Raw genomic sequence first — 67,985 nt, forward strand, 5'->3', positions numbered from 1 at the left:
ATAGTACTTGGTGAAATATCCACTATCTTAGTTTTAGTAACTACTTACTATAAACCCAGTTCAGTTGAATCCCAACATACATCCGCCGACCATTGTTCCCTAGTAAGTAGGGTTTCTCATATCCATTTACTTGATCTGAAGGTACTAGGCCCTTGAAACACTCATTTCAGCACCACTACCCCATTCACATATATTGTGTTCACTCTTTCGAGTGAATACTGTATATGCAGGGTCGGGTAAAGAAGGTAGTTTAAATGGATTGGGTATGGATCAGTTCCTTTCTTATCCAAGTTGGGTTCGATTTATTTAACTTAAATGACCTAGCTTAATGGACCAGGTATAGGAATGGCAACGGGGCAGGGGTGGGGCAGGGACAGGCAGCCTCTCCTCATCCCATTTTCACTAACGGGGATAAGGTTATCCCCATCCCCACGGGGATCCCCACTCTCCATGATTTTTTATAATGTCAACCATTTTTGTTATTATTTTTTATTTTATTTAAAAATAAAATCAAATCAAATTAAAATTTACAATCCTATTAGAAAAGATTCAAACATATTCAACCATATTTTTTAAAATATTAATATATAGGTGTATGTGTATATATACATATATAACCGCATTCATATATATACATATATATTAATGAGAATCCCACGGGGCGGGGAGTGCTCTCCCCACCCCCACCCCGTGATTCCCTACAGGGGGAATCATCCCAATCCCCACCCCATTCGGGACGGGTCACCACAGGGATTGGGGAAATGGGGAAATTTTCCATCCCTAATCAAGTATGATCAGTTTTCTCATATCTAATTCAAGCCCGACCCATGTGACTTAAGTGACGTTGCTTTATATATGCTTAAATTAAACCAATTAATTATTAATCATTGACTAATAAACTGACTAATTATTAATTATTGACTAATTACTGCAAATAAATACAATAAAATTTATTAATTATTGACTAATTAATAATAATTAGTCAATAATTGAGCCAGGCTAGGGTCGGGTTAGGCCCACCCAACTTGCACCTCTAGCTCCTTTTGCTTCAATTTCTTTGAACAAAGCCCACGCATCAACGGGTTTGAAAATTAATTTTAATAATACTGAAAAATACTGTTTAATATTACTGAATTTTACTATTATAAAATTTAAAAAACTAAGAAAATCATTTGAAACTTAATTATTATTAATTTTAAATCCCCTAATCCATTTAAAAATAGCAAAAATCAACATTAAATAAAAATTTAGTAAAAGTTAAAATAGTCTGATAACAATTAAAAACTAATACAATTAGGAATTTCACAATGCTCCTTCTTGGAGTACAACTTGGATAGATTGGCTTGGGTTGATCCTAAGTCTCAAACCTTGAGCTCAGGCTTGGCCCAACTCAAGGTCAAGCCCAAATTTACCAACCTAAGCTTGATCCAACACATCTCAGATCAAGTTTGAACTTGGGTGTGTTGAGCTTTGTAGCCTAATTTTTAAATATAATAAATTGATAATATATAGATATGCATATCATAAAATGTTGGACATACTTAGATTGATTGGGTTAGGTTGGGCACAGGCTACCTGAGGGCTCAACCCAAGCCCAACCTGTTAGGCCTGAGTTTTTTGGCCCAGAACCCAGCTTGAAGATTACGAAGTCAAGCCCAACATGGGCAAAATCTCTGATTGAGCCAGGTCAGGCTCAGGTTGGGCCCATCTAAATTGCACCTCTAATTCTTCTTGCCTCAATTTCTTTTAACAAAATTTATACATCACACGAGTCCCAACTAATTTTCATTCTATTATTAATTGTAAAACCAACAAGCCATGGCTTCAAATCTAGCAAAATCTCCATTTTTTTTTTCATTCTACGGTCCTTAATAATGTTATGATTTAATATTATACTTTATGAAGCATATATACAATATTCACAGAGTTTTCACCCTCTCTCTCTCTATATATATATATATAATCCTGAATTAATTTCTGAGCCCAGAAGAAGCAGAAGGAGAACCCAAAATCATGATCAATATTATTCGAGTGAAAGAAGAAAAGCCAAAGTTGGTCAATTTCCCAATGACATGAAGTCGATGCTTAGTTTCTCATGCTCAATGTCTGAAGAGTTTGTCCCGGAAACCAAAACTGGTAAACTGTCATCTTTTGACATAGTCTCAGTGGCATCCCTGCTCTTTGTCTTCCGAGTCCCCTTCATTCATTTTTAATAGAGTATTCTTTGTATAACCTTTTCCTTATGGAGTTATGGCTTTATAGCACTAATAGAAAGCGATGTCCATCTGAATTAAATTAAATCTTTATTTTAATTACCTAAAGTCGACTTTTAGCCTAACATGGAGATATTAGACTAACCTAGGGCCGATATTTTTGCAAGTAGCCATTCATTCAGATGAATGTGTTTATCTCTAGTTGGCTCTAAAACTCTACAAAATCTAACAAAGCATTTTAATTAGTGCCCTAATATTTAACCCTGTAAATCTGTAATCTACGATATCCTTAGATTTACAAGATGTCAAGACAAGACGTTCACACTTGATCGTTACCCAATTTCAGTCAGGACCCTTAAGCATTTATTCTTTAATGCTATTTGATCTGTTCTTGAGGCTCCGTTTGATTCATCATTAAGGGTATGGGAAAAATCAGTGTTTTTGATCTATGTTGATTTAGGTGGTTGGACCGTTCAGCTTGAAAATTATTCAGGCAATTGGCTCTATTTCACCCTTAATCCATTTTTTGGCCAAAAACCATTGACTTAGTTAGCAATTCATCGATCTGGGCTGTCGAATTGTCAATTAGTTCGACTTAAATAATAGTTTTTGGCCATTTATTATTATTATTTTTTTAAAACAGGCCATCCATTCGAACCGGATGGTCAAACCACTGGCCCAGAAACAAGTGGCCAAAGTGATTCCAGTTCCAGATTGTTTTTTAAAACACTGTGGGTGCAAAATCTTACATGTAGGGTTCATTTGGTTCACAGTCGGAATTGGAATTGGAATAAGCTATTCTTATAGTCTGTTTGGTTCAAACAGAAATGAGAATGGAAATTGGAATCAGCAAGAATGAGATTTCATTCCCAAATGAGAGGCAAGTGATGGCCATTCCCTCAAATGAGTGAATGCCATTCTAGTAGGAATGGGAATGAGATTCTAATTCCGCCCAACCAAACAGTTGGAATTAAAATAACTCATTCCGATTCCGATTCCAAACTCCTATTCTTGAAACTAAACGAGGCCTTAGTATTATTTTATGTGTACTTGTACTGTACATATTTGTATTTATACTCCTTTCAAACCGAGCTTTAAATGATATACAGAAAACAATTTTCCGCTATATGAGGGAACAAATTTTTTGGTAAAAAGAACAAGTTCCCGATATTCCACAGATATTTTAGCATGAATTCTTTCATTCTTATTTTATATCAAAACCAAACACAGCCTAAACTATTTCTTTTTTGTTTTTGGAATAATCTTTCCCATGTACTTTCCCAATAAAGTAAGAGGAACAAAAGATAGTATCTTTATAAATTCCCAATCTAAAGAGTTTTGTCTTATATTTATCCCACAAAGACATTTGTATTCATTAATTTTATCTTAATTCGTGGGCGCATATTCAGCCATGTCTATACAGCTTCTGAAAAAGTAACACCAAGATAAGATAAAGTAATTTTATAAATATATATAGGTGATGTTGCTGAAAAAGCTACACCATAATGTTTGATTGGTTCTTGTAAATGGACCATACAGACTTCTCTTTATTTTTTTTTTTTTTGTTAGATGACTGAGTGAGTAGTAACGCCAAGGTGGTTGAGGGCAGAAGGAGATGATTGAGTTAGGACAACCAGATAAAAAGGTAGATAATCTACTCTTTCCTTAGAATAAGAGACAATTAAGCTTTCCACACTTACCTGCATGCAAAGAAGATTCTTACTAGTTACATCCTTTTTTTATTTATTATTTGAATCTTGCACAATATAAAGATATTAGATAGATAGGCAGTGTTCAAAGCTTCAAGGTGTCATAGGCAACGTCCACTGATCCAAAAGGAGGGACAGAAAGTAATTAAGTTGCGGGTTCCATAAGCAAGCAACAATTACACACCCTTAAAAGTGTTAAGTCATAATTCATATTGTCAAACACCCCCTTAGGCCCCTTAGGCCCCATGGGTTTGATCATATGGATTATATGCATGAGATTCTCATTACATGAATTCTATTTCAACATTTTGTTCTGTTTAATGTCATATTTATTATTTATAATTAGTGTTTGGTACCGTGGCTGTTTTTAGTGAGATATTTTCCACTGTAAATAACAGTGCAATACCTCATTAGAAACGGTTTGGCAATGTTGCTTCCATGTAGGATAGCATGCAATGGTTTCACCTACATAAGAAATATGTTAAAAAGGTTGCATCAGCAATGTTGCTGCCACGTCACATCATCATTGTGAGAAACACTAACCTCTTGTTTGAAACACCTTTTTAGTGTTTCGAGTGGTTGTGAGTTACGTGGATTCTTAGTAAGTTTTTTTTTTTTTATTTTTTTCAATTTACTTAAAAAAACTATTGTTAATATTAAATAGGATTATTTTCCAACTTTTTCCGTTAAATGTATTTATTAATCATTTTTTGACACCCTACTGTCTACATTAAAACTTTTTTACAAAAATTTTAGTATGTTGTTAGTGAAAGATCGTCCTCATTATGTAAAGACATCCCGAAGGCAAAAAGGTACACTACATTAAATAAAGTTGTCACCTAAAAAGGTAATGCAAAGTGATGGAAATTAGGTCAATGGTTAGGTTTCTAAATATTGTAGCACAACTTGCTTTGATGGAAATATACGTCGCCATTCACTTGGCAAATAAATTATAGGTATGGTTATTTAGTCTTTACATTTAAATTTTAAAGTTTAATATTAGGATTTAGGGGTTGAGAGTTTAGGCTTTAGAATTTAGGGTTTAGGATTTAAGATTTAGAACTTAGATATAAAAATCAAGATTCAAGAGGAAGACACTATGATAGGAGTCAGGCCCAGTCACCCACATAAATAAATAAGTAGCTAGAAAAAAGAAGTTAGGATATGCTCCTCACACCAACCCACAACACATCACAACTGCACATTCGGAACATCTCCCATACTTGTGTGTTATTATTCATGAAGAGATGTTCCCAATACAGGGGCAATGCACTTTGTGATGAGCAAATTTCAATTGAGAAAAGAGACCCCAATCAGGTAAGCACAATGTTAAATACTAGAAAATTCACCTATAGAGGCAGCCATAATTGCCTCTTAAGGCATAAGAAGCACCTCTAAAACAAATAAGAGGTGGGCAAGTGAGCACTTAAAAAATATTTTGACACTTGTTCTTTAAAATACCCCACCCTACCCTTGAAAAATATTAAAAACCACTTTTGATAATTGTCAGAATGTTTATTAAGTGCTCATTAAACATGCTCACTATATTGTGAATACTAGATCCGGTCCCCACTATCAAGGTCATGGGAGGAAACCCTATAGCAATCTACTTAATTATAAACTTAAAAAAGAAATGAACCAATAATGTCAATTCTATGAACTAATTGTATGCTGTTTCCATGGGGATAGCATATTAGTGTTTTTGAAAAATAATGGCACTGAAAGAATCAGTAAATTTATAAGGAGAAAATTCTCGATTATTACCCTATACTTTGGGCCAAATGTCTTTTTGATCCCCACTTTAAAACACGATTCAATACCCAAACTTTCAAAACATGTCAATCCAACACCTACCATTAACTAGTCATTAACTTGTGAAACTTCAAAAAAATTTTGCATACATGGTGGCCGGCCTCTGCAAATCATCAATTTTCACACAGAAGAACTTCTGTGTGCGAAACTGCAAATGCAATATGTCACCTAATTGAACTACCTTCTTCCCATCCTTACATATGGCAATATGAGGGGTGCGGCCGTGCGGGTGATATAATCAAAGACCAACCACAACTGTACTAGGAGAAGCGACAAATTAATAAACTTTTTTATTTGTGTGGTTAATTTAACAATTGTACTTTATGCGGTTAGGGTTCTTGATTGCAAGTTGCAACTGCAATGATACAGAACTGACGTCAATTAAATCATTCAAATATAGAATGTATTTCATCATAAATTCCATAGGACTTTGGGGCAGGTCGAAGTATTGAAAGAGCTAAGCAGAAGTAGTTCATTTTGACTTAGTTCTTGATTGAAAGTTGACACACACAGTTTTCAGTTTTCTTACAACAAGCACCTTGATAAAGAAAACACCTTAAAGGATAAACGAAGTGATGGAAGGTTGCCGGTTAACCTTACACACCCATTTATCCACCAGTTTTTATATGGTCTGCGTCATAAAACTGGATTCCCATCGGCTGGAAATGAAGTGGCAGAAGTAGATACTAGAAGATTTGTTAGCAATATAACTTGAGCTTGATAAAAATAATAGATAAAATCATGAAGCAGACTCATTCTAGTAGCCTAGCTCTTTTTGTTCTGTTCTTTCCTCTTATTCTTTCCATTTCACTTCTTGAACTGTCATAAATTTCAACCAAGAACTATAGTAAGGAACCCATGATGAAAAGTCAAGCTTTACGGACGACAGATAGTTGAAAGTAAGAAATAATGCCCAAGCGATCAAATAAGAATAATATTACAGACCAAATGATTATATTGATGGGATGCATGGGAAGAGAGGGGAGGTTACCGTGCAAGCTTAGAGATGACATCAATGAATAATGTCCACGAGCATGGAAGTGAAAGGGCAAAAGACCTTAAATGTGAAAGGTAAAAGGTGTTAGTATAGGATGAGTGGATGGAGATTCCGGATAAGAGAAAATAAGAGTCAGAACAAGACATTTTGTACTTCTTTGGGCCCCAAAATTGTTTTACTTTTTCTTTGTTCAGGTTTCACATGCACATCTCAATGAATACACATGGTGTCTTTGAATCTATATTTATCCTTTTTGTCTAATATCACCTGCTAGAGATCCAACAGTAGAAATTTTTATTTATAAATGGGTCATTGTTCATTCATTCATTTGATCTTATTCTCAAGTCTCAACTACGGCAGACTGGAGAAGAATGGTGCCAAGATAAGTAAAACATTCATGTAATGTCTCCTATGGAAGCAGTTCGATTGAGCTTGTTCTTCGAAGCACTAAAAGAAAAACAGCATATTGGAAAACCATGATGAAACTCAATTTAATTACATGTTCTGGTGACGTATTAGAACAATTTAAAGAAACGAATAAAAAAGAAAAAATTAATCAGAAGCTTTCTTTGTTTTTTGATTGACATGATAAGAAGCCATGTTTTGTTTCATGAGAAACGTTTTCCAAAGTTGGTCAAAAAGGTTATTTCCGAACGGGATTCTCTTTGGGCCAAGGAATTTATTAATGCGAAGAGCACTTAACAAAAAGCAGCAAATCCCAATAATGCGCCCACAGATCTTCCACATTCACGTCAAGATAAATCCTTGTCTGATCCAGCCCCGATCAGTTGACAGCTCTAACTCTAATACAGGTGGGAATGATACAGTAAACCCTTTATGGAGCAGGTTATGAATCCAAATACCCAATCGAGTCAGAATTATGGATAAATCGACCTGCCAGTCTGGTTCCCATCATCCCATACTCATTGTGCTCACCTTAAAATCAGTTCTGGAATGATTCTTGAATCTTGATCCAATTACGATTCAAAAATGCTGCATGGACTAGATTCATGAATATTGAAATTTGGCATTGGGACTTCAAGGGATCAACTGCATTAACTTAGAAAAAGCTAAGCCAACCTGGCTTTGGCCTATCCAGCCGGCTCAAGCCAGGTTTCCACCAATGCAAGGTCTAGGGAAGGATAGGTGTATGAACCCTCACCACCCAAGTCGCAATGGAGCAACCCAACTATTGCACCGAGCAACCAAGACCCACCCTTTATACAGTAGCTTAAATATAGTTATTGTTATTTTTGTTTTGGTTTAGGCTCAGTTTGAAAGGAGTACAAATACAAATATGTACAATACAAATGCATATAAAAACAACACAAAATACAAGGTTTTGCACTTTACATGTTTGTATTTGTATTCCTTCCAAACTGAGCCTAAGGTATAGGTTACATGGTTGCATTTTTTTTTATTTTCCTTACTTTTTATACGGTATGCAACTTTCCCTACTTCACTATCTTATATATACATTAATGTTTGTATGTAGATTTGGATGTAAAAGGAGAAGCAAGCAAAAATTTAAGCCATATATAAAAAGAGACGAATATACAGCTACATATCTGACTATCTGAGAGTGAAGTTGTTTTGACCTCCGTTACATCAAATACATAAGCAGCCTTCTGAAACCTGGAACTACGTGTAATTTCAAGCAAGTTCCGAACTCAGTACAGTTGGGTTCCGCTCATTAGTACTAGATTAAAGACGTAAAGTGTAAGAATGATTTGTTATCAGTTAGCATTTTTCATGAATTAAGTCTACTTAGGAGTATAGGGATTAAAAGGTAGCATCATCCACTTACATTTGCATCACAATAAATAAAGCCCTTGAAATCCATTAATCTCTTCCCATTATACACTTAACCAGATCCAGAATGCGAAAATAATCATAAAATAGAGCAGAATGTTTACCCTCGAGCCCATCTCTACTTACCCGATTCCCACCCGCAAGGTTATTACAAGGGCTCCCACCGACAATAAGATCAAAACCACCGAATGAGCTTATCAATTTTTCCAGTCTATCCCCATTCAGTTGTTGCACATCTGCAATATCGATCAGATTTCCCGTTTGGTTGGTTTGTTCCCACCAACTACGGAAAATGTTTCTGTTTGTTTCTGAAATTTCAACTGAGACTACATTCTTCAAATGGACCCCCAGCCGATGCAGAGCAACTTCAGCACCACCGATCCCTGAAAAGAGAGATAAGACGGAGATGCCATTTGGGAACATGTTCTTCAACACAGACAGATGATAGGCCACTGTGTCAACCTGAAATAAGTCAACCTTAACAGCAGACATTTATATTTATATAAATAGAGAGAATGCAAAGAGAGCCGAGAATGCCAACCTGAAATGAGTTACCCAGTGCTTTGATTCTCTCTGTCCGACTGATTCCACCACCCCTTGTGTGGTTCTTTGGAAATCCTAACAACATCTCCATCTCATCAGGCTCAAGGGGTGCAACCTTGTTCCTCCCAACCCAAACCAGATTCCACCTTCGACATTCATCAAGCACATACTTTTGAACTTTCAAAGGTGGCTCACCATCCCAGCCATCAAGGGCTTTGCGTATCCTCTCTGTCAGTCTCGCACTAGCAGTTACCGTCTGTAAGCAATTTAGCTTAGTTCTCCAATCCCACGAGGGCCACCATTTCTTGGTCAGTGGCAGTGCTTCATGAATGGTAAGTGGTGGAATTGGTAGAAGAGGATACCTGTTGTGGATTGGGAGATTGTGAACATAACCTCTTTTTCTAGCAGCTGCACAGAAATGCTTTGAATCAACAAACTCTGGCTCTATGTCATACAGGAATCGTGAAATTGTCTGCCAGACTCCTTTGGGAGCAAGTGCCACATTCTCATAATAAAAATAGGGAGGTCCAATAGCTGCCTCTGGAAGTGTTCTGTGGCTCATGGCCAATGGTTCACCTGGGACCCCAAATCCAATCATTGGGTTTGGGAGACGAATTGTATCCTCATCATCTTCATCCATGATCTTCTTCTCACAGGCCTTATGCCTTTTCCTTTCCCACCTCTCATCTTCAAAGTACTCCCTCCTCTTCCCTTTAGGAGATTTGTGGAAATGGCTTGGTCCTACCTGAGAAAATTTAAAAGATGATACCCTGAAAAGATCTTCTGATTGTACCTATCAGAAATAAAGGCAAGGATCAGAAATGTTTTTGATAATTCAAACTAGATCTACAGTTAAAAGTTTATCTACAAATTACTGTACACCAGAATCTAAAATGAGAAAAAGGAAGCACCAGATCTTCAGCAGGTACCTCATCTACATAAGCATCATCAACTGCTTTTGCCATCTCAGCAGCTGTTATAAAATCAGTCAGCTCCATAATCGAGGAGCCTGGACCTGTAAACATTTCAACAAGTAATAAGAATAATAGTTGGAAGAAGTTCCAAGGATATTTACATGAACATCACTTGAAATATGGAGTTTCTTTTTTTTTTATCAGCAAAGATTAATTATATTAATAGATCAGTACTAAAAATTAATAAGTAGAAAAGCCCACCTTGCAAATCAAAAACTTGGCATGACTATTAACACCTAATCAAGGGCAATGAACTAGGGAAAGGGAGAGAACAGAAAATAATACCATAATTTAAAATTTAGAATTGCAGAAACCTAATAAAGAGATGCTGATGAACAGAATAAGGAACCTAGAAGGACATATGTCTCAATGTTACCAAGCTTAGCAACCTAAGAGGGCGTTTGACAATGACTGAAGTTACTGATATTAATTAACTATTAAAATTTCAAGGGTATAGTAATCTACCCAACCTTAACTTCAGCCATCAAGGAACCCACAACCTCCTCAAAAACCTATTTGCTAGAGACAAAGAAGTTTTTCAGTTCAACAACTTCAGCTGTTATCAAACTGCCCCTAAGGAACCATTACAAGGCCATAAATGTCAAAATTTTGAATAAAATGTCAGACAATTTAGCTCAGATTCATCTGGGAAGAAACCGAATTGTAGTAAAATTTACTTTACGCCCATCTCTTTTTATAAGATATACCATTTCCAAGTCAGATGTATGCATGTTTTAACTGTCATCTTCCAACATTTATTGCAAGTTATAGCTATTAGATTATCAAATTTAGCCCAGATACACACCACATCTATCGATAGCTGTTGATGCCACATCTATAGGGTAGCCCATATCAACCAAAAGCAATAATTTCTTCTCCTTGTCAGATAATGGGTCCATGCTTTCCTGTAAAATAAATCCGTTAGAACAAATCTCCTTGGCTATAAGGTTGTCAATGGATCAGATCACGACCTGGATCCGTTTGAATGAAATTTATTCAAGATATTCAAATCTTAAATGATGTATTCATTTATAACAAATCAAATTAGGATATATTTCCAATTGAAATTCAACCCAATAGATAATTGTATACATCTCCAAAATGTAGTCATTTAGATTTCTTCGCACATTGTAGTCTTATTTGTTTACTCAAAAAGAGAAAAAAATTTGTAGGTCTAAACCCTATAAAAAAAAACATTCTAACTTCCTTCTTATAAGGATTAGCAATATACAAACCAATCCAAGCCCAATTCATGTACAATTGAAACCATATTTGGATATATGAATATATCATTGGATTCTCAAATAATAATAAGATCCATTCCAAGTCCTACATGCTGAAAGCCCTACTGGCTACATTAAAATGACAAAAACCACAAAAGAGCTCCATGGAAGTGTCATACAGCACAGAAAATTGACATTATCAATTTTATTATTCTAATGAAATTACTTTTTATATCATTGCATTAATGAAGGCAGAGGGCTCACTACAAAAAAAAAAAAAAAAAAAAAAAAGATGGGCTATTTGCTCAGCCAAGGCATTGTTCTAATTAAATTATCATCTTTCTAGACACATAGCATCCCTGAACCTTAGGGCGGCAACTTTTTGCTAAAAATGGCGAAGGTTAGGTCCATATCCAGTCAATCCCTCCCAGCTTATTAGTTAATTTGGGCTTGGCTCGTAATTCTTGGATAGTTAGATCATTCTGGCATATATAATTTTTTTGCAGATCCTCAAGAAATCCTACACCTTCTAGTTGCTGAGAGACTAACAATTAGGTTTTATGGGTTTAATAGTATTCTTCTAACTGTTACATTAAACATGCCACTTTCCATGCATAAACAAATAGAAATACACAAGATATAATTGTTACTCTACTTGTATCTTTTTAACACGTCTAAAACCTACCAAAGTTTGCTTGAAGCTCCACGCTGAGTTCACAGTGCCACAAGATCAGACTATTGGATCCTAGAGTGTTCGAAAATAAGGCAAGCTCAGATGAGGTGGTGGTGAAAAGGACAGTAATGCTTCTTTCATGGTTGGCCAACCATGCCCTCTTTATAAGCAGAAATTATACTTCCTTTTTTGAACATGGAAACCTATTTGTAATCACATAATTTTCTTGGGTGGGTGATTTTATACACAATTTAGATGTCATAAAACATTATAAGTTGTACATTCCCAAAGTACAGTCCCATGTTCATGGGCTCCTTTTGTATCTCTTTTTTTTATCAATACAATACTGCACTGTTTCAAAAAAGAGGCATACATCAAAACAAATAAGGAGTTTCTGATAATCAACTTGACAAGCCAAACCTTTTCACCCAATAAGTACAATACTGTAGACTCAATTAGGGATGGCATTTTTCCCCATCCCCGACGGGGACCCGACTTCCCCAACCCGATGGGGTCAGGGATGGGGATTGTTTTGGCGGGGCGGGGACGGGGTCGGGGATAGGGATTGAGGTCCCTGCCCCGCCCCAACCCCGATTATGCATATATATATATATATATATATATATATATATATATATATGTATCAAAATATATTTAAAAACTTATTTATAATTTAAAATTTTTATTTATTTACGTATATTTATTTTTCCAATAAATATTGTTATCTAAAAAATTTCGGGGATTCGGGTCCCTACGAGGAACCCATCCCTATCGAGGATCGGGGATGGAGGACAAATTTCATCCCCGGCGGGGATCGGGGACGGTTACGGGGGGTTAATTTCATAATCGGGGTCGAGGGCGGGGAATATGATCCCCGCCCCATTGCCATTCCTAGACCCAATAGACCAACAAATGGTTAAAAAATGGGTCCTAATTATATAGGTCATTTGTGGAACTGAGATATGCACATCGAAATTCACCACCCATGTTAGGAAGACCATATATAGTTGTCGGAAGGATTACATGGACATAAAGCCAGCATTGTAATATGGTGTTTAGAAAACAAATTTTAGTTATCATGTTATTTAAGAGTTCATTCTTTTAAGTAAATAAATCTTTACCAGCAACTTTATCATTTATAGTAATTCCCAAATTTAATACCAATAGTCAATCATTCAACTGTTTCAATTTTTTTATCCTTTCTTTTTTTTTTTGATGAATAACCACGCTTTTTGTCTTATTTTTTATCCTTTCTCTAATCTCTGAGATATGTATGCTTTTTGTGAATCTTATAAGCCAGGCTTGTAAAGATCATATATGCAACATTTTGTACAGCTATTTGGAGGGGTCTTCCCTCTTTTTAATGCAATACAAATATCTCACTTATCAAAAAATGTATATATTACTAATTAATCAAGCCTTAATATTTAGGTACTGTATTTGAATAGAGAATTAATGCATTCATTTTAAGTACTGGACTGGAATAGTCATTTTTTTTTTATTTTTCTCTATTTTCTCACTAATCGCATGACAATATTCATCATTTAGATGAATTTGCAAATTCTTCACTAGATTTGTAACCAATTTGATGAATTATCCTACAGTTCTCATGCAGTTTTAAGCATTTTCTCTGAATACTCCTGAAAGTCCTGCATACAATAATGTGTATTTGCTGGTGAAGTGACACAGTGACAGCATCTTGCCTTTGCCCTTTCAATGCCTTTGAGCAAAACTGTTTCAATTTTTTTCTTTGATATGTTTCAGTATATATTCGGGCATTCAGCTCTCTTTACTTTCTTTACACAAGTAACAGATTAAATAAGTCCAGCATATGCAGCCAATACAGTGGAAGGAAAATAATGCAATAATTTTACATGACAAATTATAATCATCATAAGATAACTCCTTGCAACTATATCATTAAATCATTAAATACAATTTGAACGAGTCAATGCTGTAGAGAGACTGGGCCGAATGGGCCCTAGCCCATTATTATCTTATTGATTAGTTCTGTCTTGTTATTTGTTCTTAATGGGCCTTTAATTCTTTTTATGTTTTCTAAGTATGCTGATGAGGTGGACGTCCACTTAAGGGCAGACTTGTAATTTATGTAATCTTAGTAAGATTAATAAAAGATTAGAGTGAAGAAAGAGAAGATTAGCGAACTCTTTCTTCTTCCTCTTGCTGTCTTCTTCTTCTCTTCCTCTTTTGCTATAATCTGAAATATTTTTACTATTTCTTATTGGTTCGAATCACATCTTGGTATCAAAGCAGGTCTTCCTTCTCTTTTATTTTTTCTTTTCTTTTCCCATACACTCTTCTAATCAAAAGGTGTATGGAGAGATAAGTTGTTGATTATTCAGAGAACTTATATGCCTAGTTGGTATAGGGTTTGGAGAGTAGAGTCTGGCTATAGATTGCCAAGAAAGTGGGGCTACTGATTTTTTGCCCAAAACCCTAGCCACCTAGAGAGTTTCCAGTTACAAGTTAAAGAGATTGTTTGGGTGTGGCGCTCAAGGCTTGGAGGGTTCCTTTTGATCTCCGAAAGTGGGCAGTTGCAGTTGGAAGAGGTTTGGGAAGCTCTAGTTGGAGCAGCTACTTCTCTCTTTCTCCCCAGAGGCCAGGTACAGTGAAACCCTAGTTTTGGGATTTTGAAGTGCTAGACTAACCTCAATTAGGTCTATAAAGCTTGAAAACCTTGTTTTTTTATTTTCGTCTGACCAATGGAGGAATCTAGAAGTGAGATGAAGCAGATCCCAGTGTCAAGGATTGGTCTCGTAGATTCCATTTTGACAGGAGTGACTACAATCAAACTTGAAGGAACAAATTATTTAGCTTGGGCACAATCTGTAAAGATTCATGTTTGTAGAGGAAAACTAGGGTTTCTCACGGGCAGTAAGGAGAAACTGGAAGAGGCTGATCCTATATATGAGAAATGGATGCAGGATAACTACACAATTATTGGATGGTTGGTAAATTCTATGCAGCCCCACATAAGTCAACACTATCTTTGAATAACTTCAGCCAAGGAAATTTGGGATAATGCTACAAAAACATATCCTCGAAAATTTAATGTTGCAAGGGCCTACAAAGTGAAGAATGATGTGAAAAATCCGAAACAAGGGAAGAGGAGTGTAGTTGTCTACTACTCAATGTTGAAGTCACTATGACAGGAGATTGATGTTATGGAAGCATTTGTATGGGAAAGCACCAAGGATGCAGAGACATTCAGGGAATTTGTGGGAAGAAACAAGGTGTTTGAGGTTCTTATAGGACTTAACCCTAAATTTGATATTACGAGACGGAATATTCTAGCCAAGGATGAAGTAACACTTGCTCAGGCATATTCTATGGTGAGCAGTGAAGAGAGCAGGTGACAAGTACAGTTACAAGGTCCACCACCTTCAAAACATTTTGCACATGCTGGAATAAAATTAGAGGGGTCAACTGAGAAGAAAGAGGTGATATGTGATTGCTGCAAGAAACCGAAACATACTAAGGATACTTGTTGGAAACTTCATCCAGATCTTCTTCTAGATAGGTTACGAAACAACTTTAAGAAAGGTGGTCAGCCTGAAAAGCCCAAGAATGCAAATGTTACTACAGCATCTGAAGGTGTAAATAGAGAAAGTGAAGAAAAATCTGTTGTGGAGCAACTGGCAGCAATGAAGGCAGAATTTGAGAGATATGGGAGGTTAATTAATCACTTGGGGCCTACTATTGCAGCTTCCTCCTCAAGCAACACCTCTTCATCTGCATTTGCCCATTCAGGTATTCGTGCTTCTGCAAATCATGCTATGACCTCAAGCAATCGTGAGAATTCCTTGGATACTGGTGCATCAGACCATATGACCAGCATATCTAACATTTTCTGTCCATACTAGCTCCTCTCTGGTAGAGAGAAGATTTCACTTGTCGATGGGTCTCTTGCTCCCGTCTCTGGCAAAGGGAATATTAGAGCCTCTGTGAATTGCAACGTAACCTTCTTTCCTACTCATTGTGTTTTTCAAGACCTGAAAACTCATAGGATGATTTGGAGTGGCCATGAGGCGAATGGAATATATTTGCCGAAAATCTCTGATTGAAGTCCTGGACTACCTAGTGCAGTAGCTTTGGAGTCTATCTCATCAGAATTAGTCGATACAGTCATGTTATGTCATTTGAGATTTAGTTATTTGTCTTTTTCAATTTTGAGTCATTTGTTTCCAAAAATGTTTAAGGGAATATCCCTATCGAGTCTTCATTGCGAATCATGTGAACTTGCAAAACATTGTAGACAATCTTTTTCAATGAGTAATAAAATACCAGTTTCTCCTTTCCATATTGTGTGCACTCTGATGTGTGGGGGGCATATCATTTATCTACTATGGAGGGTTACAAGTATTTCATCCTTTTCATTAATGATTTCTCTCGTTACACCTGGATTTACCTTATGAGATCCCGGGATGAAGTGCCAAATATTGTACAAAAATTTCATGAACTTATTCTTACCCAATTTAATACTTGGATCAAAATATTCCGATCTGATAACGCAAAAGAATATTTTGAGAAAAATGTCTCCTCCTACTTTGATACCTTTGGAGTTATTCATCAGAATTCTTGTTCCTACACTCCACAACAAAAAGGAATGGCAGAAAGGAAGAACCGACATGTGGCTGAGGTTGCAAGGAGCCTCCTTTTTGCTTCTCATATTCCTGTTAAGTTTTGGGGGAATGTTGTCCTTACAACTACATACTTGATAAATCGGATGCCTTCCCGAGTTCTGGGTTTTAAAACCCCCTTTAGCCTCTTATTTCCAAATGAGGATCTCTTCTCTCTTTATCTCCAAGTGTTTGGGTGCACTTGTTATGTTCATGTTCACAGTCACCAAAGACATAAGTTTGAACCTAAAGCATACAAGTGTGTCTTCTTGGGATATGCCTCCACACAAAAGGGGTATTGCTGTTTTGATCCGATTCATGCCACTCGCTTTGTTTCCAGAGATGTCACATTTGTTGAGTCTATTTCTTTCTTTGGTACTTCTCCTGAGGGGGAGCATTTAGAGGAGTTATTTGCAATGTCACCATCTATCCCTTTTCCAATCCCCATTGAGTCTTCTATTGAGTCTCCTCTCATCAAGCCTTCTATTGGATCTTCTTCTCATATTCCTGCTCCAACTCCTCCTGCTCATCCTCCCACATTTTCTTCGCATCCTATTGTCTAAAGGTGGTACCAAAGAAAAAGACTCAAGAATATGCAAGTTATTTCCACACCTTCATATGAGCCTCTTGCACTACTAATACATTCCCTGACCTTGATCTCCCTATTGCTCTTCGCAAAGGCAAACGTGGTGCAATACGGAAACGAAACACGTGAGAAAAGCCTTAAAGAAAAGAGTAGAAGTCGAATTTTAGGAAGAATAATTCTTCACTAAACAATTAAGAGAAAATTGATAACAAGAGAACTGCCTTAGCCTTCCCCTAGCTACTCCTTATATAGGCATACACCCTTATGTCTCCTAATCCTAATCTGAAAACACTCCATAATAGAATCCTACTAAAACTCCTTAAAAAATAAAATCCTAATCTAAGAAAACACTCCAAAATAGAATCCTACTAAAATCTTTCAAAAGAAAAGTCCTAATTGAATATAAATTCGAAATAATGCTATCTTGGTAAAAACAAAGTAAGATGGAAACTCTGAGATGGCGCCAACTTGGTAAAAACGTACCAAGATAGAATTCCTGTGATGATGCTATATCGGTTAATATTTACTAAGATGGGCCGGTGGTGTCATTTCTGCTTCTTATGTGTCTTGGAATGGTCCCAACTTGCATAGAACTTATTGGCCTTCTCCTGTACTGCATCATCCTCCCAGGGTTGGGGAGAATCCGTCCTCGGATTCAAATCATCATCTAACTTATCGCCAACATAAGGTACCAAGTGTTTGACATTGAAAGCATCATGGGTACGTATATGGTTGGGTAGCTTTAGTCTATGAGCATTTTCATTGATGACTTCAATGATCTCACATGGTCCAACCTTCCTTGGCGCTAGCTTTCCACGTTGCCCAACCAGTAGGTGGTCCTTTGTTAAAATGGCCCAAACATAGTCTCCCGTATCAAATACTACTTTCCTCCTTTTTCCATCAACATATTGTTTGTACTTAGCATTGGCTACCTACAACTTGTTGTGGACTTCTTCTTGGAGGTTCTTAAACTTTTGTACCATAGCATAGAATTTCACATCATAAGTTGAGTAGTTGAGGCGTGATCCATTCAATTTCTCACTATAGTAGACTATGGACCGACCGCCTTAGCTGAGAACAACACTGGTTCCAACCTTAGAGGCATCACAATCAACCTCAAAGGGTTGCTAGAAGTTGGGAAGGGCTAGCACGGGTGCAGTTGTCAACTGTGCCTTAGTCTCAGTGAAGGCTCTCTCTGCTTCAGTGATAAACACAAAATTGGTTGTAGCCTTCATACAATTTGTATATGGTGCCATAACAGTGTTGATATGATTCGCCGGTAAAAGCTTGCAAAACCATGAAAACTTTGTGCTTCAATAAGTGTTTTGGGGATGGGCCACTCAACAATGGCACGAACCTTCTCTAGGTCTACAGAAACACCTTCCCTTGAGATGATATACCCAAGGAATAAAACCCAATCTGTGGCAATAATACACTTCTTCAATGTTGCATAAAGTTGCTCCCTGCGCAAAGTCATAAATATATCTCGAAGAAGCAACAAAAGGGAGTTCATATCAGTGCTATATATGAGAATATCATCAAAGTATACCACAGCACACTGACCAATAAAAGGCTTGAACAAACCGAATGGCATTCATACAAGCCATCCTGCATCTTGAATGTTGTCTTCCACTCATCACCAGGACAAATCCTGTAATGGGCCTTGTTGAGGAGACTAGCAAGGTTCAAAGTATTGATACGATACGAGTTTCGGTCGTATCGTATCGATACTTAGAAACGGCCGAAACTTTATTTTTTTTTTTAGTTTTTTTTCACATTTTGGTTTTTTGGAAAGATTTTAACATGCTTTTTATTATTAAAAAAAAATTGGGGGTCCGAAACACTTGGAAACAGGCGTTTCGGACCGTATCTTTTTCATCACTGTTGGGTATCCCTTAATTGTGGTAATCCTACCGGTAAGTCCTCAGGAAACACATCACTAAATTCACCAAGCAAAGGCCTCACCTCCTTTGGAGCCTCCACACCTTTCAGGTCAAGCCCCTTGTTAATTGAAGCATACACAACACCGGTCTCTTTTAGAGCACTAGTGAAATCAGTCATGGCAAAAAGGCTAGAACCCTTCCCCGGTTTCAGTTTAGTCTCTTGTGATGGACATAAGGTCAGACTTTTCCCTTTAAACTCAAGAAAATAGGTGTTCTTTCGTCCGTCATGAACATCAAATTGCCAAGGGCGCCCAAGTAGCAAATGGCAGGCATTCATGCATACAACATCACACCATACATGATCACTATAATTGTTGCCAATAAAAAAGCTCACTAGACACTGTTATGTGACTGAAACCTCATTCTTTCTTTTTAGCCATACAAGCTTGTAGGGTTGAGGGTGTTGTTGAGTTTTTAAGTTCAGCTTGCAGATGGCTACTTCCACTATAACATTCCCACAACTCCTGCTATCAATTACAAGGCTTGCAACTTTCCCACCCATAGTACACGTGGTGTGGAAAATATTATTTATTAGCCAATCTGATGATTCATCCCTAAGAGTTAGGAATGATCATTGCATCACCAAGGCCTCTCCCACATCCCCATACACCATTTCTCCCTCTAAGATTTCTCATTATAAGAGTCAAACACAGGAGGGGCTAAACAGTCAAATGCTTCTAATTGAGTTTCACTCTCATCTTCTACAAACATCGCCCCTTTTCTTTTATCACCCCTCACACATTCAACAATTTACGGCCTGGTTCACCACATTTAAAACAGTCCAAGTGAACCCACCTGGCTTGGATTAGGTCCACATCCTTGGTTTTGATTCAGTCCGCGGGACTGCGGCTGATTTGAAGGCGGGTTAGGATTATTACATGGGGTGGTCTGGCCACATTAGTTTGGGTTCGACCGAATTGGTTAGGTCAACTGCTTTGTTTTCTATGGTTAGAGCATGTTGATGTGCCATAAAAACATCATAGCAGTCAAATAGGTCTGATATATCCCGAATATTTGGTCTCAGCCCACCTATATACCTAGCCACCAATTGGTCTTCGGTTTCAGCTAACTCATTCCAGACCACTAATAGATGAAACTTCTTTGTATATTCATCTACTTTATCAGTTCCTTGCTTTAGATTTTGCAATTCTTGATAAAGTAAACGAATATAATTATGGGATAGGATTTCTGACCTCATCTTTGTCTTGAGTTTCTCCCATCTCTTAATCTTTTTCTTGCCTCTCCTCTGCCGCATAACCTTCAATTGATGCCACCATGCTGTTGCTCGTCCTCTAAACCGAGTGGTTATTAAGGACACAACCTTCTTTTTCGAAACTTCCTAGAATTCAAAGATTTCTTCTACTGCGAAGAGCCAATCCATTCTTCTAGAGTCATGCCTCCTTGGAATTCCAGGATCTCAACCTTGAGACCTGCTTCCCACCGTCTCTGATCACTACCTGCAACTACAGTCGATCTAGTTGCTTGCCTTGATGATGAAAGGGAACACGTGGAGATACTTGCGTCGGAGTCGTTGTCCCCTATTTCCGACCGAGAACGTAGCGACTTCACCTCCTCAGCAAGTGCCTCGATTCGTCTTCCCAGCTCCGCCATTTCCTCTTGTGTTTTGTTGTTGAGTTCATGCTCCATGATGTGAGCTACTAGTTTCTTCTTAGGAGCCATAATCAGAAGAAGGATCAACTTTTGAGCTCCCATACTAAATGACGCAGTACGGAAACGAAACACGTGAGAAAAGCTTCAAAGAAAAGAGCAGAAGTCAAATTTTAGAAAGAATAATTCTTCACTAAACAATTAAGAGAAAATTGATAACAAGAGAACTGTCTTAGCCTTCCCCTAACTACTCTTTATATAGGCATACACCCTTATGTCTCCTAATCCTAATTTGAAAACACTCCATAATAGAATCCTACTAAAATCTTTCAAAAGGAAAGTCTTAATTGAATATAAATTCGAAATAATGCTATCTTGGTAAAAACGAACTAAGATGGAAACTCTAAGATGGCGCCAACTTGGTAAAAACGTACTAAGATAGAATTCCTGTGATGATGCTATATCGGTAAATATTTACTAAGATGGACCGGTGGCGTCATTTCCACTTCTTACGTGTCTTGGAATGGTCCCAACTTGCATAGAACTTATTGGCCTTCTCCTGTACTGCATCAAAACGGAAATGTACAACCCATTGCATTTCCAAACACCTGTCCTACAACCTTCTTTCCCCTTCCTACTATTCCTTTCTTGCCACTGTTTCCACACATGTGACTCCTAGATCTATCCCAGAAGCCTTGTCCAAACCAGAATAGAGGAATGCTATGATGACTGAATTAGATGCTTTGCATAAGAATACTTGGGAAATTGTGGATTTGTTTGAGGGAAAGGAACCGGTTGGCTGTAAGTGGGTGTTCACTATCAAGTATCATTCAGATGGTACTATTGAAAGATTTAAGACTTGTTTGGTTGCTAAAGGATACACACTCATATGTATGGTATTGATTACCTAGAGACTTTTGCCCCAGTGGCCAAATTGACTTCAATTCGAGTTTTTCTATCTTTATCTGCTAATTTTGATTGGCCACTTCATCAATTTGATGTTAAAATGCTTTCTTGAATGGGGACCTACATGAAGAGGTCTATATGTCTTTACCTCCAAAGGTGTATGGGAAGGAGATGCAAGGGAAGGTCTGTAAACTTTAGAAGTCCCTTTATAGCCTTAAAGTCTGGTTTGACAGATTTCGAGCTGCCCTTGTTACTTTTGGGTACACACAGACTCAGTCTGATCATACCTTGTTTGTTAAGAGGAGAGATTCCTTAGTGACCTTTCTGATTGTCTATGTTCTTGATATTGTGGTTATTGGTAATGATACTCAGGAAGTTACTCATCTCAAAAGATTTCTTAACACTAACTTTGAAATTAAAGACTTGGGTAAACTTAGACATTTCTTGGGAATTGAAGTTGCCAGGTCTAAGGATGGTATCTTCATTTCTCAACATAAGTATGTTCTTGATCATCATGTAGAGACTAGCAACTTGAGTGCTCAACCAGCTTCCACTCCTATAAACCTAAATCATAAGCTATCAGCTATTATGGTGAACTATTGATTGATAGGGGAGTGTTCCAGAGACTAGTTGGGAAGTTATTATATCTTTGCATGACTTGACCAAATATTTCCTATGTAGTTAGTGTAATTAGTGAGTTCATCCATTCTCCCAGAGATGCACATTTAGCAATTGCTAAGAGGGTTCTGTGCTATCGAAAAGGGATTCTAGGGAAAGGTATCTTGTTTGCTAAGCATGGACACATGAAGCTAAAAGCATACACTGATGCTGACTAGGCTGGATGTATTGATGATATGAGGTCCACTTCAGGTTACTGTGCTATGGTGGCAGGAAACATTGTATCATGGAGGAGTAAGAAGCAGTCTGTAATGGCTAGATCCTCAGCTGAAGCAGACTACAGAGCAATGACACATGGAGTTTCAGAACGTTTGTGGTTGAGATCACTTTTAGAAGAATTGGGTATAGGCTGTGAAAAGCCAATGATGTTATATTGTAACAACCAGGCCGCTATCAACATTGCACATAATCTTGTTCAACATGACAGAACTAAGCACATAGAAGTTGACAAGCACTTTATACGGGAGAGAATTGCTTCAAGAGAAGTCTATCTGCCATTTATTGCTTCTGAAGAACAGTTAGCTAATGTTTTGACAAAAGGTGTTCCTAAAAAAAAGTTGGTTCACTATATAAGCAAGTTGGACATGATTGATATCTATGATCAGCTTGAGGGGGAGTGTAGAGAGACTGGGCCGAATGGGCCCTAGCCCATTATTATCTTATTGGTTAGTTCTTTCTTTTTATTTATTCTTAATGGGCCTTTTCTTTATGGACCTTTAATTCTTTTTATGTTTTCTAAGTATGTTGATGAGGCGGATGCCCACTTAAGGGAAAACTTGTAACTTATGTAATCTTAGTAAGATTAATAAAAAATTAGAGTGGAGAAAGAGGAGATTATGGAAGTCCTTCGCCATTCTTTCTTCTTCCTCTTGTTGCCTTCTTCTTCTCTTCCTCTTCTGCTATAATCTGAAATATTTTTACTATTTCTTATTGGTCTGAATCACATCTAATCATGCATCTCCTGTAGCGTATATTGCAACAAATGAGATTCCTTGGCATTGCTATAGCCTCTAATCACACCACTAGAATCAACTTTTACTAGAAGTACCAGCATAATCCAATAACCCATGCCTATGATACCAATAAGGGTTAGATAGCAAAAAAAGTGACACCTATAAGGGTTTCAAATCATATTGGATACTTCAATTTTTGGGGTAAAATCCATATCCGAGACCTTGTTCACCACACATGTCCTTTCAGTATTTGGGTAATATAGACCCATGCCTATGTTTTATTAGGACCCTAAACAGAAAGGCAACTTTTAGAATGTCATCACCACCTCTAATGAGGACCATTCTATACACAATCATAACCAATCACATTCAAAATTATCCCTCCCATAGATAGGCACTACCATCTGGCACCAATCAACAAGTCAAAAGCACCTTATCATGTAGGACCTTCTGGGTCTGCTTATTGAAATGCAACAACATATATTTGTGCCACTAAAGGCCATCATCCAATGTGTCCCAGTTATAGGTCAAAAGCACCCTTTCCTGTGAAGCCACGAGGATCTACTTAGTGAATCACAACCCTTTAAGATATTTTCCATGCATCACTGCATCTGCATAATATATTTGTACCACTAAAGGCCATTATCCAATGCTGGTCCCAGTTATCTAGGGTCTTGGATGGGGAAAACCAATAGTTCAAAGTCAAATGATCATATTTACATTCTACCACTTTATATGTATATTTCTGCCTCAATACAAGCTAGTTAACCTTTTCAGGCATCAATTGCCATGGTAGAAAAAGTAGTTGGTGAGTTGAACTACCTCATTTTGAAGATCGTCATCCACGTCTGAGAGCTCATCTATAAGATCCCCTTCATTTTCTGAAGAGGGGTTGGAGTGAACATGTTCAGATTCTCTAGGAGAATTTTCAAGAACCTGCAAGAATCAAATATGCAATAAACAAGAACATTGAAACCAAGATCCAAGAGAAAGAATTAAGTTATTAAAAAAAGAGTAATTAAGGACCAACATAGAGAAATGCAAAATGCTGTAATCACTTCTTTCTCTTATGAATGACAAGAAAAGAATTACTACATCAGAGATGCAGAAGAAGATACAAAAGGGACAAGGCCTGAGGTCCCAACAAAAGATACAATGCACCGGATCACCTACCTAAAAAATTGTCTCTCCGACCCCCAAAAGAAAAAGGAAATTAAATGAAAAGAAAATTAGCGAATCTGCCATTCATTGAAATGAGGTAAAAAAAAAGAGATGCGCGCATATACACAACTGCAAACAATGTATACATAAAACCCACCTCCCAAAGAAAACTGATGTTGCATGGAAGCAAGAGAAAAATTTACAGAGCAATCAGTTTTCTCCTAATTCCTTATAATGAGAAAATGGGAGGAAGTGGTTCAAATGGGCACGCATAAAAAAATTACAAGGATGGATTGGAAACCCCTAGAGCCAAATAAATTGAAGCTGAATTTTGATGGTAGCTCCCTTGGAAACCCTGGGAGAGCAGGAACAGGGGGAGTATTTTGAATTCATCTTGGAGAAATTGTGGCTATGTTCTCATGACCAATTGGGAATGGAGACTCGGTTCAGGCTGAGACAATGGCACTCCTATGGGGACTGAAATTAGCAGAACATCTAGAAGCTAGAGATTTGGAAGTAGAAGGGAACTCACTCTTGGTCATTTCTTGGGCTAAGCAAGTAAATTCAGCTCCATGGGAATACAGATTTGCTTTCAGGGAGATAGACAGTCTTGCTAAGATATTTAACTCTACATTTGGGTGGGTTGAAAGGACAGCAAATGGATTGGCAGATAGTCTGGCAAAACAGGGGCTCGAAAGACCCACTCTTTTTTGGGCAAAATTGTAGCTGGCTGCATTACAATAGTGGGATGCTGTTCTATGTAATCTGGGACTTTTGTAATCCTATACTCTGGATTGCAGAGTAGCTAAAGAATCTGTAACCTGCTTTCATTTATTAACTAAATAAATTCTTTGCTGATCAAAAAAAAAAAAGCTTGCATGTCTATGCTTGACATCCTGTGCTGTCCACCCTGTGTGACACATTAGCCCATATAAAGTCCATGCAACACTAACAATGCTGAAAGCATGGCTGTATGAACTAATGTGTCATGTGGAGAGAGCCCGTGGACAGAACAGGCTGTCGAACATGAACAAAGTTTTCTCAAGCATTTCCAGTTTTGGTCAATTTGAGCCATTTGATAGTATTTTCTAGTTGATTGGAGTCTTAGGGATAGGGTTAGTCAATTTAAAAAGGTCAATTTAGTTTATAGAGTCTGATGGTTTGGCAAAACAGGGGGCCTTCAAGGAGAACTTTTTTGGGCTGTATTGTAACTAGGGCTGTTCATAAGAAGGCCCAACCCGACCAACCCGGACCGACCCAACCCGAGTCGGCCGGGTTTTCATCAGCACCGGTCGGTTTCGGGTTGTACAAATTCATAAACCGATGGTTCGGGTCGGTTTCGGTTTTCTTGTGTGAAAACCGAAACCGACCCGAACCGAACCAACTTAGTTCCTACTTAACTAAAAACTGAAATATCTGAAAATATATATTCCAATATCTATATCTAAAAAATATATATTATGAAATATGTCAGATATATATTTCCAGAAAATATATATTCTAATATATTTGTATGTATAGTTTTGTTTATATATATATATATATATATATATATATATATATACATATTTCTAAAATACATATTTCAGTTTTAAATATATTTCCAGAAAACTAGGTGGCCATGGGGGGCATGGATGAACTTAGAGCCGAAACCGACCCAACCCGACTCAAACCAACCAGGTCGGTTTTGCTTAACACTGGGTCGGTTTCGGTTTCCATCTCAGGTAACCCGACCAGGTCGGGTCGGTTGGAAAAACCTCAGTAAACCGACCCAACCCGACCCGTGAACAGCCCTAATTGTAACTTTCTAGTTTGATTGGGGTCAACACTCATTTTCTAAGTGGTTGACAATGTATAATGATGAATTACCAATTTTAATGAAAGTCACCATTTCCAATACAAAAAAAAAAGTAGAAGATAAAATGGCATCATTGTTCTTTCGTCCTACTTTTAAAGGGTAAAAAATTGTCTGTTTTGCAAGATTTGAAGTCATTGGATAAGTAATTGAGCTACCTATTAAACGAGACAAGATCTTTTAAACCCAAATTAGTAAGTTATGGTCATTTTAGTAATAGGGTATCAGTATGTGACAAGATTTCAGTCTTTCTATTTCTTTGGGTGAATCTTGAATTTGTGTTTGGCCTATTTTGTTGCAGTAGGATAAAGTGTTGTTAGAATTCTTTTGGAAGTTAGAGTCCTTGTTTCAGCTTCACTATGGGTTACCTATAGGATTGTCTTACTTCTGAAGCAATTAGAATTTGCTCTTGATCATTTTTGAATCTTAAGTGGAGGTAGAGCCAATTCTCCATATGTTGGGTCTATAAATGATCACTGTAATTGGAAGTTTGAGGTTGAATTAATGAAAAGAAGTTTGTACGAAGTTACCTAGAGAAAGAGACTGATCTACTTTATCTATATTTCACAATCGGGATCTGAATATCTTTTTCACATAAGATCCTTAATTTCCCTCCTTCACCCAGCAAATTCGTCCTGATAAGACTTTCATCTTTTCTGTCCAATATCAAGTCCCCTTTCAAGTTCCACCATCATTGTCCGTGACTTAGGGCATGATACAAGCTTATAGCCTCTGAGAAAGGTCCTAATCTCAGCCTTCATCAACTCACCAGAATCTGTTTGGGCCACAGCATTTCAGTAGGCACTGCCGATTGCTAAGGACCAAGGTTCCCAATGAACACCCATCAAAGATTGACTTAATAGTGTTCAATTTGACACATGGTGAACTTACATCTTTAATAAATGAAATTTGTATAGACAGAAACCCCACTAGCTACAAGGAAAAAGGGTATTTTTCCCAAATCTACCTGAGATGATTATGGTGGAGCCCTTAAAAAACCCTTAAAATGAGAACCCATCTCAGCAGAGTTCTGTTGATTCTCCCCATTAAAGTTCCAGTAAAGGAACATTTCCCCTTGAAGAATGTTCTGTCTCTTTTTCTCAACCCCCCACAGCAGAGAGCAGAAGGGAAGACACTCCAAAGTGATCCAAGGCCTACAAAAAGGCAATAGTAAATGGACCCAGACCCTCTCCTACCATACCTGCTAGCTGGCCACAAGGACATCAGAGAGGATAAGCCCCTACGAGTGATCCAAGGCCTACAAAAAGGCAATAGTAAATGGACCCAGACCTCAGTTGTGAAAGAGAAATGCATCAACAGATGTAAGAGAAATGAGACCACACCTATATTGCACCCACAACATTAACACAAACTGAATTTAACTGCAGCAATAAAAGAATGACTACGCAATCAAGTTTACAAGATGACTTCCTTTCTACCCAATCTGCTAAAACTGTAGAGTTGTTACCTGGAAGAACACATATACACTAGATTGGCTAATAAAAATGGCAATGGGCCTTTAAGTACCCAAAAAACATACCTATCTCCATGATGGAGTTCTTGTTAAAATCCTTCATAAAGACAACGATATATAGAACATATTACCTGATCAAGAATTAAATGTGTTAAAACCTAGTTATCCATTTGCGTTTTTTATTGAGTTACATCAGACTTTCCCTCTAAATTTTTTTTTAAAGGTAAACTTCCCCTCTTCAAAATAAGTTAAATAGTTCATTTTCAAAGTATATTTCATGAAGTTTTTGGTCCTTTAGTTACATATCCATTGGCATATGTAAGAAACATAACTCAATTTCCACATGGCAGGGTTTGGAGGAAATTTGTGGAGTCGGGAGGGAGAGAAAGAGATAGAGCTGCACTAGCCCCAGTGATCAGTTGAAGGAAAAAGCCTACAATGCAGGGACCTGATGAATAAGAATTCCCATTACAAGAACACCACTGCAGTTGATTTGCATCAGAAAGCAACCAAAAGTTCGAGAGGGAGCATATTTATCCAGTTTAACTATCAGATCATGACAACAGTAACAATTGTTGAAACCAGGAAAAATAAATAAAGAAAGAAAGCATTGATGAACTCACTGAGAATGTGAGGAGCAACTCCAGTATTGCTTCTGCATTGCCTTCTCCTAAAAGTAAAACAGAGTCATAATTAATGCAGCCCCTCGTTGTAATGCTCAAGATTATGAAAAATAAGAGCATTTTTACCATTTTCTTCAAGTGCCTTTCCTACTAGCTTTTCAGAGAAGCCCATTCTTACAAAATGCTGAAATAAACTGGACTCTGGAGGACCAGCTGATGAACTTGCCTGAAAAAGACAAAGGAAATCTCTGGTAGATTGGAAATGGCCATCAAAAAGTCTGAATTGTAAACAAGTGGGTGGAATGTCCCAATAAGCATTCCATACAAAAATAGTAAAATTAAATTCAATAAAATATTTTTCATTTAAACAGCCACACAATAACTGGGCAACAGTTAAGAAGAGCATAATGTAGTAAATGACACAAACAAGAATATACAAAGTAAACAAAGGTGGGGGAGATAACAAATATATAAACAGATCATCACAAACCTGTGAAGATAATTCATGAACAACTGTCTCTAGGTGTTCCTAAATTAATCATCATTATCAACAAAACAGTTTTCTTCTTTCTTTTATAATAAACCAAGGAAGCATAATTTATTTGTAGGAAAATTTTATAATTCTAATGCAAACTGATTTTCATCTCATATTACAGTGCATTATCAACTGCTCTAATTTTTCAATTGCTGCAACCAGAAATGACATTCCAAGAAGCCTGAGAAGTAACATTCACCTTCCCAAGAGCTGCAAACTCTTCTTGACCAGCAACAGTAGGTGGCAAACAAGATGAGAACGGCAAGTTAGATTCACGTTCATCTTCACTCTCCCAGTCAAACCCATCACTACCTTCACTAGCAGTTTCTCCATCCTGCACAAAATATAGAACATTATAAAGAAAGACAAATAAATAGGAAAAAAAGTAAGCAAATTATGAAAAAATATGAAAGTAATCTCACAAAGCCTAAGAGATAAGGAACTTATATCAGAAACAAATGGGTGATAGGGTTTTCATGAGTTAATAAGAGAGTTAGCAACTGATCACCACTCTGAGAAATGAAGTGACAATTGAAGGAACTTTTACCATTTGCCAGTAAAACCTAGTTTTGCCCAAGCAAGAACTCTGAATCTGTTGAAAAGCTGAACTGCACAGAAGAACACCAAGTCAAGGCAACACCAAAAACTAAATTGAACTATAAAGAAATATCCATGCAAAATATGCAACAACAACAAAATCTTATAGTTCAAGCTTCGATTCATAAAATGACATGGTTTGCATGTTGAATTTTATGATTGGATCTTACTGAAATTATCTACAGATAGTGCTCGACTGCTGTAATTGGATCTAGGGCTGTCAATGGGTCGGGTCTACCCAACAGAACCGATTATGTCAGTTCCAGTTCTCTGGTTTTGTCCCAACTAATAATTGGGTCAGGACAGGTTCTTGCTATTCCAAACCGATTATATAGTTAATAATATATAAAGGTTTCCTGGTTTTCATTAATTTTTGTTATATTTTATGTCTAAAGGGTAAATTTCATAGACAATATATAAGATCATTTTGGTTAAAAACACTCGTTTTATCAACATATAATCAGATTTCTATTTCACTGTCATTTTTATTAAGGTTATATGCTCACAAATTGAGTTGTAAGTTGTTATTATCGTAAGTAACCATACGTGTCAAGTATAATCAAATTTAATCAGGTCAGACCCAATTATCCTGAATAATAATTGGTTTGGTTCTAGGTATATCTTATGTAACTGGTTAGTAATCAGTTTGGGACTGGTACACCCTGTCCCAAACCTGACCCAACCCATTGATAGCTCTAATTGGATCTGCACCACATTCAATCTGAATCAACTAGGATCCCACATTATACCTTTTAATTGGGATTTGGTTACATCCGTTTCCTTGCTCTTTCACATCCAATGAGGACCTAACTCACATAGGCAATATATTATCAAGCATTGCTTACCAATCTCACTCTATGACAAAAGTGTAGGATAAAAATATGATAGAGCATTATTATGTAAAAATGGAATCATTGTGTTGAAGTTTATTCACATAAGAACTTACATTTAGGTGAACTTATTATTACAAGCTTATCTTGAATTTGTTTTTTTTTTTTCAAATGCAACACCATCATGCACAGAAAAAGAAAATACCATCAAAATCTCAAAAATGTTTCCCAAGAATTTCAGACCTTTTAGTACCAATTGGCAAAGAAACAAAATAGCGAGCTGACAAAGACACATATGAAAATGCTGCTACACTAAGATACTTTGTGATTCCAAGATAGAAGCAACCCAATTGGAACATGAAAATCCTCAGGAACTCTTGGTGGAGTATAAGGGGAAGAAGTAAATAACAAGCTGGTATAATTGATTTTTTTAGAACTGTAACATAAAATGAAATTTCAAAAAGAAAACATGGACATACAATAAAATGACAAGATCATAGTCATTAAGTGAGAAGTATAATTGCTTTTAAAGGATTTTAACCATTAATTCCATCAATATATGAGTTAATCAACCAAAATATCTAACTGAACTGATTTCAAAAAAATAAAAAATAAATCATCATATTGTGTCTCTTATATCACACAAACAGTAAAATTGTTGGTAATAATTGGTAAAACTGTTGATAATAACCATAAGGGAAAATTCCGGATCAGTACCCTGTACTTTGGCTCGAGTGGCAATTTGGTCCCAAAACTTTAAAATGCGACAATTCAGTATCTGAACTTTCAAAATGTGACAATCCAGTACCCAAACTTTCAAAATGTGACAATCCAGTACCTGCCGTTAACCAGTACGTTAATCATCCGTTAAGTGACATTTGAAAAGTCAAAAATGCCCTAAGAATGCCATCCAATTCTCTTTATCAATCATCCAAACATTGACAATAAAATGAACAGTCCCAAATTCTAGATTCTTCTAAACAGTCACCAACTTTTTTGAATAGAAGAGGCTAGGAATAGGATTTGGGACTGTTCAGTTTTTTGTCAATGTTTGGATGGTTGATAAAGAGAATTAGATGGTATTCGAAGGGCATTTTTGACTTTTCATGTCACTTTAACAGCTGATTAGCGGACTGGTTAACGACAGGTACTGGATTGTCACCTTTTGAAAGTTTGGGTACTAGATTTTCGCATTTTAAAGTTCGAGGACCAAATTGTCACTTGAGCCAAAGTACAGGGTACTGATCGGGAATTTTCCCTAACCATAACAATACTGTAGATATGAAATTTTCAATTTTCTTGGATGGTATTACATTATCCATAGCATTACAAAGAATGAGAAAGAGAAGTCTTAAAATTTATTAACTGATTCTATTAGAGCTCCTAGCTTCCTATATAATTTTTCAAAACCAGATACAGGAAATAAGGTCATCATTATTATCGTGCATTATCAAGCATGGAGAGCATAAAAAAGATATCACAAAATTTCCACTTTCCAATATATCTTATTACATTGCACTAACCCTCCAACTGTTAATTCAGTTTCGTACCCTGCCTCCTTGGTTGAACCAAATCCTTGCTTAGCATAATGCAATGCTAGTCTTTCTCTTCTTTACCCAATTTACCCGCCTACCAAAATGATCAATAAAGTAAACATACTACTCCTGGATAAAGAGGAGACTAGTTTTGACTTGCGAATAACACTTGATTCAGTTAAATTTCTTGGTTTTCCCTTCAGTTGTTTAGGACCGATAAGGTTTCCAGAATGGTATCAACCATGCATTTACTCTGCGGTCACAGTCCCTGACGCTCCTCCAACCAACTTAACAACCACCCTCCACCCAGAAGGAAAAGACTTCGATGTTTTACATACATTTATTTTGATTAGACGAAAAAAAAATAACAACTTTAGAATCATAAAAAAAAAAAAGTCTATGCAACAGCTAACACCCTCAGTATTCAACAAAAAAGACAATTCTGTTATTTTCTAAGCCCTTTAACAGGAACCAGAATTGGGGGAGCACACAAATAGAGGAAATCAAAGATTCAAAACAGAACATGCAATCAGTATTTTTCTTTTCTTCGTGTTTTTTTACCGACAACTAGGATAACTACAACTATTCCAGAAGAAAATTAGGGACTGCACCACATTTGTAAAACGCCAGAAAAATGTACCATTTAAACCGGAAAGAAAATTAACGTTACGAGCGACAAATTTAAAAGTGATTAAGACCTAAAGTCTACCTAAACAAAGAGCAAAGATTGCTTCAAGTTCAGTAGAAATTCTTCCAATAGAGCATCAAAAGAGGGAAGAAAAAGAAAGGATGATGAGAAATAACAAGAAACTTCACCACAGTAGAAGCGATTTTACCTCTACAACTTCAACACTGGAAAAATCTCCCGATTGTTGCAGCTGTGTCCAGATAGAACGGAAATGTGGTCCATTCTGCTAAAGATTTCCTCCTACGGCAATAATAAAAAGAAGAATATGGTTCTATCAGTCAATGGACGGGAACGGGGAGCTTACCAAAAATGGAAATAATAATTGAATAAACAGCAAATGTCGAAGGGAAGAGGGACAATAGAGCGAGAGAGAGAAGGAATTGCAAGCGTTGCGATTGAAATTTTACAGTGACGGAAAAGCGGGAATGGACTCAGTGGAGACAGGGAGAGGACTGAAAAAGTGAAAATGGCAATAATAATAGAAAAGGACATTTGCTAATGGAGCAAAGCCACGACAAGCTAATTTTCACCAAGACATTCTAGCCATCCGATACGATTTGATTTCGGTATGGATGAGGAGATATGTACTTGGGTAGGATACAGGACAATCAAATTATGATGGGTCACAACTATGCATCAAAGGTCGTGATTTCACATTTTCAATTCTGGGATACACTCCGATGTAGTTGATTTTTTCTATCAGCAAGTGGACAGTGGATACTGAATGATAGCATTGGAAATCGGGAAAGTGGTATTCCACGTATCAAAATCCATAATTGTTTATTGTAATTTAATAAAGGGTAAATTATAAATACCTCCCGTACTATAGGGTCTGTGATAAAGACCCACTGTACTTTATTTTGCGACAAAAGCCTCTTTGTACTATGACTCTGAGACAAAGACCCCTTGCGTTAGTTTTCCGTTCAAATCCACTGTTATAAGCTTTTTTAATTCCGGTATTACCTTTATAATAAGAAAAACACTATTTATCTTTTCTGTTATTGTTCATCTTCCCTAACCTCACAATACACAAATACGATGGAAAATGCAGCGACGAGCATAGAGTGCTGGTTTGGTATGTGGAAAATTCTTCCAATCAAACCAACCAACATTTGGTTGACGGAATTGGCCTCAGGGTTGTTGTTAATTCACTTCTTGGAGTTCATTGATAGAATGTCCTTGAAAAGGCAGCAACTTTTTTTCCAAAATGAGAGGCATGTGACATCTGCAGACGACGTGGTTTTAGTATAAGGGTAGTATGGGAATTAAAAATGTTGGTTGGTTTGGATTGGAGGAGTTTTTCACATACTAAACCAGCACTCCATTCTCGTCGTTGCCTTTTCCATCCTGTTCGTGTATCGTGAGGTCAATGAAGATGAATAGTAACGGTGAAGATGAATATTTTTTTTCTTAATATAAGGGTAGTATGGGAATTCAAAAATATTATAACGGTGGATTTTAACGGAAAGCTAACGGAATGGGGTCTTTGTCTCATAGTCATAGTACAAGGGGGGTCTTTGTCGCAAAACAAAGTATAGGGGGGTCTTTGTCACAGACCCTATAGTACAGGGAGGTATTGTAATTTACCCTCTAATAAATAAATGTATTTGTACTATGTACGGGTGAATTCGATACCCACGATACTTTGCGTATAGAAGCTATTTATTTTTTTTAAATACACAAAAATATTTAGGTTTTCAATACCTCTTATTTTAATACGTTGTAGGGGCTCACTCATAAACCATGAGGCTCAAGTTCGATTTGAATTAGAGACTTGAACTCGAGTTTGAGCTTGACTTAACTTAAAAGCTTGGAAGTTTGAGCTCGACTACCTTTAATTGCAGGTCTCTTAAGCAATCGAGGTGTTGAGCCAAGGTCTCCCTCAATTGACAAGGTGCCAAATCGAGGTCTCCCTTAGCTGTTGAAGTGTCAATATGAGGTTTCCCTAGCAAGCGAGGTGTTAATTGAGAAGGTGTCAAGTTGAGGTCTCCCTTAGTTGTTGAGGTGCTAAGCCTTCCTCAGTAATTGAGGTGCCAAGCCAAGGTCTCCCTCAGTGGTTGAAGTGTCGTTTAGCTCAAGCTCAATTCGAATTAGAGATTTGAGCTTGATCTCAGAAGTTTGAGCTTGGCTTGGCTCGAACTCGACTACCTTTGATTGCAGGTCCCCTAGCAGTCGAGATATCGAGCTAAGGTCTCCCTCAATTGAAGATAGAGTGGCATTCTTGTAATTTATAAGGAGAGAGGAAGAGAGATATGGCATTCTTGTAATTTGTAATAACAAGAGAGAGATAGAGAGTTGGTAGGAGAGAGCGACATTCTTGTAATTCGAAAGAAAAAAAAATAATAAGATATGGAGAGAGAGTAGCATTATTGTAATTTTTATGAAAAAAAACAAAAAATACTATCAATTCCATTTCCCTACGTAACTATGGAGAGAGAGTTGGGCTCTATGTAACTATGGTGTTAGATTTATAATTTGACATGAAGTGATGTCCATAATCAAAATGATCCCAATTGGACGATCGGAATCAGCTTCAGCTTACGGTCTTAAGATAAAGGGGGTAATTAGTGTTGGATTTGAATTTTTGGGCTCTCCCTACCTATAGTTTTAGATTTATGATTTGATGTGAAATGAGGTTCAGTATCAAAATAACTCCGACCGGATGATCGAAATCGGTTTAAGCTTCAAGTCTTAAGATGAAGGGGTAAACAGTGTTGGATTCGGATGATCTTGGTGTCATTAGATTTGGATTTTTGGGCTCCATGTACCTATGGTTTTGGATTTATAATTTGATGTGAAATGAGGTTTAATATCAAAATGACTCCGATCGGACGATTGGAATCGGTTATGGCTTCGAGTCTTAGGATGAATGGGTAAACAGTGTTGGATTTCGGGTGATCTTGGTGTCGTTGGATTTGGATTTTTGGGATCTATGTACCTATGGTTTTGGATTTATGATTTGACGTGAAATGAGGTTTAGGATGAAAATGACTCCGATCGAATGATCGGAATCAACTTTAGCTTCGGGTCTTAAGATGAAAAGGTAAATGGTGTCAGATTTCAATGATTTGGGTGTCGTTGGATTTGGATTTTTAAGATATATGTACATATGGTGTCAAATTTCTGATTTGACATGAACTGAGGTTCATGATCAAAATGATCCCGATCGGACGATTGGAATTGATTTTGGCTTTGTGTCTTATGATGAAGGGGTAAACAGTGTCAAATTTGGGTGATCTTGGTGTCGTTGGATTTTGATTTATGGGATATACATACCTATGGCTTTGGATTTCTGATTTGCATGAAATGAAGTTTATGATCAAAATGACTTCGATCATAATCGATTCCAGTTTTGGGTCTTACGATGAAGGGGTAAACGGTGTCAGATTTAAGTGATTTTGGTGTAATTTGATTTGGATTCTTTGGCTCTCCGTACTTATAGTATCGGATTTCTAAGGCCCTAACTTTTGTAAAATTTCAAATATGCCTCTAGGTCGTTTGAGAGGTTAGCTAAAGCATGCTTGAAGCTCGAAGTGCTGCAAAAAAGACTGAATGACACAAAATGGGGTGTCTAATTTATGTTTTTATTTAGTTTTAAATTTGTTATTCATAAAAAAAAATATATTAAAAATTGCAAATTGAGGCAAAAAGGGGTTTTGACAAAAATAATGGGATATAGAACATCGGGATGCACAAATATAAAAAATTTACCCAAAATAAAAAAAAAATCCCCAATCGGACATTGAAATGGAAAGTTAGGCCTCCCAAAGTTTTCATACATGGTTAGTATGCAACCCACGATGCGATCACCATGTTGAATGGGTCAATGATCCAACCATCTAGCTTGGATTTTTTTGATCAAGTCAATGGTTTTTAACCTCTCTCCGGGTTTCACTCCAACTATACCCAAAATTTTAATTGAGTGATGGTTTGAGCAGTTAAATCGGCTAGTCAATGGCGAGTTGAAAACACTGGCCAAGTGGCCATCACTACTCAAACAAGCCATGATGGGAAGGGTTAACAACTTAACGTTACCTCTCTTCCACTCTTACTAATTGACTCACTACCAACAACAGGTACTAAATTTAGCGGATCGAATTCGGTAAGGGCATATCCGATCCAATCTGTTAAGAAAATCCGACTGATCCAAATATGATAAGGTTCGTCGGATTTTCAAAAGCATTATCGGATATTCCATTCGATTATAATTATATTTGTATTATGTAATATAAATATTAATTATATAGTATAATATTATATTAAAATATTTAATATATATATATATAATATAATATTTCATAATTAACGGATTGAATTGGATCACGAAAGATCGGATCAGCCAATATCCGAATTCAATCAGTTAAGTTAGCGGATTGGCTTTTTCGATTCGATCCAATTTGTTAGGATGAAGAAGGATATCCAAATCCGTCTCTTAACGGATCGGTATCAGGTTTCAATCGGATCTGATTTGACTTATTCTCAACCTGAACTAAATAGGTAATTTTAGGGAGTCTAGTAATATAGTGGCAACTTTTGAAGTTTGGGTACTAAAGTGAGACTATCCATGGTTTTTAAAAATAGATCGGATCGGACGATTGGATCGGAAAACTGTAATCGGTCAAGCTCCTGGGTCCGGTTATACTATAAACCGGCAATTCCTTAAAAACCGTTGAAAAAACAGAAAACCGCTGATCGGGAGGTCGAACCGCTAAACCATTCGACCCGGGCAGCGGTTTGCGGGTTATATTTTTTATTTTCGTTGATTTAAATAAAATAGAAAAATAAAAAATAAAATGACTCCTATATCCTTGACCCCAAATATTACGAATGCTTTGGGAACCTTCCCTCCTCTCAGCCCTCACACCCAACCGACCACGACCTACGACGTTCGATGGCGACACACAGCGACGACAACGATTCACGGCGACCGTTGACCGGCGACGGCGGTCAGCTTCATCTACGGCGGCCAGCGTTGATTTTGCAGCACGTCCAGCCATCCAGCAATAACAGTTACGGTAGTAACAGGTCCGGCGACCGATTTGCAGCGGCGGGCGGGGGTTTCTAGCGGCAATAACATTTGCAGGCTTGCAGCAGCACTTGCAATGGCAATCACTTGCAACCAAGCCCAAGCCCAAGCCCAAGCCCACCGTCACAGTCACACCACCATTATCGGCGGTGACCATCTTTGTTGATGGTGCCATGGCGGGGGCAGTGATAGCCAAGCCTGAGCATGTCAAGGAATTCATAGCTCAAAAACGCCGAAAATCTGCAGCCCCAATTAGCCCAGAAGCTGCCGCAGTGCGAACCATCAGAAATTTGCATAGTTTCCAGTATATTATTTCACTTAGCCTGCCTCTCCCATGACTTTCCGGACCAACCAACCCGGATCTGCCCTTGCAAGTCTCTCAGCATTTTGGGAGCAGAGCATGCAAAATCGAGCAATGGATCTTAGAAGCTTTGAACGGCACGACTCTTTCTGCACTGGCATTTGAGTTGTCTCCCCTCCTCTTTCAATCGACACACTCGACGTAGATAGCTCCGGTGGCCCTGGCTTCTGGCTCTATCAAGCGGCGACAGCCCCTACCTTCCCCTATCACGCTTCCCCAAGAACCCATTTTTCAGGATCTGTCTGGGCCATGATCTTTCTGAGCCTCTTGCAAAGACCTTTGGTGTTTGGGACTTTATTGACAGTGGTGCCAATTTCAAAACTGGATATATTCTGGTTCTTCCGATGATACAAATTACAAGCTTGACTAATTTTCTGTTGCTTCCTGACTTCCTGTCACTGCCCCGTTGGTTGCCATTGCCGATTTAATTGAGCGCTTACTCCTTGGCATTAGAATCTTGGTCATCGTGACCATTGTTGAGCTCATCCGCACACATGCTGTGATTCACCTTCTTTTGTCACTTGGCATTGGATTACCTCTAGTTCTTTTTCATGCAGTCTTTGGAGTTAGAGATGATGATGAGGATTTCCAAAGTAAAGCTAATTGAATTCAGTCTCAGATTCTCAATTTATGGATATAAGATGATCTAGCGTTCTACTAAGGCCCTCCAACAATGTCATAGTCATCTAATAATCTGTTGGTTTTAAATTTTATTCATGTTGGTTTCCTTAATTGTTAATTATTTAGATAGTTTTATTTTTCTATATTTTTTGATATTTTTTGTTTTTTCTGTATTTTATTTTTATATATTTTGTACTATATAACTTTTGTATTTAGATAGTTTTATTTTCTATATTTTTTTGTTTTTATTTAATTTTATGCTATTTTTTATTATTTATAAATATATTTTTATTTTTAATCTATTTATGATGTCACGGGTCAAACTATTTGATTCGGATGGTTGAACCGCTTAACCAGAAACCGGTCCCTTGACCGGTTCTGTTTCTGGTTCATTTTAAAAACCTTGCTATCCCCAAAGTACAATGTACTAATATACAATTTACCCCAAAAATGCCTATATCACATTCACTTTTTTATCTCAATTGGTTGTGAGTGAACTTCAAAGGCTCATATTTTTTTAGGACTGTTCGTTTTTAGATTGAAATTGCCCCTTTTAATAAGGATTTTTATGAGTAAATTGAGCACTTTATTACTTATGAAACACTCACACAGCTAAATGCATTTATGCAAGAAGAAAATTGAGTAAAACTTTGTAACAAAGACCTTACCTTCGAAACATTTACTTGAGTAAAAGGATCATTGATTTACTTTTAATAATGACTTTTTATTGTGAAAGAGACAATTTTTTAATAATGACTTTCAAAGCCCCAGGAAACATATATGCAAATAACTACACTTATCTAGGTAAATGATCAAATTAAAAATGAATGAACCTAAAATTCAAAATACCCACAAAATTCTAAAGGAGTTGGGAATAGGGGTGAGCGTTCTGTTTGTTCAATTCAAAATCAAATTGAATAAACCAAAAGTTCAATGACCAATCAACCAATCTTTAGAATTGAACCAGAAGCGAACAAACCGAACCAAAATTTTTGAATAAAACCAAAAATTTATACCATTGAATATATATACTCGTTCCCTATCAAAACAAACTTTAGTTTTCAAACATTTGGTCCTCTCACCCCTTGTATCATATATGCAATTTTTTTTTTTATTTTCTATAATAATATTTGTGTTGTCTATGTTGTGAATTTTTATAATATAAATGATTTAATGTAATTTTTTCATTACAATGATTTAATATAATTTTTACTCACTATGGTTTCCTTATCAGAGGGATCAGAAATAATTCTTCATCCATGTTCTCCTATCTTCAAGAATTGATGAAAAGAGGGAAATGGAATTTCCTGCCTCCCTCTGGAGGCTCTTGCATTGGTCAGCTGAGCCTCCATTCGCAATATAACTCCAATTTTCCCCTCTGCATTTTATTTCTGAAACTGTAATATGAACTGATGATGCGTTCTGTATATACGATTATAAACCATAGGATAGGTTTCGTCCTCAGTTGGGTGGTGCGTGTGGGTGTTTATTCTGTGTAGACAATTAAATGTGTCATTATATATATATATACCTATCCTATACTTTGGTTTGAGTGATAATTTGGTCCTCGAATTTAAAATGTGATAATTCAATACTTAAATTTTCAAAATGTGACAATCCAGTACTCGAACTTTCAAAATGTGACAATCCAGTACCTGCCATTAACTAGTCCGCTAATCAGCCGTTAAGTGACATTTGAATATCAACCATCTAAACATGACAAATAAAATAAACAGTCCTAAATTTTAGATTCTTATAAACAGTCATCAACTTTTTTGAATAAAAGAGGCTAGGATTTGAGACTGTTCAGTTTTTTGTCAACGTTTGGATGGTTGATGAAGAGAATTAGATGGCATTTGAAGGGCATTTTTGACTTTTCAAGTGTCACTTAACGGTTGATTAACAGCAAGTATTGGATTGTGACATTTTGAAAGTTCGGGTACTGGATTGTTACATTTTAAAAGTTTGGATACTGGATTGTTGCATTTTAATGTTTGGGGGACTAAATTTTCCCTTTAATTTACACCTGAATAGAATTTTGTTTTTTGGTTCTAACCTTGCAAAAAGCCCAAGAGACATTTGCCTATGGCTTATGGAGCCTCACTCCATTTTCACCCACTTCCAATCTCCTACCTACAAGAATCCTACCCACACTTGCCCACACCTCATTTCAGTTGTACATTGAAATCTCCCATGTTTGCATGTTACCATTTATGGAAGATGTTCCCAATGTACAACTGTAATGTCATGTGAGTAAGAGTGGGTAGGATTCTTGTGGGCAAGAGATCTGAATTGATTTTCACCATCCATCATCCATAAATGGTAATGAAACTCCAAATTTGACTCTTAGGCTATGTTTTGTTTAAAGGACAAGGTAGGGAAAGGCAGGAAAACCTATCCCTACTATTTCCTTTAAACCAAACACAGCCTTAAAAGTTTCGGTTGGGAAACCTAAAAGGCTGAAGGGTTTTACTTTGCAGCGCCTCTTAACCATTAACCATGTGGAGAGGCAGGGCCAGAGTCAATGATCTATTTTTTCTTTCCTTTTTTCGGGACGAGGAGAGCCAATAAATACGGATTGGGAGAATCAAATTGGTCTATTATATTAATAATACAAGTGAGGATTCTAAGAACTTTGAGTCATATTGGTAATTTGAAACAATGGAAATTGCTTGAGGTGGTTTCTACTTTCTAGCACTGAAAATGGAAACGGTTCCAAACTGAACAAACAGCTTAAACCCAAACTTACCCGTTTACAAGAGCCTTGATTCATTCAGTGGCTTCTAACTTTGCAAGGTGGGTCCTGCACAGACAGCCCATGAGTAATAGTTAATGGATAATCTGGAAGGTCCAAATATGCTGTCGTTGAGCTAAAAAAATGCTTTCTCATGAAGGTTTTTTAGTAGTTTCTTCAAAGCGATTCAGTGAAAGTGGCTATATCAAAGCTTGAGCATGCTGAATTGGCATTAAGTTTGTGATGCTTTCTGCATTCCACTTTAAGTAGTTATTTTAGCAGTTATCAATCACCATTCGAGTCATTAATGAATCTACTACCGGAATGGATAGAGTATGAGTCAATTAAAAACTTATATAGCTCCATACGCATTTCGCATTTGTGATTTTTTGCTTCTGTGAGGTCGAATTTCCTTCAAAATGGTACTGATAAAAGCTATCAGAATATACAAAAGTTATTAAAGCGCAAGTAAATCTGGGTCTAAGACAAATTCCAGAAGCAAATCCATTTGACAAATTGACATACATACTAAACCCACTCCTAGTTCACTGGGCCAATAAGTTAAAGCAAAGCCCAAAACTAAGATCCCATTGGCCCATTGATAGCTTATTAATAAGATTACCGTAAGAAAGTGGAAGAGGAGAAAAGAAGTGGCAGAAATTGGACAATAACGTAGCATTGAAGGAGTCAGGATCTCCTGTCCATAAGAATTCTGCCCATGTCTACTCAATAACATTGTAGCGACATATGGGGAGCATTTCATCCTCAATATAGTATTGTGCACGGAAAAATTTCCCAATGCACGGAGATAATGTATTGTGGATAGATGTGAAAAGAGTTCTTGTGGGCAGGAGATCTGAAATTGCATTCAAGGATCACATCTCTGCCCACAATGCCCCACAGCACAGGCCATGTATTAAGAACATCTCCTGATGATAATACCAGTCTCGATGATGTCATCATTGGAAGATGTTCCCAATACACGACGGGGATATACTGTGGGGCGTTGTGAGGCGGCCCCTTATGAGGCGGAGATGTGAACTCGCAAATGGGTGGCAAATGGGCCGATCACGGACTCGCGCACCAAACAAGTGAAACCAAGCCAAAGCAGAGATCGATAATGGCATGTACAGTCTCCACTTTGATGGTCAAACCCAACCTGTTACCTCTAGCGGGGGGTGTGTGTATTGGTGCATGTCTATGTTAATCACGTGATAGAATTTCCTCATTTGGTCTTTGATATTTGGTTGAGAGAGAGAGAGAGTTGCATTGTAATAGAAGCCAATGTCCAAGTGTCCAAGGCCTCCAGAGAACCTTCGGTGAATTTGAGTTCACTGGTGGAAGAGTAAAGCCAAATATTCCAAAAGATTTTTTCCTTATACTTAAAGTCTAGGCATGTAGATAAGGAGAAACAGAACATAGTTTAATCTTCTTCAAAGCCAAGCCATATGTACCCCAAAACTCTTCATTTTTTGCCACTAATTTTTACGTATATAAGAACAAAAACCATGTCCTCCCTTGATTTATATAAATCAGATGCTTCTGCAAAACAGTCATAATACAAACGAAAGCATGGAGAAAATCTTCTTGGTTTCGCTTCTTGTCTTGTTAGTATCAGCATCAGCTCATGGAATTGCAGAAAACATATACGATGACATTGCCATGCTTGGAGAACTTGAAGACTTGAAGTTAGAAGAAGAAAATGAGATACAAGAGAAAGTTTTTGAGATCCCTGGATGGACAAGTGAACGTGGTGGCAAGACCCTTTTTAATGTGGATAGCTTTGGTGCAATTGGAGATGGAATTGCTGATGATACCCAGGTGAGAATTCTCTGTGTGTATGTATGTGTTTAGTTTTTATTTTTTTTTAAATTTGTTGAGATTTTAAGGATTCAAGAAAAAGGGAAACAGAAGTGCCTCTCTTGGAGTAAATGGCCTGTTTCACATAAGAACTAGAATTTAATTACCTTGGTATCATACATTCTTCAAGTAGTGCAAACTAATTGATGAAGTATTACTAATCCCATCAGCTGAGTTCAACCAGCAAAGTTGGTTATTGAATTCAAATTTGAAATTGAACGATGGGTGATAATGAGTTGATGAATTTGCAATATATATGACAATTCTTTCTTCTCTTTTTGTTTGTTTTTTTTTTCCTGCATCGTGCGGTATATATCTCAGGCTTTCGTTAGTGCGTGGGATAAAGCATGCTTGACAACAAAATCAGTTTTCTTGGTGCCGGCCGGAGGGCGTTATCTGGTTAACGCCACTAGATTCAGAGGGCCCTGTGCCGATAGGTTAATCATCCAGGTACAATTTATAATCATTCGGTAATAATATAATTCAGAGATTAGCGGTAGAGTTTCAAGTATGAATGCTGCCATAGCTGTTGACACTGTTATGGGTTTACTTTGGATTGAGCTTTGTGCAGATAGATGGAACAATCGTTGCACCAGGCGAGCCCAATAACTGGGACCCAAATAACCCAAGAACTTGGCTCCAGTTCTCTAAACTCAACGCTGTAATTTTCCAAGGTAGTGGGGTTATTGATGGTTCAGGCAGCAAATGGTGGGACGCATCTTGCAAAAGAAACAAATCAAATGTAAATCTTCCATTTTATTGTGTTCTAATATATACTGTTTACAGATCAATCAAATAAAACTAGCTACGAGTCCTGAGTCCTGACATTTAATTTGTTTCTCCATCTTCTTTGACAGCCTTGCAGAGGGGCACCAACAGTAAGTATATCCTTCCAACTGATGGATGAGTGATTTAATCACAGTATTAATTAATTGGCTACGGCATTGTTGGCGGGTGAGTGCATTACATATTATCCAATTGACATAAGAAAAAAAATAAAATTAATATGCAGGCATTAACAATAGACTCGAGCTCGGCGGTGAGGGTGAAAGACCTTACCATCCAGAATAGTCAACAGATGCATTTCGTCATATCTCACTCCGATTCCGTTCGGGTGTCTAACGTCCTAGTTTCAGCTCCGGGGACCAGTCCCAACACCGACGGAATCCATATTACTGGGTCTACTAACGTTGTGCTCCAGGATTGCAAAATTGGAACAGGTTTTCATACAATCTACTCAGCCCCCACCATTCTTTCTTCTCTTCTTTTCCTTTTTATTCTCCGACAGTCTGACTGGTGATGTCCATTGAAGTCTTTGCCAACCAGATGAGCGGCTTGATTATTACTGTTTTCTTTCTTTTATCAAGAAAACTAGTAAGGAAACACTAACTGCATGTAGGTTGCAACTTACGGTAATCTGCTTGTGAATTGTGATAAACAGGTGACGATTGCATCTCCATCGTCAATGCTAGCTCAGCTATTAGGATGAAGAAAATCTACTGCGGACCAGGCCATGGAATAAGGTGCGTTCATATGAGAAGCTAAGCGATTAGAGCCAGTGAATAATTATTTACTGAAATCGCCTATATAACAATTCCCCCAGTTCCCAGTCAAAATAAGTCATTCGCTGCCTACTTTATATGGATCAAATCAAGGTTATGTCATTTACCGCCCACTTATATTGAAGTCACCCACACTGAAAATTTGCCTTGGATTTATTAATTCTTTTTTTTTGGGTTTAATTTGTTGGAATCTTTGAAACACAACTCTGTAAGCACGAAAACATCTTCCTTTTTAAAAATATATACTGAAAGTTTCCTCTTTCTCCTAAACACAATTAGCATAGGGAGTCTTGGCAAGGACAACTCAATAGGCATAGTGACGAAGGTGGTTCTGGATACTGCACTCCTCAGACAGACTACCAACGGCCTCAGGATCAAGACTTGGCAGGTAATTCTCCACCGCAGATCGGAAAACCCCACAAACACTTAATTTGAAGGACCATTTTATTAGACAATGGAAAGAAAATTATCGGAGAATGATGAAATCCTCTTTTCTCTTATTTTGCTGGACAGGGAGGTTCTGGATACGTTCGTTCCGTGCGGTTTGAAAATGTGAGGATGGACGAAGTTGAAAACCCCATCATCATCGACCAATTCTACTGCGACTCTCCAAAAGCTTGTAAGAATCAGGTACGTACTGTCATTTTCGCCTTCATCCCACCATGACCCAGGGCGTTCTTGCATGATCAACAATCGTGCAAGGTGCCATCAGTTGGCCTGAACTGAAAGCAACTCCCTTTTCTCTTATTTGCATTGTTAGACATCGGCTGTTGAAATAAGCCAAATTATGTACCGGAACATCAGCGGAACCACTACGAGTCAAAAAGCCATGAAATTTGCCTGCAGCGACACAGTTCCCTGCAATCGCATAGTCCTGAGCAACATCAACCTAGAGAGGAAGGACGGGACAGTTGAGACCTACTGCAACTCTGCAACAGGCTTTGGCATTGGCAATGTGCAACCATCGGCGGATTGCCTGAACTCCTCTAACAAGGATACCCACTCTGACCATGACCAGACAAAGGATGCCCATCTCATAAAATTCAGCAGAGAGGAGATTATTCATACCGAGCTCTGACTTGAGAACTCCATAGGCACTTCGCACTTCTCAATAGGTTTGCAAGTTGCAACACCAGATTTGTAGTCCATTGATTTGGGTGGACTCGTGGCAGTAGTCTACTGGAGATCTGAGGTCCCCCAACCCAGGTATTTATAAAATTAATATTACAGATTTACAGCTAACGAGAAATAATGAATATGTATATAGAATACTAAACATATCTAATGCTGTACTTAAGAAACCAAAACAGCAATTATCTAGAGATTGCCAGATTGGTTCTATTTCATTGCAACAGCCAGATACATGCGGTTTATGTCTTTGATATCACAAAAATTACTAGGATTTAGTTATTCATTAAGCATCAATCAAGAAGCTTCAGCTCCATTAGTGAAGTGTGGTTTTATTAATATCTATGGAGGTGGAGATGGTATCACTGCTCCAAATGGTCTTTAATTAAATTAAAAAGCAAAAAAAAAAACACCAAATTAAATGACAAACCGCACTAACCATAAGAATCCTGAATCCATACCAGTCTTGACCCTTGACTCTCGACTGTGCGGACCTATCCCTCTCCGCTTACTCTCTGCTGCATATTCTTGTCCTTTTATACATAAATCGTTCAAAAGAGAATATTGGAATCCCGGAACCATCTTTTTAATCAGCAACACTAATCAGCAATAACATCATAGAGAAGTTAAATCCCAACATTTCCAAGTTATACGGAATGTAGGGGACTCGAAACAACACTTAGCTGACAGGAACTCAAATCATGCTGGATCACAATCTTACACATTAGCCCCCAGGCCTGGATTGCAACCATCTTAATCATTGCTCTACTTTTCTATTTGAATCTGCAGCAGCTATAATCAAATCTTGTTTAATTTTTTTATTGAGCAAGTCAGAAATATTTGTTGAGTATCAATTGCAGCTCACCAATTGGGAGTGAACAAGATTAAAACACCCAATTATCATACAGAACAAAGAATTAAGTGATACGAATACATTTGAATCTGGGCACCGAGTTACTTATTGCATTACATCATAATTCATGCATATACATTGCTCTGAACATATTTTTGTAATGCACCAACAAGACATGTATCATGATTTATTTCATTTATAATTGGCACGCATGTTTCTGTATTTTTACTCGCCAACCAAACTAGTGAATACATAAAAGAGAGAATGCAAAAGTACAGGGCATAGAGGTCCAAGAAGATCCATAAAAAAACAGTAATGCAAAGATGAAAATGAAGGGGCAAATCTTTTAGCTGTCAACATCAGCATTTGGATACAATAGCAAACTCCCTTTTTCAATGTCATTTCCAGATTGAATACAGAGATTGGCAGGTCTATACATCGTTAAAACCAGTTTCAGTTTCCAAGCCATCATTTTGGAGACAATTTCAAAACACCAAACAATGTCATCTATATTTCTTCGAACTGGAAGAGTAACAATATGTTACACTTGCACATCAACATCATACCTATCTTTGTGTAAAGTGACAATCTAGAAACTGAGGAAAGGGCACTGCTTTCGAGCATGCTCTGGTATCAGCCTTGCCACAAGCTCTAGGGTTGCTCCCTTCAACTCTGTAAATAAGAAATCATTTAATATCAGCAGACAGCCAAATAGAATATACATACACAGAAAGAGAGAAAGGAACCTTGGGGTTTAAAGTTGAAAAGAGGAGGCAAAGGACGCCCATTAGGAAGACGGGTGCTCGGATCACGAAGTTCATCAAAAAATGGGTGAACACATGCCTCCAACTGCATCAAATAATCTAATAATAATAATTCATTCAAACAGATAAACAACAAAGGAAGCATTCACAGCTTCTGAGACAAATAAATGGATTGTAGGTGGGAAAAGGAAGCATTCACACACTTAACAGGGTGGGGGGGAGCACTCACAGCAGTGCATCGCAGATTTGGAGAGTACTGAAGGAATCTTGAGACAAGATCCACTGCTTCTGGGGGCATGCGTTTGTGGAATATCTGAACAAACAATACAAATGCAAGTTCAGTTACTTGCAAACAATAATCAAAAGTTTATATGCATAAATCCTGCAACAGGGAGACGCAGCATGCTCACTTTGTGCCAGGGGTGAGCCTTGATCTGTGGAAACTTGAATTCTGTATAGTTTGGATTCATACATTTGATTTCTTCTCGTGTAGGTGTACCAAGTACCTGCAAACCAGGAAAGAAAATTAAATTTTGTGAAATTGACCAAATAAATATATATCAGCCCTACTATCATTACAGTCTTGCCTAAATAACTTGAGGTGGTTAAACAAGTTCCACTTAATAACAGTAATAATAATAATAATTTCCCATCCATTTCTTAACAGTATCGGGAACATTTCTTTGCTATATTTGGTTTTAGGTGGACTCCTCCATAGAACATTGATACACTGTTCCCGCCAACCTTCTTTCCCAAAAGAAGAAAAGGGGAACGGATGAACAAGGGCAGACATCCTACGGATGATCTAGGAAGAAAGGAACACTGGAATTTTCTCAAATAAATCACAATCCAGAGAGACACTAATTGGTCTGATAAAAATTAGAGTCTTCACTGATGAAGAACAAGGAGTTCTCTTGTTTAACTTCAGATGATATTGTTAGAGGATGGCTTGCTGCATCAACATCTACCAGAAACATCAGAGGTATTGTAGCGAGTTTACTCCCCTCCACAGAGGATACACAGACTTAGCATTGCAACCCAAGTAGATCAGCCATAGGCAAGTATTCAGAGACCAAAGGGTCATTACTCAGTATTCTGAGAAATGATAAGTTCTGGAAATTCAACAAGGGTGGAACTTCAAGCTATACCACAGAGACTTGGGGGCCATTTAATAACAGCTGAAGTGACTGAACTTTTTTTAATGCGCTGAACTGAAAAGCTTATAACTTTGTCTTTTAGTGAACAAGTTTTTAAGGAGGTTGCCAGCTCCTTAATAGCTGAAGCTGAAGTTGGGTAGATTTCTCTTGAATATTTTATTGCTTATTATTTTATCCATTAAAAGACAAAGCAATAAGTTGTTCAGTTCAGCAACTTCAGCCATTATCAAACAGTCCCTTTGTGCATGGATATCAAGATACAGGAATCTGCTTATCAAACAGAACACATAAACAATTATTTACTGGATGAAAGGAGAAATGGAAGGGCCATGGCACTTGAGACACCAGATCAGGGAAGTAAGGTATATAGCTATAACCATGAAAGCAGCCTTTGCCTGGATCCCTAGGTCTTATAATTCCTGCTCAGTCTAGTTTGATAGGGAGTTAGAAGGCAGGCACGGCAGGTATAATTTAGAGTATGACAATGACAATGACAATGACAACAACAACTAATAATAACCCCTTGGCTGCATTTATTTCAACATTAAAGTGGCTTAAAATGAAGTTCTTAACCTAAAGGATTAGGGCTAAAACTGAAAATTTCCAACATGGATCATATCCACCCCTTTAGCTTATCACATGAGCCTTGGAATTGGAAAAGTGGTTACCTTGATTATCTCAACAAGTTGGTCAACTCCACTCTCTCCTGGAAAGAGAGGCTATTGAGAAAGGAAAAGAAAGACAACAATGAAAAGATCAGTACTCACACTCATAGCCATATTATACAAGAAAGAAAATATGCATTATCCTGGAGAGGACCTGTCCAAGAAGCAGCTCAGCAAGGACACAACCCACAGACCAAATGTCAATTGCAGTAGTGTATTCCGTTGCCCCAAATATAAGTTCAGGTGCTCGATAATATCGTGAACAAATATATGATATATTTGGCTCGCCTTTGACCTGTTAATAAATAGATGGAGAAGAAACATGAGTATATGACAAAAGGAAGATCATCTGCTTTAATAAACAACACCTGTACTGCTCTATGCTGAAACATCCTAACAATACCAAATGACTCTTGTCCATATTTATAAACATCAACTTACACAGAACACCCTAAACTCGATAAACACCAATTATGTGGAAATTATCATTTAATCACAATTACATGAATTACTAGTTGGTTCACAAGTAGAAGAAAACCATATTTAGCTTGGTTATTATTTATCAAAACCTTCTAAATAAGCAAAAGGAAAATACATCAACATGCATAGAAAAATAGGTGTCATACCAATACTTTCGCACTTCCAAAGTCACAAAGCTTAACCTGGTGAGTATGAGGATTAACCTGAAAGAATGGGAGGATTAGAGAGTTCTAAATAAAAAAGCAGTTAAGTCTTAGATTGTATAATACAAACCAGTAGATTCTGTGGCTTGATGTCCCTGTGGCAAACTCCAATACCCCCATGAATATATAGCAATGCCCTACAGATCTGCCATTGTGACAAGTTTTAGAACTATCAACACAACCCAATGTCAGCTACCACAAAAATTAAACTATTGTACAGTTCATATTGCTAACTACAACAATTTTGAACATGGAAGAGAAAAGAAAAAAGAATGCTACTAAATTGGCATGGTTTGAAGTTTTTGCTTTTATTTATTTCTAGAGATTCTTGTCATCTCAAGTCACCGTGTCCATATATGCTCGTGGGTTAAGATCCACATGACTGACAGAATTAAAGATCAAACTATCCTGAAACTTTACCCAATTTCACAGATGAGTAACCCACAAAGATATAAACATCTTGTGTGTTTTTTGTCGTTCTTGTTGGTTGGGTAATAATTAGGGTACATTTCTTTTCTGATGGAAGGGTACAACCTAAGGATTGGCCACAAAAGTATTGGCAGGGGAAAAAAACCTATGCTATAATGTTTATTATTGGAAGTAGTTTTGCCTAATTGTGAATACGAGTAAACTTGGTTCTTTTTTTCTTTATCTAAATTCAACCAAGCAAGCAAGACAGTAATAAAAGGAAAATACTGACCTTTCTAAAACCATAATAACAATGATTAAATGATAATATAGGGAAACATGGAAGGTGGAGACAATGTCAGATTTTGTAAACATAGCTACAGGAAACATTGTCAATTCAAGAACAATGTGAAATCCTTAGGGTACAACCTAAGGATTGGCCACAAAAATTCAAGAACAATGTATAAAATAAAAAGATACTAGGACAAATACAACACGGAGAAAGAACTTTTTATGGAGCATTTGGGAGGAAGGTAATGATAGAAATTTCAATGACAAGAAATTGGAGCCACAAACCATTCGAGGGTAGGTGACAATGGGAATTGACTGAATCCTCACTGGGAAGAGTGCAAGGGGGTCCATCATTAAAAGCTAGCAGGTGACTGCCAATACATGATACCTATAGACAATAAATACGGCACAATTTGCCAGTCTCCCACATGCCCACTCCAGCTATAAAACTATAAACTAATTTTTGATATTTTTTTATCAGCAATAACTAATCCTTGATGGACGATATACCTTCAACTTGGAGAGACTGCACATAGGGGAGATTGTCAACTTGTGATTGGCCAAATGCAATCTCATTCAGATAGGGAAATGGTATGTAGGCTAGATCATTGGTTTCAACTCAATAAAATGTTTTTTTTTTTGACAAGTAATTGATACAATAATTTTAAAACCACAACAATGAAGCATGGCATTCCACCATCCCAAGGCATGAGGAATAAAGCAGGATGCCAGAGGTATGAGCCTCCCAAGCATGGATATTTTAATTAGTAAATATTTTTTTAAATTAATAAATAATTTTACAATATAGTAAATGTCTCATAAAAATTGGAAAATTATGAGAAATTAGGAAATTTCAATTTATTTCATTTTTCTAATAATAAATCCATCACACTTAAATATACAATTTAAGCATCCTCATCCTTAATTATGTAAGTATCATCAGCCATCAATATATCACTTGTAAATTTGAAAATTAAAATATCAAAATTAACAATTTACATAAATTTCCCCTCTTTTACTTACAGCATTTAATATTAATATTCAAATAAACAAATTTGAAGGGTCTTCATCCTCTATAGACTATGCTGGAGTCTCAACTCTAGTGTCTGTATGTCTCTATTGTGCACCTCCAGGCATCTTCTTAGTGCCTTACAGCCCTTACCTAAGTCGCACACCTACAAATATATGACTCCAGTGCTTTAAAACATTGGATTGATCCAAGATCTGCAAATTCCTTCACAAACCGCCTATGTCAAGAGGGTCAACCTAGAGATTAACTATTGGGATTCTTTATCCTCTTAAGATTGATATTGCATATATATATATATATATATATATATATATATATATATATTCTGATGGCAATCCAAAAACAATAATTCTACAAAATCCACTTCTTTTATCATTTAAAAATATATATATATATATATATATATATTCTGATGGCAATCCAAAAACAATAATTCTACAAAATCCACTTCTTTTATCATTTAAAAATATATATATATATATATATATATATATATATATATATATATATATATATATATTCTGATGGCAATCCAAAAACAATAATTCTACAAAATCCACTTCTTTTATCATTTAAAATATATATATATATATATATTCTGATGGCAATCCAAAAACAATAATTCTACAAAATCCACTTCTTTTATCATTTAAATATATATATATATATATATATATTCTGATGGCAATCCAAAAACAATAATTCTACAAAATCCACTTCTTTTATCATTTAAAAGACGGTCATGCATTCAAAATTCCAAACCTGATATGTGTAGAGTTTGACATATATCATAGGCATTCGTTGATTTGCCCTGCTGTAGTGTTTAGCTACACGATAAACTGTTTCAGGTACGTATTCAAGCACCAAGTTGAGATACAGCTCCTCCTTTTCCGTTGTTGAAAAAAAGCAATGTTTAAGTGAGACCACATTGGGGTGATCAAGAAGGCGCATTGTCTGCAACTCACGGTTCTTATATCTCTTATCCTGCAAAACCTTCTTGATTGCTACAGTTTCACCTGTTTCTAGGCACTTTGCCTGCAAAGCAAAATTAAGGCTAACAGTTATGACATTTAGATTCCAAAGGAAGAGATAGTTAGGTTAACAAAATATATTCAATGGATTGAGAAAATAATGACCGACTTCATAATAGATCACCTGAAATACAATGCCAAATGAACCATGCCCAACAACACGCTCTGCCATGTAACTTATAGTCTGTGAATTCGAAAAGCAGTATAGCACTCAAACTTTTAATATGTAGAGAGGGAGTAAATATTAATGCAAACAAATCATAGAAAAGGAAAACAAAAGGAAAGGAGGGACACAAAGAAATATAAAATGAAAAAGCCTATATAAGTTTGAGGGCACATTTTTAACCCACAGCAGGTAATAGCCCCATCACTGCACAGCCCTTGGAATCAGCCAATATCTTAATGAGAAAATTTTTCACTTTTCCTTTAAGGCCAAATAATAGAAACCTAATCGGAATTTTATTTTATTTTTCAAAATAAATTACACACGTATTATTTAGATATAATGTATCTTATTTAATTATTATTTTCATAAAGCTCTTCTAAATTGTACTTTGTAAGTATACCTTTAAAAGATATATGTATGTATGTATGACTTCTAAATAAGGAAACAATTTAACCAAACTTATATCTGAAATCAGGATGGAATTTTTAAAACATTGTCTGAGGTAGTCATTTCAATCCACTTCTCCTCCAATAAAATTGATTCTCTCCAAAATACTACCAATCAAAAAAATAGTCAAAATTGCAGACTATAGCAATAAGGTGTGTTTTCTTCTTCCAAGCTAAAAAAAAATCACAAGGTATCTAATAGCAAGCTGGTAATCAAGCAACACATACTTGTTTGGGTTGGCCATTTCTGCCACCAATTGTTGTTACAATAATGTGACCTGTCTCAGTTCCATTTCCATCCACCACAGTAGCTTCCATTTCCTATAAAAGAAGCATCCAAAATGAATGATGGAACACCAAAAAGAAGTAAAAATAACAACAAAAAACATAGAGAGAATATACTACTTCAAAATGTTCACAAAAAAATCAACCTTATCATCCCTGATCTTCATCTCATTAATTTCCTCAGGAAGTTTATCAACAGACATTGAATTGTCAGTAGATTTTCCAACTGCCGAGGGAGGGGCGATACCAGCAGAAGCCATATTGGTGAGGAGACACTACAGAAATCTGTTTATAACCAACTGCTTCAGCTCAAAACAACCACTCAACCTAGAAGATGAAGCATATATTAGCGGCTTCAGAAAAAAAATGGTGGAAAAGTCCAAAATTACTAGGAAAAAGTAGTTAAGAATCACCACAAAAGCTAACAACTAATTTCTAACCAGTGTTTTAAAAGGCGTGGGAGGCGTATGCATGGACGCGTGCCTCCAGGCGAGGCATATGCCAGAGGCGCTGACACCTCTGAGGCATATGCCTTAGGTGCGTTTTTTTCATGAGGCGTGCTAGAGGCGTACGCCTCATGGACATCTGATATAAAAAGACAGGAAAGAAAAAGAAAAAAAGAAAAAAAAAGGAAAGGAAAGGAAAGGAAAAGAAAAGGAAGGGAAAGAAAAAGAAAGAGAAGAAAAAAAGAGAAAAGGAAAGGAAAGGGAAGGGAAGAAAATATAAGGGGAAAGAAAGTGGTTTGCCCCCTGCCCCTTCGGCTGGGGGGCGAAAGGCCCCCCCCGCCCCCTTTTGGATGCTGCCCAATTTGTTTTTTTTTTTTTTTTTTTTGAGTTAGGGGGGTCTTGCTCCGCTTCAACAAGATCCCCCCCCCCCTTCAACTAATGTTACACATCTTTATTCTTCTTAATAAAATATTTATATTAAGGAGGCTTACGCCTCTTGCATTCTGAACTACACCTCACGCCTCTAGGTAGTGGAACGCCTCTGCGTTTATTAAAAATAATCATCCAACCATGATTATGGTTCTAAGAATCGCCAGAATCAAGAAAAACTATTCTTAGAATTGATGCCAAATAGGGCCTAAGGCTATCCCAAGGTATCTATCAGACTACAGTTCTCTGATGACTCACCCCTCATCCTACCTAGCAACCTCTTCTCAAGAATTTTACAGAATATAAGTAAGGCCCTGTAATAGAGAGCATGAACCATTTAGCTTAAAGCTTTTGAAATTAACGTAAGTTTCCCGTGGTGCTATTTAACTATTATAATCAGGAGATCATGGATGATGATTTTCATATTTTTCAAGGAAGATAGCACCACTTATAATATAGAAATGAAAGGACGATAAACAGGAAACAGGATACTAGACACTAGAGATGATGATTATCCCTTTATAATGATATTTAAATTTGAGATTGAGTTTTCCTTCAAACCTGTGTTTTTAATGTTATTACATTTTGTGTATAGTCACAAATTTTTTTATGTAAGTTTGCATTCTGTCATTTACATATCTTTTTTGATCAGAAAATTAATTTCATTTATTAATTTGAAACAAAGAACAAGTGTTTTAGCTACTCTGTATTCTGGAATACAATTCAGCCCCAATACAATACATCAGCCTTTTGTTTTGCTACAGTAGCCTACAATTTTGCCCAAAATAAAGTAGATCTATCGCCCCCCTGCTTTGCTAGAACATTTTCCAATCCATTTGTTGTCCTTCTACCCATCAAAATTTAGAGTTAAAACTCTTTGCAAGAAAATCAATCTCCCTGAATGCAAGTCTGTGTTTCCAGGGTGATAACTTTATTTGCTTAGCCCAAGAGTGAGTCTCTTCTACTTCCAAATCCCTTACTTCTAGTTGTATTGCAAGTTTCAAGCTTTGCAACAGAGCCATTATTTCTGCTTGAACCGAGTCTCCAAAACCAATTGGTCCTGAGAACAAAGTCACAACTTCTCCTTGCTCGTTTCTAAAAACTCCCCCTATACCTGTCCTTCCCAGATTGCCAAAAGAGCTGCCATCAAAGTTCAGCTTCAGCGTATTTGGCTCTGGAGGTTTCCATTCCATCCTTCCCAATTCATGGTGTGAATCTGTTTGTGCAACTAGACTTTTTTTATCAGCAAAAAGTCAACTACTCCTCGCCGTTGAATGCTGAAGATTAAAAGCTGACAAGCCTATGAAATTTTTTCTAGTCCTTACTCAGAGATGAAAACTTCCCTAAACAGTTGTTGCTTGTAAATATAACAAAATAGTCTGTAACCATGTCAGCCACTACTCTAGCTGTATTTCTGATCTTTCTTAATGAAGTTGTTGCTTCTTTTGGTCAAAAAAATAAAAAAAACCTTCCCTGAACAGTTGTGACCTTTCGTCCATGAAAATAACGAAAAGGCAAACCTGATGAAATAAACGCACAAATTTCAGTATAAAGAGTTATCGTGGAATTATTTCATATGATCTCGCCCACTAAAATGAATTCGTGTGCCGCAATGTTCATGTTATCTCTATTTTCGAATTTTAAGCGATGCACTGATGACCAATGAAGAACGATACAACAACTTATTTCTACTTTCTAATGCATTTAAAAACAAGAATATAGCTCAAGTTAAACAAGTGAATACCAAAATAAAAAAACAGATACAGAGCAAAGTAAAAGGAGAAAAAAGAAGCAACTTCTTTTCGTGCGTAGGAGAAATGAAAAGAAAACCCCAAAACGACAACAGGAACAACGTCGAAGAACAAATCAAGCATGAAAAGACAAGCGAAAAGGGGGGGGGCTATGCAGCAAAAAGTTGCAGAGGCCTACCATGAGCTGTAAAAATCTCACATTTTCCACCATTAACGGTGAAATTGAAGAATTGAGACATAAATTGCAGACGAGGGAAAATAGCCAAACCCTAACAGTGAAAGAACATTTCTCCTCTCGGACCTCTCCTCCTCCAGTCCTCCCCTTGATGAGATCCCTCTCTCCTCCAGCTCCAGGTTTGACCAGGAGTCCGTACCCGTTTCCCTTCGAGTGGTTATATTCAGCTTTGGTTCTGAATCTGAACAGGGAGAGGACCCCAAGAAGACTTTGTTAATCCACTTTAGACAACACTTTCCGCGTCCGTAGACAGCCTTTGATTTTGACACGCGTCTTTTTATAATTGGAAGCGTTAGTCACCTAGCTGACTTGCGCTCCCGCCGACATCTTTGTTTTAGAAAAGTTAATGAAAATGAATAAATAATCAGATCTTTATCTTCAAACTTCAAACTGCAATGATTGAGTCACGACGGGTGTCAACGTATTCTGACGTGGCACGCCTACGTGGTAGTAGAACACTCATACTGGGCTTAATGGCTTGCCTTATGAATGGGCCTTCTGTCAAAGTTGTGGCCCATTGTAATTGAAACATCATGCAAAACTTATGCAACAGGCCCAATTATTCACTTAATTATAGGTATAATTAAGTGATTTAAAACCAGACCCCATAGGACTTGTTGTCACAAACCCAAGCCCAATTATTCACTAGGTCTGGACGCCTGGTTTAAGACAAAAAATAAACAACTTCTGGTTCAACTATGATACCCGAAATAGATCATACCAGAAAAAACTCGTGACTAATCTACCGATATTATAAATGCGGTAATCAATCAGGTGGTATTTATTAAAATAAATTTATAGGGGTTTAAATTTTTTTTTTTCTATCAGAAAATTGCTTAATTACTTAAAAACTTTGAATACAAAGTGGTGGGTTCGAAATCCATTCATCTTCAATGTTCGACCCATAGCACCATGCAGCCAAGGCATGAGCTAATCTATTAAATTGTCTCTTAACATGAGAGAAATAAACATAATGTAAACCCGATACTATTTGCCAGGCATCCGAAAGAAGATGTTTCCATCGCCAAGGAGCAATTGGATCTTTTGACTTCAAAAGATTGATGACGGATAGACAATCGCCCTGAATAAGCATATTTCCTCGTCGAATCCGATTAGCCACCTTCATAGCTAATAACATCCCTTTCATCCATCGCCATCAACTGCTACACAAGCCGCTGCTTCCTTTTCATCTTTATATGAACCATCAAAAAATATTGTTGGCTAATTTGTCTGTCTTCTTCATACTGAACCTGTAACTCATCCCCTACATGTGCTTGTAGCTCTACTAACTCCATCCTGAATTTTCTTATTTTATCAATTACTCGTTCTGGTACAATCGTAACTCCATTGAACATAACATCATTCCTAGCTAGCCAAATCATCCATATTACTAGAGCCTGCGATTGCAACAACAAAACATCTGCATCTGCTATTAGACTCACTCGCTGAACACTATTTGTTAACCATTCAGCAATTGCGTTCTCCCTCACCCCATCCGGCCTCCAACCGATACTACCAAACCAGATAGCCTTTGAGAAACTGCACCACCAAAATAAATGCTCAAGTGTTTCTTCTTCTTGTGCACAAAAAGAACACCTCCTGTCAACATGTTGTCTTCGGTAAAAATTAACCCTTGCACCAGTCGTATATTAACTTGTTCATGTATGCAACTCCCAATCAACAAGTTAAAAACTGATTTAACAGTTATACTTTCCATCCCTCTCATAAGTCCAGATCCACTCATCTTCTTGTGAGGTATACTTTGGTAATCCAATTCTTGTAATAGCTTGCTGAACGTCGAGAGGGGATATAGAAGAAATAAGTCGCATGTTCCATAGCCCGCTTTGTGTAAAAAGATCAGCAACATAAGAAACCCCATCATGAATCTCTTCTGTCGGCCTCTGCAGTATAAAACCTTCTAAGTCTGGCAACCAAGGGTCACCCCATATTTTGATAGTAAGCCCATTCCCCACCCTTTTACAACAATCTCTTTGTAATAGATTACGGGTCCTACAGAGACCTTTCCAAAAAGGTGAGCTGCTACTCCCCACAGAGACTGTTAGGAAATCAGCGCCTTTAACATATTTCTTTATTAACAGTTTACTCCAGAAGGACTCCTCTGTCATAAGTCTCCAACCAACTTTGGTCAATAATGCATTATTGAATAATTTCATCTTCCGAATACCCAATCCCCCACATCTCTTTGGCCTACAAGCTTTCTGCCATAGCAGATCAGTACCTGGACCTGAATGTCCATTCCAAAAGAAAGATTTCATAGTGGTTTCAATGATAGAACAGGTCTGAGTTGGCAAGGAATGAACTGACATAGTATATGTTGGCAAAGCTGACAGCACACTGTTAATCAACACTGTTCTCCCCATCTGTGATAAACAATTTGCCCTCCAGCCAGTCAGTCTTGTCTTTATCCTATCCACAACTTCTTGGTAGCTTTCAGACCTTGGATGTCCAATACAAAGAGGCATCCCCAAGTATCTTGCCCGTCGACCTAGTCTCACCACACCTAAACTTCGAGCAATTAACCTCCCTTGTCGTTTCGGTAAATTCTTACTAAATAAAATACCAGACTTTCCATAATTAACCTCCTGTCCAGAACAACTCCCAAACTTGGCCAAAATGTTAACCACCTCATTCATCTCTAGTAGAGAAGCCCGTCCAAATAAAAGAAGATCATCCGCAAATAAAAGGTGAGATACCACCGGGCATCGTCTACCAATTCTTATTCCATGCAACGTTCCCCTTGCAATAGCTTTTGTCTATCACCAAGGAGAGCACATTCATCCTCAATATAAAGAGATACGGGGATAATAGATCACCTTGACGGAGACCTCTTGTTGGTTCAAAACTATTGGACTCCACCCCCATTAACAAGGACAACCAATTTTGTAGTGGAGATACACATTCGAATTAATTGAATCCAATTAGATGAAAACCCCAAACCCTCCATAACTTCATACAGAAATCTCCACTCCATGTTTGCCTCTCTTCTTTTTCATATAATGAACAACCTCGTGGCCAATGATGACATTTGCAAGGAGAAATAATTTTATGTAATACCACTCTTAGCCTATTTGCAAGGAGTTTAAAAAAATTTTATAAATTACATTACACAGACTAATAGGCCGAAAGTGATGCACTGAATCCGGAAATTTTACCCTTGGAATCAGAGCTATATTAGTAAGGTTAATTTCCGGATATAAATTTTCACCATTAAAAAGAGATTGGACCAAGGCAACTATATCAAAACCAATAATGTGCCAAGTTTTATGGAAAAAAATAGCTGACATACCATCAAGGCCATGAGCATTAAGAGGACCCAGTTGGAAGACCACATCTCTAACCTCCTCGTACGTGGGGACTCTACATAGCTCCTCGTTTTCTTCTAGTGTAATGTGTGGGTGTAACAACTCCTTGATTGCAGATGATATGACCGGGTTGGTAGAAGTAAAGATGTCTGAGAAGTACGTCACAAAAGTATCTCTGATTTCTTCCTCATTATCAATCCAACTGCCATCTTCCTTCTTCAATCTATCAATTGCCAACCTCCTTCTATTAATAATAGTAGACAAATGAAAATACTTCGTGTTTCGATCACCTAATCGCAACCAATTTTCTCTTGACCGTTGTCGCCAAAAGATCTCCTCGCGCTCTAGTAAGTCATCCATCTCTCTTGCCAATTCCTTCTCTCTTTGTAACACTTCAACAGTAGGATATCTCGACTGGAGTGTGTCTCCAGTTCCCTTTGTTTTTCCTCTATTTGACGAAAGACATTACCAAAGACTTGTCGATTCCACTTACTAAGAGCTGATCTCATTCTTTTGATTTTATAACATAAATGGCCACCCTCCGAAACATTGGACCCATTTGTATTCCTTTGCCGATTACTCCATACAACTCCTTCAAATTGTTCATGTCTAGTCCACATCATCTCAAACTTAAATCTCTTCCTGCACACCCCCTTGTCACCAACTAAGTTCAACAAAAGAGGACGATGGTCTGAACAAGTTGCAGTGAGATGTAGTATTGTGGCACGGGAAAACATCATTCTCCATTCCCCGTTTGCTAACATTCTATCTAATCTCTCCCTTACATCAGCCAACCCTACTCTTTTATTGGTCCAAGTATACACCTATTCCCAGAAAACCCCATATCTATCAAACTACAATTATCGATAATCCTTTGAAATTCACTTCTACTTGAAGAGCTGCTACTTCTACCTCCTTCCTTTTCACCATCGTGTACTATGGCATTAAAGTCACCACAGCATAGCCATGGTCCATTATGATGTTCAGACTTTTCGCAAATTCTGTGTACCAAAGCAGTCTCCCATCTTGTCCTCTGACGGTTTAAGAAGTCCTAGGCTCTAACAATAGTATCCGCCTTGGACAAATTGAGCTACTATATCAAATTTAATAAGATTTCCAGGGGTGAACTGAACAGTAAAAACCCCTTAATTTAATTATAAGTGTGATATTTCGGGCTTCCGAAAAAAATATGTGATGTTTCCGGTAGTGAGTTCTTTGGCCTAATTTTCAACTTTGAGCTAGGGTGCAGTGGTGGATCCAATGTATTGGGCCTGAACTTTCAGGCAGGTGCATTCAAATTTTAACAAATTTTCAACCCGAGAGCCCAACCAAGTACGCCCCCTAACTTTGAGATTATCTTAATGGGTAGGACCCATCAAAAGATGAATCCTAATTTTCATGTGTCAAATATATGGCAAATAGGAAGTGATGAGTACAAGTCCAATCTCCATAATTGTTTTTCTTGCGGGTTCAAACGACATGGCTGGAAAATAGATTGTTCCTCAAAAAAATACAAAAAAAAATATGTTCTTTAATTTCTGATTTCAAAATTTAGAAAGTCTGGAAATAAAAACACAGTTCTTTTTGTTAATGTAGTAATTCCAAAAAAGTAAATGAAAACAAAAACATTCATGATGTAAAACACCCCTTAATTATACTTAAAATAAAGTAAAATAAACGATTTATTTAAAATGATATTCCTAACATTTTGTTTAACTTGTTACTATGATGATAAACTTTGGTAGTCAATTTTCAACAGCCTGGGCTGTCAACAACGCTCTCCTTGAATGATACGCTAGTTCACCCTATAATTTATCCGAGACAGGATCAATTACCCACAGACCACAGCCCATCCCATCCGTGCATTGGGAGTATCTCCCCATGACAAGCACGGGAGATGTCCCCAGTGCATGGAGGGGATGGCTGTGGGCACGTTCTGTGGGCAGCTGATCCCATCACAATTTATCCGGCATTCATATTATTAAAAGGAATCTGTATGAGTTTGAGAAAGGCCCCTGTTAACAATGCAGCCAAAGTTTTCCTATTGTCGAGCCATTCAGCTATCCATCTGCCTATTAGCTTTTTGGGTTTTGGTTGCATGATTTGAAAAATGAAAATTGTTCAAATAGGGTTCCAGCTTACATCAGATTTTTTTTTTTTATTGAATGATTTGGATTGTAATCTAAACCCAATTTCAATTGGATGGAACATGTTGTGTGATTAAGGTTATATTTGGTTTGAGGGAAAAGGTAGGGAAAAGACAAGGAAATCTATACAGGATTTGTAATGGTTTTCTTATCTTTCCCTTCTTTTCCCTACTTTTTCCTTCAAATCAAACATAGCCTAAGTGATTGGATTTTTAAAGGAAAAAAAAGTCTATGAACCATTGAAACAAAAAAAAAAAAACTTGCAGCAATCTTTTCATAATTGAAATGCAAGTCTCATTTTCTCTTTTAAATCAATAAGAACAATTTTGGAGCTTTGAAAAGTGTAAAACTTGGAGCAGGAGGAGCAAAGGTAACTAGAATTCATTAAAGAAAGAACAAGTACATGACAAGATGTATAAAAGAAAATGGGAGGATCCCCGAGAGATTACAGAGGAGGAAACTTGTCACTATACAAATGATCCAAAAACACCCCACACTTGGCTAAGCCATCTGCTATATGGTTTTGTTCTCTTGGAATCCAAACTAAAGTTGTGTTTGGAATTAGTGTAAATCAAGAACAGTGTAAAAGTTTACACATGTTCGATTTTATTTGCATTTGGAAGGAGATTGTAATTATGATCGACATAAAACTCTACTCCAGTTCAATTTTACGTGTGTTTGGATGGAATGGAGATTATAATCGATTATTGATGTAAATATTACATCGATTTTGTCGATGTAAAACTTTACACTCTTCACCCATCACATTTTTCAAAAATCAAAGGTCATTTTCATAGTTCAGTGTAAAACTTCAGCGGTGTACTTTTATTCCGATAACCTTTTACACTGATTCCAAACACAGCCTAAATTAGAATTTAAGCATTCCAAAGAATCCCTGGCCTCTACCAAATAGTGGCTCAGTCTCCAAGGTCCCCCCTCCCTGTTTCTTAGCCACTTTAGGGTATTTGATGAATCCCCTGCAACGGTTACGTTCTGCATTCCCGGATTTTTTACTATTCCGATTACAGTGACAGCACCCATCACCTCAGCCTTTGTGGAGTCGGCCAATCCAATTGGACCACCGAAAGACCAGCATATGTTGCTTCTTTCATCCCTTCTTACTGTGCTTCCAATGCCGGCTAAACCAGGACTACTTAGAGCATTTCCCATCAAAGTTTAGAGTCTTCTTTCCATCACCGAGAACAACTAGTCGTCTCGGGATTGTTTGATGAGGGTGCGGAAGAAAGAGAAAGGAGTGAACCTCTCTCTGTTGAGATCATTAATTGAGATTACTTCGAACAAATCTGAATTGACTGTCCACAGGTTATAGAGGTAAGTTATATCAGAAATTAATTCTCCAAGGGGCCTAAATTATAGGCGTTTTGTTTCTTTCATCCCAAAATCCCCACATCACTACCTGTCACGCATCTTCATCTATGTGAAGCTTCACCATACTCCATAGTAGTCAGTAGTCAAATCAGTGCCGAAAAGATTTGAGAGACTACAGAGCAGAAAAAATGAACTACAACAAGTCAAGGGTAATTTTTAGCAAAAACACTCATAGAATCCATAAAAAAAATGGTAAGTAGAGCTCTGTCTATGAAAATAATGGGCATACAATCTAAATACTTGGGGGCTTGGATAGAAGAGGAGAGAAGTAAGTCCCACCTCTATAAGGAGCTGACTTCTAAAGTGGAAGGCAAATTTTCAAACTGAAAGCCTTCTCTCGGGCAGGGAGAACTACTATGCTACAATCAGTGGCACAGAGCATTCCCACCTATCTAATGATGACATATATGTTTCCAAAAAAAAAGTCCTCACCAGATTGGAGATGATGCAAAGAAATTTCTGGTGGAAAGGAGACAAAGATTAAGAACAACGTCACAATATCTCTTGGAGAAAAATTTGTAGACCAAAGAACAAAGGAGGGTTGGAATTGAGGTTGGCAGAGCCAATGAACAGAGTTTTTTTCTCAAAACAAATATGGAGACTTTTAGAAAGGGAGAGAGGAGATGTGGATAAATCAAATACGAGCAAAGTATCTAAAAGGGAAAAGTTTGTTTGAATGCAAAGCGAAGCATTTTCATTCCTATTGGTGGAAGAATCTGATGAAGTAGAGAGAAAATGCTTGACAAATTTATCCACTAGCAAGTTGGAAATGGAGAGAAAATAAATGACATAGTAGATCCATGGATCCCTTGGGCGTTTGGTAGCCTTTTTCTCTAATAAGTACTTAAATAAACATTTCTGACTATTTTGTTTTTCATTTTCTTTCAAATTTTCAAAATATACCCTTTGAAAGCACGTTTATTAAATTATTTTTATAAAAACACTTTTATGAAAGTACTTTTATAAAAACGCTTTTATGAAAGTAATTTTATAAAAATATTTTTATTACGAAAGCACTTTTATAAAGTGATTTCGTAAAAGTGTTCTTATTAAAGTGCTTTCGTAAAAGCACTTTCATAAAAGTGTTTTTGTAAAAGTACTTTCTTGAAATTGCTTTCATAAAAGTAATTTCTTAAAAGTGCTTTTATAAAAATGCTTTCATAAAAGTGGTTTCATAAAAGCACTTTTATAAAAACACTTTATACAAGTAATTTTACAAAAGAATTTTTATGAAATTACTTTTATAAAATTCAACTAGGGATAATTTTATAAGTGGTATTTTAAAATTCCACTAGGAATGATTTTGGAAGAAAAAAAAAATTGAATAAGTGCTTATCGTATAAGCACTTAAAAAAGCTAGAAATTTGAACTTAAAAAATAAGCCCTTATTTTTAAAATAAACACTTCTTTTAGGTTTATTTTCCAAATACCAATAATTGCTTAATGGCCCAAATAAACACTCCCAAATATAGCCTTAGAATATCAACTGACCAAATAACCATTAACAACTAGAAAGTAAAATACCTCATTACCGATCAAGGAGAATGGAATAATCTCTTCTTATCAGAAGTCTTTATTGACAGAAGTGTGCACCAAATCTAAAACACCCCCATCTCCATGCAGAACCAACCATACAAACGTAAGTCACAAAAAAAATAGACAATTTACTTTCAGATCAACTTACAGATGTTTCATTACTGATACTGAAGGATCACAACAACTCTCCGCAATCAAATGGTCCAAATTTTGGAAGGTCAAAGCTCCCAAAAAATGTTTGCTTTTTGGGTAGAAATTTCTATTAAATGCAATAAGAACCAAACAATCGATCTGGGTTCTGAGACAAAGGAATGAAATTGACTGCCCTTTCTGTCATCAAGCCACTAAAACATAGTTTCATCAATTCAAATTTGAATGTAATTTCACACGAGTTGTGTGGTTAGCAGCTCAGATAGGAGTAAATTCAGAAAAATTCATATGCTCTTGAAATCTGGATCTCTTAGGGTCCATTTGCTTTGCAGTCGAAATTGGACTTGGAATTCAAATGATCCATTCTCATAATCTGTTTGGTTCATACATGAGTGGGAATGTAAATTAGAATCAAAAGGAATAAGGTTTCATTTCTAAGGGAAGGACAGAGAATGGCCATTCCCTCAAATGGGGGAATGCCATTCCAACAGAAAAAGGAATGGGATTCTGTTTCCACCCAACCAAACAGTTAGAATCGGGATAGGTTATTCCAATTCTATTTCAAAACCTCTATACTTATGAACCAAACGGGGCCTTAGAATGGTGGTCAGACGGATTTGCAGGTCAGAAAGGCTTGGCAAATATACGGAACCATAGAAATGATGTGTTTTTTTAGGGGAAGAACACCAAATCCGCTTGAGATCATTCTTCAGGCAGACATGTTTCTCTAAAGGATTCTCTCCAGTTTAGTGCAGTTATAATTTAGAGATTCTCTCCAGTTTGCAGTTATAAGCAGAGAACACAGCATTAATACATTGGAACTTCAACTCCCGTATTACTTTTGATGGGTCTTGGGACACAACCACACACAAAGCAACCACATGATTATATCTAACCTCTTATACTCAGGGTGCCTCCATTGTAGAAGTACAACCCTGTTATGCAAATGACGCCACAGAAGCTGATCTTTGGACAATTATCAGGGGCTTGAAAAAGCTGATCGTGATAGGCATTACTGAAGCAGTTTTTGTGTCAGATGCAAAGGAAGCTCTACTGAAGATTGGAGGAAACACTGAAAACACCAGTTGGCATGGAAAGCCCCTTTTGAATGGAAGTATGGAGCTTCTCTCTTTTTTCCTTAATATATTAAACTGATTTATGAAAATAGAAATGGAGTTCTAAGAGCACACGTACTACATATGTCGTAGGCTTCCTGGAACTACAATTTTTTGGCACAGTAGTCCACCCTCATCTACTAACTCAACTTTTTGTACAAGGGGTACCGTTTGTCTCGATGTTTTGAGTGGATCCTGTTTTATCTAAAAAAAATAAAAATAAAAATAAAGCTCATGTCACGAATCACGATGCTTATACCCCTGTCTGATAAACAATAGGGGTTTCTATCACTGTCTATTTGTTATCTATCAGAAAGGTAGCAGCTATCTAGCCAGTAGTAGGCAGTAGCCACTGGTCTTGAATGGCCGATCTTCTCATGTCTGTCTGTTTTGACAGTGAAAATCCTTGATATGACTTGTCTGCACGTCACATCGCACATTTATAAATGAACACTCACGAACAACTATTTCATTGGCAGTCACCCGCAGTTAGATCGTCCAGAGTCTGACTGATATGGTTTAGTTTAAGCTAGGTGGCAAATTATAATAACTCATATTGACATGCTCCCTAAAGGCGCCACCTGTAAATTTTGAACTCACTCAGAATTTGATACATTATCCAAAAGGACCACAACTCGATTACTAACCTGCTTTTCCTTTTTTTTTTTTATGGATAGAAATTATTATTGAACAAGTAGGTACAAGGATGGATGGATTCTCTTGCAAATTTGGGTGCAGTGACATACGATAACGGATATAAATTATTAACAAAGCCATGCTCTCATATATGAGAGTACTTTAACAGGATAAGTTAGGTGGCAAATGGATTTCTTTCAAAAAAAAAAAATGTGGCAAATGGATAGTTTGGTTAAATTTTCTCTTTTTTTCCTCTTATATTTTGTTCAAAAAACCTCTAATATAGAAACAAGAAAAGTACCTAGAGAAATGGTTCAAAGTGTCCACCATTTCTTTCGGGTCCCGATGTAGTAGGCACGTTAGGTAAATATAATGAGTGAACACCTAATAGTTGTGTAACACCTGTCCCAGTTAATGTACTTTTCATTTAAATGTTTTTCTTTTCTTAGAATTAATAAGTAAAAAACGAAAAAGGGAAAATAGTAGAGGAGAAGAGACATACCTACATCAAAATTTTGGCCTGAGCAACGATGCTGCAAAGGACTTTTAATCCGATCCAATCTAGGATAGTTAGCACTCGATTGGTGATGATTTTCTTGGATTTTGGTCAATATAGCCACTAGTTCGAACAATAGAGTTCACAGAACAGGAGCTCGATTAATAATTAGAATGATAGAGCAACGACAATGGGGTGATAAGAAGGAAAACTAGAGAAGTAAACGGGACCAAAAGAGGTTGGGTTTCTATTAAAATCGAATGGGGAATCTGAGATGGATTGCATTGCCGCAAGTCATCTGTTCTTGTCGATGGGGAACAACGAACATGGAGAACTGCGACTATGGCTCGTGGGAGGAGGAGGAAAAGGAAAGGAAAGGAAAAAATAGAAAAGATAACAGAAGAAAAGAATGAGGGAAAGAGATGGAGAGGATGAGAAAAGAGGGATCATCAGGGAGAAGCTCAAGGTGGTTGCCTCTGTTTCGCCTTCGGAGGGAGAAGACAATGAACATTAGAAAAAAAATAATAAAATAATAGATAATTCATATTTAATGGAAGAAAAATGTTCAGATGAAAAACACATTAACTGGACAGGTGTCGCACAACTATTAGGTATTCACTCATTATGCTTACCTGACGTACCTATTACATCTGGACCCATTTCTTTGCGGTGCAATCATGGTAAAAAAAGTGC

General features: G+C 37.1%; 4 protein-coding genes across 18 annotated transcripts; 1 reads left to right on the forward strand and 3 right to left on the reverse strand.

The window, feature by feature from the left end:
* Nucleotides 1-8,477: 8,477 nt before the first annotated feature.
* Nucleotides 8,478-33,058, reverse strand: LOC104593172 (DNA (cytosine-5)-methyltransferase DRM2-like). 11 transcript variants are annotated; one of them, XM_088900016.1, is made up of 12 exons: nucleotides 32,976-33,017; nucleotides 32,717-32,808; nucleotides 30,265-30,321; nucleotides 29,466-29,526; nucleotides 29,118-29,252; nucleotides 28,510-28,609; nucleotides 28,384-28,430; nucleotides 24,093-24,206; nucleotides 10,866-10,965; nucleotides 9,998-10,101; nucleotides 9,085-9,879; nucleotides 8,478-9,005 (listed from the first exon to the last, which is right to left on the reverse strand). In XM_088900016.1, exons 4-12 carry the CDS (start codon nucleotides 29,466-29,468, stop codon nucleotides 8,574-8,576), a joined length of 1,830 nt encoding a protein of 609 aa, XP_088756142.1. In that variant the 5' UTR covers nucleotides 29,469-29,526; nucleotides 30,265-30,321; nucleotides 32,717-32,808; nucleotides 32,976-33,017; the 3' UTR covers nucleotides 8,478-8,573. The 11 variants fall into 11 exon arrangements, with proteins under 11 accessions (XP_088756142.1, XP_088756144.1, XP_010251208.1 ...); XM_088900018.1 differs by lacking the exon at nucleotides 30,265-30,321 and having other exon boundaries at nucleotides 8,478-8,995; nucleotides 32,976-33,034; XM_010252906.2 differs by lacking the exon at nucleotides 30,265-30,321 and having other exon boundaries at nucleotides 32,976-33,032.
* Nucleotides 33,059-42,783: 9,725 nt separating this feature from the next.
* LOC104593173 (putative polygalacturonase At1g80170) lies at nucleotides 42,784-46,125 on the forward strand. The gene is made up of 9 exons (XM_010252914.3): nucleotides 42,784-43,131; nucleotides 43,492-43,620; nucleotides 43,742-43,912; nucleotides 44,028-44,048; nucleotides 44,183-44,390; nucleotides 44,612-44,693; nucleotides 45,012-45,120; nucleotides 45,246-45,362; nucleotides 45,493-46,125. Exons 1-9 carry the CDS (start codon nucleotides 42,847-42,849, stop codon nucleotides 45,808-45,810), a joined length of 1,440 nt encoding a protein of 479 aa, XP_010251216.2. The 5' UTR covers nucleotides 42,784-42,846; the 3' UTR covers nucleotides 45,811-46,125.
* A 932-nt stretch (nucleotides 46,126-47,057) lies between these two features.
* LOC104593174 (shaggy-related protein kinase epsilon-like) lies at nucleotides 47,058-56,702 on the reverse strand. Of its 5 annotated transcripts, none has more exons than XR_734542.3 (13): nucleotides 56,444-56,701; nucleotides 53,786-53,966; nucleotides 53,583-53,675; nucleotides 52,867-52,926; nucleotides 52,474-52,746; nucleotides 50,053-50,127; nucleotides 49,926-49,982; nucleotides 49,454-49,594; nucleotides 49,303-49,353; nucleotides 47,888-47,983; nucleotides 47,681-47,790; nucleotides 47,460-47,576; nucleotides 47,058-47,385 (listed from the first exon to the last, which is right to left on the reverse strand). XR_734542.3 is itself a non-coding variant. In XM_010252915.3 (13 exons), exons 2-13 carry the CDS (start codon nucleotides 53,897-53,899, stop codon nucleotides 47,303-47,305), a joined length of 1,230 nt encoding a protein of 409 aa, XP_010251217.1. In that variant the 5' UTR covers nucleotides 53,900-53,966; nucleotides 56,444-56,702; the 3' UTR covers nucleotides 47,058-47,302. The 5 variants fall into 5 exon arrangements, 4 of the variants coding, with proteins under 4 accessions (XP_010251217.1, XP_010251218.1, XP_010251219.1 ...); XM_010252915.3 differs by having other exon boundaries at nucleotides 47,460-47,562; nucleotides 47,707-47,790; nucleotides 56,444-56,702; XM_010252916.2 differs by having other exon boundaries at nucleotides 47,460-47,562.
* Nucleotides 56,703-57,663: 961 nt separating this feature from the next.
* Nucleotides 57,664-60,183, reverse strand: LOC104593313 (uncharacterized). Its single transcript, XM_010253065.1, has 4 exons — nucleotides 59,808-60,183; nucleotides 59,674-59,753; nucleotides 58,211-59,274; nucleotides 57,664-58,039 (listed from the first exon to the last, which is right to left on the reverse strand). Exons 1-4 carry the CDS (start codon nucleotides 60,181-60,183, stop codon nucleotides 57,664-57,666), a joined length of 1,896 nt encoding a protein of 631 aa, XP_010251367.1.
* Between the last annotated feature and the right edge of the window lie 7,802 nt (nucleotides 60,184-67,985).

The sequence above is a fragment of the Nelumbo nucifera genome, chromosome 3 (assembly GCF_055504915.1).
Source record: "Nelumbo nucifera cultivar China Antique chromosome 3, China Antique-T2T, whole genome shotgun sequence".
NCBI classification, from domain to species: Eukaryota; Viridiplantae; Streptophyta; class Magnoliopsida; order Proteales; family Nelumbonaceae; genus Nelumbo; species Nelumbo nucifera.

Bases quoted from the DNA above. Each gene is read 5' to 3' on its own strand.
- LOC104593172 (XM_010252907.2), bottom strand. The intron at 10,102-10,865 runs GTGTGTATCTGG...AAATGTTTACAG, and splicing joins AACAGCTATCGATAGATGTG to GTCCAGGCTCCTCGATTATG. The intron at 9,006-9,084 runs GTTGGCATTCTC...GACTTATTTCAG, and splicing joins CACTGGGTAACTCATTTCAG to GTTGACACAGTGGCCTATCA.
- LOC104593173 (XM_010252914.3), top strand. From the start codon at position 42,847: ATGCTTCTGCAAAACAGTCATAATACAAACGAAAGCATGGAGAAAATC. The intron at 43,913-44,027 runs GTAAATCTTCCA...CTTCTTTGACAG, and splicing joins GCAAAAGAAACAAATCAAAT to CCTTGCAGAGGGGCACCAAC. The intron at 44,694-45,011 runs GTGCGTTCATAT...AAACACAATTAG, and splicing joins GGACCAGGCCATGGAATAAG to CATAGGGAGTCTTGGCAAGG.
- LOC104593174 (XM_010252915.3), bottom strand. From the start codon at position 53,899: ATGGCTTCTGCTGGTATCGCCCCTCCCTCGGCAGTTGGAAAATCTACT. The intron at 50,128-52,473 runs GTTTGGAATTTT...TCACAATGGCAG, and splicing joins TCAAACTCTACACATATCAG to ATCTGTAGGGCATTGCTATA. The intron at 47,984-49,302 runs GTAACCACTTTT...CCTGGTTTGCAG, and splicing joins AACTTGTTGAGATAATCAAG to GTACTTGGTACACCTACACG.
- LOC104593313 (XM_010253065.1), bottom strand. From the start codon at position 60,183: ATGGATGACTTACTAGAGCGCGAGGAGATCTTTTGGCGACAACGGTCA. The intron at 59,754-59,807 runs GTATGTCAGCTA...GTTTTGATATAG, and splicing joins TAATGCTCATGGCCTTGATG to TTGCCTTGGTCCAATCTCTT. The intron at 58,040-58,210 runs GTATAACTGTTA...TTGGTGGTGCAG, and splicing joins ACTTATGAGAGGGATGGAAA to TTTCTCAAAGGCTATCTGGT.